Source organism: Eublepharis macularius, chromosome 18 (assembly GCF_028583425.1).
Source record: "Eublepharis macularius isolate TG4126 chromosome 18, MPM_Emac_v1.0, whole genome shotgun sequence".
Classification (NCBI taxonomy): Eukaryota; Metazoa; Chordata; class Lepidosauria; order Squamata; family Eublepharidae; genus Eublepharis; species Eublepharis macularius.
Genome location: NC_072807.1, coordinates 30,343,110 through 30,402,655, shown reverse-complemented (window position 1 = coordinate 30,402,655; position 59,546 = coordinate 30,343,110). Strand labels below are relative to the sequence as shown.

Sequence of the window (59,546 nt, the reverse complement as noted above, 5' to 3'; positions counted from 1 at the left end):
CCACTGAGCTTCTCTTGTCCCAACCACTCCTCCGGGAAGGGCAATGGGCAGGGGCAGATGGGGAGGGGGGAAAGGCCCTTCCCCAGTCCATTGTGTCCAGAGGGAGGAGAGCACGGCCAGGCCAGAGTCTTCCTTGCTTGCACCTTGCGCCACAGGCTTATCTATTGGGCATCAGAGCAGCCTCGGAGGGGGGGCATTGGCCCACTGGGACTTTTCCTGGTGGCCTTGATAGCCAATTTGCCCCAGTTAGTGTGTCTGTTAAATCATACAGTAACATCTGGTCTGGCCAGACCATGAATTCTGAAGAAACAGCTGGCAAGCAATGAATTCCTGAGAAGCCATTGGAGTTCTAAATGGCCGTCTCAGGGGGATGATGAAACAAAGGCATTCCGTTTGGCGTCCCTCTCTCCTAAACGGCATCTAAGCAAGAGGGCTGAGAGTCCCACGGGCTGGTTTCCACTGAAGCGCTCTCCTCTGGCACAAGGGACTCCCCCGGAAGCAGCAGCCTCACCACTAGCAGAACGGATCCTTGAGCTTCAGCTCGGAGTAGGGGCAATGATGCAACACCTGCCAGCGTAGACTGGCTTTGAAAGAGAGGGTGTCCTTTCTACTGTCCTCCCTGCAGAATGGATGCCAAGTACTTTTGTATCTGTACCGAATGACTCTGAGAACAAACTCTGCTTGGGAAGAGGATCTTGAAAGCTCCTCGAGCGTGAAAGATGCACAGGAAGCCTGAATTTGGAAGCATGCCTTTGACTTTGCACATCTGGCACTTGTCAGAAACTGACAGCCCTTCAGCCTAAAGCTGCCTGTTCCAAAGAAGACGGTTTTTAAATGAGGGAAGGGATGTGAGAGACGCCTGTGCCTCTGCTAAGATACCCCACTTCCGAAAGCATGAATCCATACTGGGCAGAGGCAGAAAAGAATTATTTGTGTCAATATCCTGAAGAGTTTTGTGCTTTAAGAGGAAAGGTATAGTACTGACACATCACAAAATTAATGATAATACTTAGTATTTATATAGCGCTTTTTCAAAGCGCTTCACATACAGGATTTCAGTAATCCTTACAACAGCCCTGTAAGGTAGGCTAGTACTTACCCCCATATCACAGATGGGGGACCCCAGGTTGCAGGTCAGTGGCTCGTCAAAGGCCAATCAGTGAATTCATGGCTAAGCCAAGATTTGAACTGGGGGTTTGGCTCATAGCTCATGTACTAGGCTGTAGCACAAATTCATGGGAGTTACAGAAAATGTTCCAAAGAGCAATCTTAGCATCAGTCGGGTTCTCTTGGCACTTCCAGGAATGGCCCGCTTCCCCCCTTTGCTTCCCCTGAACCCCTCCCTCCCATGCGGCTGCCTATATTGCCAAGACAACTCACGAGTAAACAAAGGACTTTGTCTTAGCAGCGCTTCCCCCCACCAATAAATCATCAACAAATATTACATTTGCCCCCCACACATATCCACAATGTGGGAGGTCTGACAAGACAGACATAGAACACCTGAGACATTATTGCTAAGTACGAAAGTCAACGGGCTGGCCTGCAGCCCAGCGGACCTCCGGCACGGGCAGGGGAGAACAGAAAGGATTCAAAGGAAGGGTACTGGTTCAGAATGACCCTTCCGCACACACACGGCCTGAGCCTCTATATGCCCTCTCATGCAAGGCTGGGTCTCTCCCACGTGGTGGAGTTCAAGACTGTTTTTGAGGAGCCCTGGCACACCTCTGAAATTTGTCAGGGGTTCCTGAATGAAAAGCCTACCAGGAAAGACGGCTTGGTTGCCAAAACTGGTCCAGGGGAGTTGTTGGAACACGCTTCTGGGGGTCCTGCCAGTTTGTGCAAGACAATTACAAGGTCCGTGACCAGCATTTGCCTTACTGCCTGCATGCCTTGGCACACACCGCAGGATTCCTCTGTGACACACCAGCGATGCAGAAGTTGTCCAAGGGGGTTTGTAAGTCAATGCAGAAATAAGAGTTCCCTGAAGGTAGCAGGTGTTGGGCAGGGGGTGGGGGACGACAACTGCTCTCTTCTCACCTAGAAGTCCTTTAGCACCCTAAAGGCCAAGCCAGTCCCCATCCTGGGTTTAGTTGTCCCATCAAGGACCAATCCCAAAACAACGGACACTGACGTGAGAGGGCGCTTACTGTTCGCTAGAAGGCCAGTGATCAGAAATGGACACCAAAAGCTGCCTTATTCTGAGTCAGACCATTGGTCCATGTCTGCCTTGACTGGCAGCTGCTCTCCAAGGTCTCGGGCAGAGAAATGTCTTCTCCCACAGCAGCTACCTGAGATTCTTCAAGCTGAAGTGCCACCAACGGAACCTGGAGCCTTCTAAATGCAAACGGTGTGCTCTACCAACAGACTGTGGCCTCTCCCTCCCCCTGCAGACATGACTTTCATAGATGGCTTAGTTCTCCACAGCAATGTCCACAGACACTTGCAAATGCAGTCTTTTTGTTCCTCCAAGAGAGTGCCGATATCACCCACTCTTCTGTGCCGAATTTCTCATTCTGCTGGCAGATTCATTTTGTCTCAAGTGCATTAGGAGTCTGCCTTGCACCCGCTCTCAAATTCATCCCACGTCGCAGCAGTGTTATGAGCCCCTGCACACACACACACACACACATCCAAAGCTGGCTATTAGCGCCTGCACAAGGCCCCTCTGGTTCAGGTGCACAGAATAGATGGATTTTGCAGGGTGGAGTTTTCTCCCTGCTTCTGACATCAAGAATAACGCCCGAGTCACAGAAACCGGGACGCATGGCCTCACTTGCTCGCTTTTCTTCCGCTGCATTGCCTCCAGCTAGAAGAGCCATTGCCCCTTAAGAGCATCAGGTACCCGTCTGGAAGAAAAAAGTTCAGCTGCACTCAGTTTATATCCGCCCTGCCTCGGTTTTCGGAATCTGGTGCCAAGCTGCATGTCTCCTCAGGGTAACTGGGCCAGGCTCAAGTAAACCGCTGCGTATGTTGAATCCGTGCACAGTGGTCACTTGCTCTTGTGAGACCGTGGGAAGGTTTTGCTCCAGAGCAAATCTACCCTTCCTACGTCAAGGAGTTCATCTCCAGCACGTCCCGGTTCATGAGAGCTCAGGCCTGCCTGGCAGCTCCCAGGACCCCTCATGCTGAATGTCTCTAAATTCTGCAGACACCTACAATCAGCCCTACAACATATCCTAGTTTTGCACTGAATGGGGAATGGGAATCTGGTTGGTGCAAGAAGGTTGGTCCCAATGGAAATGACTCCATTCTGTTAGGGGGGGGGGGGAAGGGGCAGGCCCCAGCAGACACCTCCATCCTGGGCAAAAATGTTCCTTGCCTCATTTATTGGTGTTTTGCACCAAGACAAAGACCCAGGCTCCCCCCCCCTTTTTTTTTTGATAAATCTGGTAACGAGAACTGATGGCAATCTGAACGGAAAGTGGCCCTAGGAGAGACTGCTGGTACTGCTCTGGACGTGAGTCATGTATGCTTGGCTCCCACCCTCCCCTACCCCAAGATGGCTTGCTGGTAATGGGAGTTTCTCCGTTGGGCTTCTGCAGCACAGTCCTAGGAAGATGGGGCTGTTCCAGAATGCCTCGGAAGAAACACTCTATATTCCACCAGTTGTCTCGGGTCTCCAGAGAGCAAACCACTCCCATGCCTCCAGTGGCCGAAAAGGCCTTGAAGGAAGTAACTGGGGGCCACCTTCCTTGGACAGCTTAGCATGGAGCATCCTCGCAAGCACAGCTGCTGTCTGGAAGAAGCTGCTACAGAACTGGCATCCCAGGCCAAGTGCAGGAACTCAGACAGAGACACTTATAAGAGTGACTGCTGGAAACAAAGAGCTTTGGTCCCGGAGTGATGCAGGCAAGGAGTCCACTTGCCCTGTACTTGCTGCGGCAATGCTAGCTAGTTGGGCTTTGTAAGAATCTGACCGCAAGGTGCTGTTTTCTCCATCGCTGCCCCTCATGGAACCACGGTCACCTGTAAACAGAGAAGACGCAAGTTAGCAGGATGCATACCAGTCCCGTGGGGAAATCTGACTTGCCTACGCATTTCTTTCTGCTACAGGATATTTCTCTTCCTTTAAATGCTGACTAATACACAGGAGCCTCTTTTTCTTTTAAAAAGAAAAAAAATACTGCTAGTTAGATTCAATAGTTTATCAATAAAGTTGGGGAACTCCATTGCCCTCTCAATATTTTAGGAGTCTTGTCCCACCCCGATCCATGAAAGAACAATAAATTCAGAATTCCCCTTGCAAATTAAGTACATTCCTAGAAACGTGCACGATTCATTCCACTAACAGATTTTAGGGACTTTGGGTAGCGGAATTTTTTTTTGCCCACTCTAATCTAAAATGTACTCAAACCAACAGCAATTTCAGGAAGTTACACAAGGAAAGGGCCTTGGTTCAGTGGCAGAACATATGAGTCCTTATAGAAGGTCCTGGGTGCAAGTTCTGGCACCTGCTGTTAAAAGCATCTGAAAGAGCAGATTTTAGGAAAGGCCCTTCTCCGCCTGAGAACCCAAAGAGAGTGTCTACCAGTCTAAAGAAGGCAATGCTGAGATAGATGCCGTAAAGCAGGAAGCATGCCTCTTGGCCTGTGTCACCTCTCTCCAAAACAAATCGAGGCGTCTTTAGTATCAGCACAACAAGCCCCACAGACTCCCCACCTCCACCCCCGTTCCAGGCACTGAGAATGGGTTCTCTAAGCCGTCTGCCCATTTTGGAGCCTCCCATACCTCCGGGGCACACGAGAGAGATAGTCCCGATTCAAGGAGCAGAGCTGCTGCTCCAGGCGGAAGATGCGGAACGCCAGGTAGGAGGAGGACACCACCAGCAGGCAGATCCTGAGAGTAAAGGCAGAAAGAAACTGTTTAGGTATAAGCCAAGCAGGAGGTTTAAAAGAAACATACACACAACCTGAGGGGGATAGCAGGGGGAGAATAATTTTCCAGTATCAGACTAGGGAATCCATTACTTGTGGAAAAGCAGACACCTTCCTCTGACTGTAGCAGATGCCGCGTTGGAAACTGACTCCAACCGGTGGATGTTTAGTATTATGTTTGTGGCTTTAGGTGCAGGCGTTGTGGGACACACAGGGTCAGTTTCCTCTAACATTACCCTTGAAAAAAGAAAACGGGAGTAGGAAGGAGGACTATACTTCTAAGAGTGTCGTTATTTGTCATTTTTTCTTTGGTAGAACTCCCAATGACATTGTCAGGGCTCCCTCTATCCAGCTACTGGCCACATGTGGACCTGCTGAGATTCGGCAAGGCTGCCATATCAGGATCTTCTCAACCATTAGGAAGAGGAGGAATTTGGGGGGGGGGGAACAAGTGGAGCCTGTCCTGCAACCACAAGGAATGCTACAGTTACTCCAATTCTCTCCTCCACACGCTATAGAAAGCACCGCGTAATTATCCTCCTTTGCATCCGGTCACCACAGGGCAAGATCATCTATTGTGGAGTTTTCTATCAAAAGAATCTGGAAATGAGAGGACCTGCTGAATCCGTCCCTCCCCAGAAAACTGTTGCACCAGAGCTCACCGCTGTGGCAGGAGGGTTGAGCACAAGTCAGGTCTAAGAGCACAGACTAGGAAGGAATGCCACCAGCCTGGTTCCATCCCCAAAAGATTTTGGTGCAATGCACCGTGAATTCACCCTATTCCACCAAAGCTCCGAGAAAGGAACACAGCCCTCCATGTCAGGCATGCACAGAAAGGACCGGCATGGCTAGGTTGCTCTCTGCACCTGCTCCCATGCACTGAAAGGAGTCCGATAACATTTCTGTCTCCCATGCTCTGCATTTGGCCCACCCCAAACCTCAAAACTATTTTTTTTGCTGGTGGTAGCCAAGTCAGTAGGCATAGACCCTGCCACCTCCTCCCTAAGAGTGGCATGCCCCGGTTTGGTTTTCCAGCTACAACGTGGGAGAAATTGTTACAAGGCACCACCAACTTCGGCAGCCACCCATGCCTCTGAAATGGCCCATTCCCCACACCTGCTTATTCGGTTGTACTCCCAACTTACAACACAATGAAGACTTTCAGCAACTGGTATTCGGACTGCCGCAACTCAGCTTTGAAGCTCTGCTCTGCCTCCAACTCCTCCTCTTCAGTGTTTATTGCACTTTCTGGAACAAAAGCAGGGACAGATAAATGTACATATTCTACGCACACAATACTGGCAGGAAGATCAATGATACAAGAGAGATAAAAACACTTTGCACCTGGGAAAGGGTTTTTTGTTTTTTTTAACATATTCACATTTCACCCGGTCATGGATTTGGGGAGCCCTGGTAACCATTCCATTTGTATATGGAGCTGGTGTACAAAAGCCAGGGTACGAAAGGCTTCCCCAGTCATTGACCAGGTAAAACATGCCTGGAATACAGGCATGAGTAAGTTGACTCATTTAGTAAGAGAGAAGGAGAAAAGGGAGGAGGGGCTGTGGCTCGGTGGAAGAGCCTCTGTTTGGCATGCAGAAGGTCCCCGGTTCACTCCCTGCCATCTCCAGTTAAAAAGTCCAGGCAGTAGGTGATGTGAAAGACCTCTGCCTGAGACCCTGGAGAGCTACTGCCAATCTGAATACACAAGAAGCACGTGTAAAGCAGACTGGGGGATTTAGGCTTCCCCTGACAGTCGCCTAGAACGAGTGACATTTCTCCCCAGGGGTAGAAGGCTGCTCAGCTGGCTGTAAAAACTCAAAACCTTCAAAATATACGGTTAGATATATTGAGCCCGATGTCAGCTGGAATCCACTTTTGGCCAATCCGGTGGAAAAAACTGGTTTATGCTGGTAGCTCCTCTCCTGGAAACAAAACTCCACAAAGACTTACTGCAAAAAAAATTCTCTTTATCGTACTAGGGACGCACCAACTGTGATAATAAGTGCCAAATGTTTACAAAAAACCCCTACACTGTAGTTGTTTATTTTCCTTCCATTTTGCTGCACCCAGCTCTTGCACCGATAGACGAAAATGTATCCATCTGCAGCGGGCGGATCATTTCTCAGTGCAAAAGACAGTCCGTGCCCGCAAAGTCCGAACAGAGATTAAAACCATCTGCGGGTATCCGATACGAGGGTGCTCTCAGACACTATGTGATGTGCGGAACAGAATTATAGAGATTATCTGGCTCGACAGGGCACGGACTGACGTCCCTGGCAAGGCCAAAAAAATCTGCACTGCTGTTGGCCCAGCTGTCCATCCTGAATGGAGGCCGCTGGGCCTGAAAACGTTGTCAGTGAGAGCGATGCACGTGGATGTTACAAAGCTGCTCCCAGCCAAGGTTGTAACTTTCCTGGTCCTCTATATACACAGGAATGCAAACGAAGCTGCCTCAAACAGATACGGATCGTTGGTCCACCAAAGTCAGCACTGTCTACTCAAACTGGCAGCAGCTCTCCTGCGTTTCAGCCGTGGGTCTTCCATGCAATCTGCTACCTGATCCTTTTCAATAGAGATGCTGGAGATTGAATCTGGGAGATTCTGGAGGCAAAGCAGAGGTGCTGCTACCGAGCCAGGCCCCTTCCTGCCTCTCACTGCCCTGTATGTGTGTTAGACACCATCAAGTCGCCTCCGACCTATGGCGACCCTATGAACGAAAGACCTCCAAAACATCCTATAATTTACAGACTTGCTCAGATCTTGCAGACTGGAGGATGGGGCTTCTTTTAGGGAGTCCAGCCATCTCGTTTTGGGTCTTCCTCTGTACCTGATACCAAAGGCTCCTCCGAGTTGCAGGAGCTCTCCTTGGTGCTGAGGCTGCTGATGGAAGCCCGGTGGATGCACTGGAAGCCCGTGTCCGGGAGGGTCAGCGAGAGTGATGCGGGGGACCCCTTCCTCCACTTCACTTCGGGGACGATCACCTCCTGTGGAAAGCACGGGATGCGAGTCACCGCCTGCAGAAAGTGATGAGACCTTGACTGGACCATCAGCCCACAGGTGGATATTCACTAGTAAAGCCTGCAGGGCCCCTGATCTTGTGGCTCTCCCCCCCCCCACCCCACAACACTACTCCCACTTATGGAACAACAGGAAGAAAGGGGACTGACCGGTTGCTCTCCAGTACTTTGAACCAAAACAATTAAGAGTTTGAAGGCCTGATGCTCTCTTGACTGTGATCTGAGCGGGCCATGGCCTTTCTTGCTTCCTGCCTCTTTGCTGCCTCCTTCACATTAAAACTATGTTTTTGCAATACAGGTGTACCGACACAAGCCATGGTTAATGCAAACCAATCTCCCTCACATACCCACATCACACCAGGTACCTCCGTCTGTTTTATGAAAGAACCTTATTTCACATTAGCCAAGGTTCATTTCAGTGCACACATAATGAATTTCCTGCATTGTGCAGTGGGTTGGACTAGATGATCCTGGAGGTCCCTTCCAACCCTATGATTCTATGATAATGCGAAACCAGAGTTAACACTTGGAAAGGAAGGAGAGAGCCCTCCCAAAAGGGGAGGAAATAGAGGAGCCCATAGCCTGTTTCCATTCTTAACTACAGCCAAGAGATCAGCAGAGATATGTCTGGATCAGACAAAAGTTTCTGAGATTCAGTGGGTACAGGGCAGGCTGAGCCACTTGTGGCCTTTTCAGGGATGGGGGGAAGGACTTGAAAACCATTCCAAATATTTAAGACTGACATGGAAAAAGGCAGGCTCTGGTTATTTGCCACTGGAGAGAAGAGGAAGAAGCCCCACACTTTAGGAAGATATTGGGTCTCAACACACAAACCCTTTCAAGGCCATCCCCAATAATCCTTCTCAGAAACTGGTTGGTACAAAAGATCACTAGGGTGGATTCATCCCTCCTCTGAGGAGCCTTCCTCCAAATCCTACCAACGGAAGAGCCACTTAAGTCGTCGGAAGGTCAAGGGGGAGGATGGGGTAAGAGCCCCCCCCCCCCGTAGGCAAGGGACGAGATTGGTGAATTTGGCTGCTGTAGCACAGTGGCTAAGTGGCTGGGCTATGAAATCAGCACTCTGCTGGTTCAAATCTCACTACTGCCATGAGCTCAGTACGTGGCCTTGGGTAAGCCACTCCTCTCAGCCCCAGCTCTCCAGCTGTATTGTGGGGATGATAATAACACTAATTTGTTCACTGCTCTAGGTGAGGCACTAATCTGTCTAGAAGAGCAGTATATAAGCGCAGTCATTATTGTTACTGTTTCATGCTTGGATGCATCTGGGTCTTACCAGCGACACCGCATCTGGCTCTTCCGTCAACTCTTTCAAGCTCAAACTCTTTTTGCTCGAGACCTGCCAAGGACAAGGAGATATGATTGACACAGCTGACATGTTACCAGAGATGCGTGCCTGAAGAAAGAAAGGCCTACAGGAGGTTGCCTGCAAGCCAAAGGCTCCTCCTGAGCCGGGGATGTGAGTTGCACAGCAAACACATTTGGATCACCCTTAGCAGAGACATCCAAGGGAGTCATTCACAGTGGATGTATATTTTGTGCCCCCAAATCCAGGTAATTCTTGGTTCCTTTCTAGGGCCTTTCCGACCCGCTCCTACCATGAGGTTTCAACATCCCATGAGCTATGACTCCAGGGCTGCTAGGACAACACAACCTTCATTGCAATAAGAATGGCAGGATTCTCACACAGAGGAAGGAATGGCTTGATCGCAGAGTCTGGCACACTAGCAAGGTAACCCTAAACAGAGTTACTCCAATCTAAGCCCATTGAAGTGAACAGGCTCCAGCTGGAGTAACTCTGCTTAGGATTTCCCTGTAAACCTATTAGCTTCTAATTTCTGGCTGGCATGCAGAAAGGAAGTCCTTTTCCTAGAACACACATTTTTTTAAGAAGCTGACATCCCTTTTCTTTTACCCCTCAGATGTAGTTCAAGGTTATGCTTATATCTGGGAAAGGCGATTTTTCTGGATGACAGCAATGGCGATAACAAGTCTACTTTCGCGGATCAGTATCAAAGCAGGCCTAATGGCTTCTTTCCTGTAAGGGTTCTTTTTTTAAACCATGGCATGTATCCCAGAGTCTAAAAGACTCCACACGGAAGCCTCCTTATGCCAAAACTTTAAGGGTTGCTATAGTGAACTCATAAATAATATCCAGGCACATTATTCAGGCCAATAAAATCCAATCAGGTCTATTTCGCTTCATCAGAGATGACAAATTGTTCCACGTCACGAAAGAGAGCCAACATCTATTTATCTATGGGAGTTTGGCTGAGTTTGAGGAAAGCCAGGAAGAGTTGCAGAGTCTCTGAATGGAACTAGGACCTATAGGTTGGCGAAAGAGCATGCGCTTGGCAGGCAGAAGGTGGCAGCTCCAGTTAAAAAGATATCAAGTGGCAGCAGGGCCAGATAAAGCTCCCGGAGGGCCAGTGCTAGGCAATGTCTGGCCACTTGGACTAGTGGTCTTATTCCGTATCTGGCAGCTCCGCGGGCATCACAGGCAAAAACTGTTACATTTATTTATCTTTTTCTCTAGATAGAGGTATATGCCAGGGATGGCCAAGGTGCGGCTCGGGAGCCACATGTGGCTCTTCTAGACATATTGTGCGGCTCCCGGTGGTCTCTTGCGTATTGCCGTGGCCATACATTTTATTTTAGTCTAGTTTATTTCCCTCCCTCCCTCCCCTCCTTTCTTTCCATGTCTTTCCCTCCCTTTCCTTCGTTCTTTCCATGTCTTCCCCTCCCTTTTCCTTCCTTCCTTCCTTCTTTCTTTCTTTCCATGTCTTTCATATTTTCAATAAAAATGTTGGGGTTGCCAGGTCTGACAAAGTCCCCAAAATATTTGGGGACTTTGGTGAGGCCTAGCAAAGATGTGACGTCACTTTTGTGATGTCACTTTCAAATCAAAGGTCAGGTGATCGCTCTTCCCAAGCTCCACCCCTTCCGATGATGTCACTTCCAGCATACTGCACCAAAACCCCACCCCTTCCTGTGATGTCACTTTCAGGACACCCCCCCAAACCCACCTCCTCATCTGAAGTCACTTCAGTGCATCATGTCTTGCGGCTCTCAAACATCTGACGTTTATTCTACGTGGCTCTTACATTAAGCAAGTCTGGCCAGCCCTGGTATATGCCATATCTTTAGAGACCAGCGTGAGGTTTCTCACGGGAAACCCCAATAGAATAATTCAAAAATCCAACCCATAAGAATAATCAATATTTTAAAAAAAACAAACCAAAGGCATAAACATTCTACAGAGTGTTGACAAGAACTCTCCTGACGCTTCAACACATGGCTTTGTTGTTTGTCCGTCAAAAGTCCTGTGTATCTAAAACCTCACAAAAAAAGCAGCATCTTGCAGGCCACCAAGTGTGCTAGAAGCACGTTCTAGAACTGCCAGTGACAATTCGAATAAACACGCTCCTCAGATCCCATAAAAGACCTCCTCAGGCTCTGCGAGACCAGAACAGCCTTTTGGCTGGACGTATATCTGAAGCTTGTGATCGGTTATCTAAGACAGCCCTCTGACATCTGCTCATGTGGCAAGAAAATGGCCCTGAGCCAGTTTTACAGATAGGCCAATAAGACCAGCAAGCCTGCTGAGAAGAGACAGCAGGAACGTCAGTGCGTGCCTCCCTCCCGGCTTCTCAAGCAGGGAACGAAATGTTCTCCAGATAAAAACTTATAGTTTTTAGGGTTAGGATGGTGGGGAAGCAGTACCTGCAGGTGGGTGCAGACTCTCCGCAGTACATCGTACACGCTGTCTCTCGAGATCAGGGACACAAAGATGTACTGGAAAGAAAAAGAAAGCCGGGGTTCAGTAACCACAGTCTTGGAAAGCCTTTAGGGGAAGGGACAAGCTAATAAGCGGGTTCATCGTTTCAGCATTCAGAGATGAACGCGCTGAAGTTTAGCCCTCCCTCCTTTATCTGAAGGCAAATTTATAAAGAGCTGCCAAATCGGCAGGGCGCACCAGCTGGGGCCGTGGCTGTGAAGGGGCACATATTTAAAACAAGCCGACCAAAGAATCAACCACTGAATGGAACGAGGGGAGAGGCAGCTGTTGCTTATCTTCAGCAGAGTCAGGAAACAGGTAACAGGTGCCTGCGGCATTCAATACAATCAGTGTGCCTAACCTATAACGGGATGATAAGCAAGGAGGTGGGTGAGAACGTCAGATTTCCCCAGCAAAAGATATTCTCTCTGCTCATGTTACAGTGATTGCACGTACACCCTGCATGTATGTGCATACACATGTTTTTAAGAAAGGATCAAAGTGCATTCTCTTTACGAAGGAATTGCTGAACGCATACGTAAAGAAAAAACCAAGCAAATGCTGTACAGGGATTGTATGTGTGTTCACTGTAACTTGTGAACAGGGCTATTGCAATTTTGGGACCTTGGGAAATAATTTAGGATCAGCTGCAACCGCTAATAATTGTGCATTTTTACCCTCTGGTTTTACTGCTTCTTTCTGCTCTTGTTCTGTTTTTATCTGCGGTGTTGCCGCATAAGTATTTATTGCTTTTTTCACTTTTACTGATAAGATTTTAATGTTTTGGTTCCATCCTGTAATTGTTGTTTTTATGCTGTGACTTTTCATTGTTGTTTTACTCTCCTGATTTTTTTAAAAAATCCAGTTTCCACACTTGGGTTATTTTTCATGGTTGCAAGCTGCCTCTGTCCTCTTAAAAGGCCTGCAAGCACAACCAGACATTCATTCAGTGCAATCCTGAGAAGAGTTGCTTTAGTCCAAGTCCAATGGGCTTAGGCTGGAGTATCTCTTCTCAGGATTGCACTGAGTCTACGGCCGGGCACTGGGATGAGGGCAAGGACCATCCATTATGGGCTAACGCCACAGGCTTAAGCAGGGCTGACATTCCAAGCATTTCTTGCTGGGGAAGAATCCTCCCCCCATGAAATACAGCACTAACCCTCCCCAAACACTGAAGCCAGACAGTCTTTCAAAGTCAAATGTTTGTGGGCACCTCTCCACTGAGTGTTGCCCACACTACCAACCCTGTGCGACATCAACCACCAGCCCTGCCCACTCAGTGCAACTCAGGTCAAGCGCTGGCAGGTCTGCATTTCCCATAAGCCATTTCTACCCCTCCCACCTGCGTAGGTGGCTGGAAACTGTCTGGAAACTTTTATGGGTTTCAGTTTCAGGAAGCCATGAAAGGGAAAAGAAAAGGCATAGGATGGGAGCCAAAGAGCCATGAGTGGAACGAGTGTGAAAAACTGCATTCCATCCCACCTCTGCACGTCTAAGATTTCAACGGGAGGCATTTCCTTCGCTTCTCATCCTGGCTTGCTGAGCCACTTAGAGTCAGAGCAGAGGCCAGTCTTTTTACCAGAAACATCGAGATACTTCCAGCCCTCCCTCTCCATCTCCAAAGCTCTGCCCCTTCCTCAAGCCTGTTCAGCTAAGGATGGAGAAACCACTACAGCAGTTGGCCGCAAGGAAAAAAATGGCCAGACCTGTTATAAGGTCATTAGACAAAGTACTTGGAGAAGATATAGGCCTTGTCCACACGTCTTACCTGCCGCTGGAATATCGTGCAAAACACCCAGAAGACAGACTCTTCTCGCACAAAATCGTGCCAGGAAGACGCTGTCATCTGGGAGTTTTGCACGAAATCACGTCTTCCTGGTGCGATTTCATGCAAGAAGACGCTGTCTTCCGGGTGTTTTGCGCGATATTCCGGCGGCAGGTAAGACATGCAGCACCTTTTCAAGTTAAGAGCCAGCATGGTGTTGTGGTTAGAGCTTCAAATCAGAATCGGGGACAGCCAGGTTCAAACCTCCATCTCACTCTCTGTCAATCCAACCTGCCTCACAGGGTGGTGGTTGTGAAGTTCAAATGGAGGAGGGGAGAACAATGGCAGCTGTCTGGAGTTCCCACTGGGGAGATGATTGTTATTTATTTATTTATTATTTCTAGTTATTATTTATTGTATAAATGTAATCCGCCCTGAGCCTGCCAATGTGGGGAGGGCGGAATAGAAATTTAAACAAATAAAATAATAAATAAATATTCATCATTCTTTTATTATTTATAGTTATTATTTATATGTAATTTATTATTTATAATCCACTTTTCTCACTGAGATCCAATAAACAGAAATAAGGAGTGATTCCGCACACGTTGGATAATGCACTTCCAATCCTCTTTATAGATCATTTGGAACGGATTTTTTTGCATGCAGAACAAAAAATCCACCTCAAACGACTGATAAAGTACATTGAAAGTGCATTATCCAACGTGTGCGGAATCAGCCAATGTTAAAAAAAAACAATTTAGGACAATGAGGAGTCAAGCAGTAGAGATCCCTTCACAGCCCGGAGATACGAAAAGGTTGCTCTGTCTTCAAGGGAGGCCATGTGAGCAGAACAAAAGATTAGAATTGGGTTGGAAAAGTGACCAGAGAACAGCTGGTCACCTTTTCATATAACATGAGGACGAAAGGGTCCTTGATGACGTTAAACAATGCAGCGGTTTTAAACACACATACAAAAACCATTTTCAGTCCGGCTACCAAGAAAATCCACTAGCAAGGGACGCAGCAAATGTCAGTTATATAAAGGCATCTTTGAAAGGGTCAATCAGATATGGAGCGGGAAGAAAACAGTGCCTTCTGTTGGCTGTTAGCTGAAGTGACGTATCAGGCATGCACCCATGCTCCAGTTTCAGGAAACTTCCCTCTTTTCGCAGCTATGTTCTTCCGAGAGCGAGCAGCTGGGAAAAGCTCTCACCAGGTGCTGAAGTCAAAAGGGGCAGGCTCCACTCTAACACGAGGGCCACCCCCCCCATTCCTATCTCCCTTTCCCTAGCGGAAGTACCACCAGCAATTTTGCCCCCCAAACAGGCATTGGCTTCGCGTGTCTTTTAGAATAACTCACTCCTAGCCCATTGAGAACAAGATACGATGGGACTAGAAACCATAACAGAAGACAATTCACTGGGTTCACCCAAGGACATTTGGGGGGACTAGAGGGAAATGGGCACACTTAGATTAGTCTGGCAGGCCCATGGGTTGCCTTCCCTAATAGTGCCATCTCCTACGCAGAGGGAAAAAATCCTTCTAGATCCACTGCACTTAGAAGGAATACTGGAATTCTGGGAATTCAGTGGAAGGGTAGAGGGGATGGACTATTGTTCTAGACAACGCAGCACACCTCCTGATGCTCTGACACGACTGAGAGCAGAAAGAGGGATCGCTTTGCCTGTGAAGAGGCCCTGAGGAAGATTTCCATACAAATACAAAGATTCAAGATTCCAGTGCTGTGATGGCAAGAACAACTCCTCTGGCCCAGCTTCCGGGTTCTCAGCACTGCTCATTTTCTTTGAAGCACCTCGCTCGCCTCTGCCTTTCCCTAATACAGCAGCACAGATGTTCTATGGAAATTTCGCATCAGCGATTAATGTGTCCTTTATTGCCCACTGCAACATTTTTGCAGACCAGAGGCACTAAAAAATTATGCTTGGTTTGACCACATTAGTATCCAGAGGTGACACTGTTTGTAGTACAGCTCTGCGTCGAAGCCAGTACTGCTGGGCAACGCCGGAGGCAGATTTGGACCGCAGAGCTCACCTTTCTGCTCGCGTTGGTGGTGATAGCCAGTCCATTTGGCAACAGTCGGGCTGTTTTGTGCTTTTTTATCAGTTGGACTGAGACGACGGGAATAACCACCTGAAATGTAAAAGAAAAAAAAGTTCGGTTGCAAGAGGTGCGCTAATGGAAGGAGAAAATGATAAGAATGCCAGCGGCTATCACCCAGCTGGCTACTGTCTGCAGAAAGGAAAGCGATATAGATCCTAGCCTTTTTTTACTTGACAGTAAATCACATTGATTTTCTTAGGGCCAGATTTCAACTGGATTTCACATGCTTAAGACTGCAATCTCAAGCCTTCCCAAGTGAATACAATTTCCTAGCTAAATGGTTTATTGACTAAAAATATCCCATTTGCAAAAGGGATTTTCCCAGAGAGCTACAAACAAGACAATCAACTCTCCTGGCAATCAGTGTGCGTTCAACAATGCATTTGGTAGGCACCTACTGGCTAGTGCCCATTAGCAAGCAGCACACTCCTCCCCAATGTGCCAGAACATAATTTTAGTACTATTTTTATATTTTAAAACTACATTTCTTTTGGAGGTGGAGGGGTCAGGTGCACATAAGCGCCTTTAAACATGTACAAATACACACAGCAGTCACCCAAGACCTCTTCAATTTCTCACTTCACACTTTACATTGATTAGACTGGAACCTGCTTGCAACCGCTTCACAGCCACATGGACTTTTGTAGAGTGAGGACAAGAAAGATACCAAGCGATTTCCAGTGGAGCAATGTTTCTATTCTTCCTTATCAAGCCACTGATGCTGCATTGGGTCTAGTGCCAAAAAGAATCAATCTGGTGTTGGGTCAGCCTGATTGCCCCATAGAAATAAATAATAGTCCGGTCTCAGCTTTAGAGATGCTATGGTGGTCCCAAGAAGGACTTCAGGGTAGAAAAGTCTCCACTCAGTGTCCAGGATGCAGGAGAGAAATGCAAACATATTGGCCCACAAATGATCTCAGGAAAATTATCCGAACAGTCACAGAAAAAGTTCAAGGGTGCTGTTAAAAATAACCTCTGGATGCAAAGTCCGAAGAATCCCACTCAACGGATAGAACTTTGGGAGCGGAAGTAGCATTCCTCCTATTTGATCTTTATTTAAATAGGCAGAGCTGCCGATATAAACAACTGGGCTTTTTAAAAAAGGAAGTCTGTTCTAAAAATGGAAAAAAGTTCTGCATCAACAACTGCAAAGGTTAGCAGATAGCCTCAAAATGACAAATCCAGCGCAGGGGCAGGATAGCAGAGCCTCATTAGATTCTCCTGCATGCCGCAGAGACGGCCTTTGCCTAGAAAGCTCTTCTGCTTTGAGGCTTAAATCAACATCAAAAATCCAGCAATATCTGCTGCCAACAGAGGGTCTTACAGCTTTGCTATATGATCAATGCTTTTCCACACTCCATGGCATGAAAATCCCACTCTCTTCATTCACAACTGTTATTGCCTAAGGCTGCACAGCTGTTAGGTGTTTTTCCACACAAATTGGCAACAGTAGAAAAAAAGCAAGAGTCCAGTAGCTGCTATAAGACTAACAAAATTTGTGGTAGGGTACAAGCTTTTGTGAGTCACGGCTCACTTCTTCAGATACAGCTAAAATTGGTGGTGGGAAGAAGCTGGTGTCATCTGCAGCACACCCCATGACTTCTGGCAGAGTCCAGCTTCCTGCCACCACTGCACAAACGCTCGGATCTCACAAAGGAACAAGTTCCTGCACAACTGCTTTAGATGGAAGCCTTGGGCCGTTTTCCTTCCTGGCTACTGCCCTCTCCTTTCATCTCCTTTATTGCAGTCTCTCATTCATTTATTGTCAAGTGGTGAATTTGTGTCACTGCCCCTGGTCACCTGAGCTCTCACAGAGGAGGCATGACGAGAACTGGTGGGTGCCCCCATCTGAGCCGGAAATTGCAACTTACTTCCTGCCCCTAGGGATTGTGGGGAAGGAAGTACCCAAGCGTTAGGATGTCCTCCCCTCCTCGGGTGAGAAACCAAACCTTTCTTAAGGGTCCTTCTCTGTTCTTTGGGGTGGGGAAGGGGAGGGAGGGCTGCATCTGATATATAAGGGTATTGTGATGTTCCTTTTTGCTTGCAAATCAGGAATAAGTTGCTGACTCGGGTTCCTGCTCTTAGGTTTACACAGCAGACACAGATGTCTTCAAAACACCATCCATTTATTAGCAAAAAGAGACAGGGATGGAAGCAGGTGGTTTCAGGACAAGGGACCTCACAACCTACCATTCTAACCAACTAACAAATAGAAGAATTAACTGAGCAAGGCCTCCAACCCAGGCGACAAAGCAACACAAAAGTATCAGAGGCAGAAAGCAGACTGTTCCATTGCAATACAGTAAATACACCACGGGTATGTATAGCCGCAACACCATAATTGCACACACTTGGCACTGGTGAACAAAAATCACAATTCTGGGAGATGAAAGGACTTGTGGCAAAGCAGATACGCAATTCTGAATGCAGGATTACATCAAGGCATACTTGCGTAATTGCTGGACGTCAGGTTCAGCCTCTGAAGAATTAACCTAACCAAACAAGGGCATGACCAGCCAGTGGCCAATTTGCTCCTTCTACTTGACGGATAGCGGCTTTTCGACGCTCATGCTTTCCTGAAGGAAGCTGGTTTTCTAGATCCGTTTCACGTGTTCGGACTAGATTATGGCACTGACTGCTTTAAAGGCCTTGGATCTCCCAAGACTTCCCCATGCTCCGCCTCAGTACCTGACTCTCAATTTTAAATCCACCTCCCAGACTGCAAGCCGATGCTCACTTACCTGGGAGAAAGTCCCACTCAACACAGTGAGATTTACTTCCGTCAGGCGAAATGCCAACCTCACAGCCCTTCCAAATTCACACCCGAACGCCCGATGATAAGCTTACCTTGATATCTTTTCCGAAAAGGTTTGCATAGAAACAGAGCCAGTTGGGGGAAATGTAGAGCCGGCCTTGGATGAGAATGTCTCTCTGAAGGGCGCAGGAGCAGACTGCAAGAAATACATGGATCATGGCAGCCTCCATGCCTAAACCGGACCTTCCACATCCCAGATGCAGGCCAAGCCAGTTGCTGAGCCCAAACCACTAGCCTTAGGCCATCAGCTTCAAGGAACGGGTGTGGCCCATCACCCCAAGCTCCTCTGCCCAGCTCCTCCACTAGCCCTGACATCTTCTCCCCATACCAGCGCAGTGGTCCCAGCTCAGCCAGCACTGAACTGGAAGAGAGAATCAAGGCGAGATGGCAGCTTTCTTGTTCTCCAGAGGGGCAAAAGGTGATGTGACAGATGCATCATTACCTGTGCTGTGCGCACCTAATGTTAAAGCCCTGTTGGATCAGACCCGTGGTCCATGTGTCCAGCGTCCTGTATCACACAATGGCCAAACTAGCTACTTAGAGGGCACTGGGGCCAAGGCTTCCCCCCGATGCTGCCCCTTAGCAATGGTATTTGCAGCCCCTGTATATGGAGGTTGCCTTTAGTCATGGTTAGTCTTGGTTAGTAGCCATTGACAGACCCGACCCTCCACCATTAATCTGTCAAATCTTCTTCTAAAACCATCTCTTCTCGTGGCCATTGCTGCATCCACTGATGGTGAACGCCACCATTTAAGTACCTGTTGAGTCAAATTCTTCTTCTTAATTACTGTTTCCACGACTAAAGTCATCAACAGCGAGCCATCAGCTACTAAAGGAAACCTAGCGTTTACTGCCAAAGTTACACGATTTCACTGCAGCCGCAGCAATCTTCTAACCTGCTCTTGGCTCTCTTCTCAGGCTCTGCTGGTTTCTTGGTAGTGCTTTAAAAAGCCGCAAAACCCATTGCAGAGAGATGACAGAATAATTGTGTGTGTGTGTGTGTGCATACGTGTGCGTCCATGCGCGCATGCACCCCAGGAAGCAACGGCCACATCACATTCACCTTTAAAAAATACCTCCAACGTGGGAGCTGCTTTGCCTTATGAGGACTCTGAACAGGCAGTATTCTATCTTTGCCACAAGGTGGCACTCTCTGCTTCCTCCCACCAAATAATTCACACACACCCCCTCACCTTTCAGCACGCTCTCTTCGGTGGGGATGTCCTTGAATAACTTGTGGTACTGGGAATTGTGCTTATTTGGAGCCTAGAAGTAAAACAAGAGACCAGGAGTCAGGATGTCACAATGATTCCCCCAAGGATGCCGCCAGTACATGCACATCAAACGAAAGCCTGAGATACTGCTGTTTATTTGTATTTTTTCCCCTCCCAACTTCTACTCTTAACAAAACAAAACAAAACAAGCAGCTCCTAGGTCCATCGCAAAAAGCTCTGGACAGAGAACAGAGAGGAAAATGGAAAGAAGCGTCCTGCAGGGAGGAAAAGTCCTTTTAAATGGCTCAAAGGGGATACGAAAAATCATAGACTTGTATTGCTAGAATCAGAATGGGCAGAGTCCAAAGCTGCGTTTCTCTGACTTTGGGGGCCCTCCTTCCTTCTAAGCTTTACTCTGCCTTGAGCATGCAGGCACACATGCCCAGTGCATTTCCCCACCAGAACATGCAGAGACCCGTGTATGCTGCTAAGCGGAATGATTCACAGACGGGAGCACTAATCCAGCAAGAGCATTAAAAAAGAGAGTAGGACAAGCCGTCTCTGGCTCCTCTTTACAGGGAGCCACCTCTAGAAAAAGCAGAAACTCCTTCTAACTGCGTTTTGATGACGGAGCATGTCAGGAGAGGGATCAGCCCCCAAATCCAACTTCAAGCCACCAGGAATCTCTGCTAAAGAGCACGCCCTGGCGGGAGAGGGAAGGGAAGGCTCCACTCACGACGGTGCCATTCCAGGTGCTCCATACGCCGCAAATCGGGTCTGACTCACAATTTGAGAAGTAGGCACTAAGTAGCTTACCAAAAATTCACCCACGGTCCTACTAGCGAATTTCTACGCTGCTAAGCATGGCATGGAAATTAGTTACGCTTTGTTTCAGATTGATTTCAGCTCTGTGCTCAGCCTTAACGCTTGTTTAAAATTTTTCTGCTACCCTATCGTATCTCTTTCCCTGAATGTCCTAACAGTTCGTTATTTTTCTTTGCTTAATGAATGTCCTAGCGATTGTATTTTTCACTTTGTAAAATTGTATTTTTTATTTGCGCTCTGAAATCCTCCCTGGATATCAGGGAGAAAGATGGGCAGAAATAAATAAATAATTTACCGTGTACCATACCTGAAAGAGAAAACAGCTCTCCTATCTCAGGTCATTTCCATATTGGTTACCTGCCCTGGGCTCAGTGCTGTGGGGAACCAGGGTTTTCTTCTCTGTTTCCTTGTAAGTTACCCTGGCGCTTTCATGCACCTCCCAGGGTTTCCCTGGATATTCTCTGATCTTTCTCAAACCTGTTTTGCTGTAAAGTTTTGGGAAAGATTTCAGTAAAGCTTGGATGGCTGCTTGTTGGGTGGGGAAAATTGGATTTTCCTGCCTACACAGCAACCATTTTCTGACCCTGACACTGTCCCTGTGGCTGCCATTTCCCTCTCCTGCCACTTTTGATTTTTAAAAAAGGCAGTAGAATATTGTTTGACCAATGTACAGTTGTAACAATATATATAATAGGTTCTCTGAATTCCCAGTTTTCATTTTTTAAAAAGCAGAGTCTCTAGCCCATTCTCTTGTGGAGATATAAGGGGAAAGGCATGTCTCTGCAAGCGAAGAGGCTAGAGACATACTTTTAAAAAATGAAAGCTGGGAATTCAGACAACCTTTTACACCAATTATTATAACAAATCAGTTTAATGAGATTCTAGTATTGATCTTTTTAATTGCAAAAGCCCAAGCGGTGCAAGGGAGAGGGGTGGGTGGCCACTGCTGGGGGACTAGGGCAGGGAATCTGTTGGGAAGCCTGCCATGTGGAGGCCCCATTGCTGCTGCATTTCATCAGCAGCCACACTAGCAACGAGGAAACCGCACAAGCCCATCCCCACATGGAAGCCCCCTGAGACTCAACAAAACTGCACTTCTGCCTTTGTCGACGAGCACAAAAAAACCCAAAATGGGCTGATTGCAGTCCTGTGTGTCCTACTTCCTTCTTGCAAACTAAAATCCCAGAGGTGTGCCAACGTATTTTAAATTCGTACAGCAGGAATGCATGTCTGGTATCTCTCAGCTGTTAAGGCATGTTAACTGGTGTTAACCAGCTGTTAACCGGTGTTAAGCAATCCCGAATATGCACTCTAGTGAAGCATATAAGAAATGCCTTTTCGGATTGGATCAAGAACACTGACAATCAACAGCTGTTAGGTAGTCCATTAGAAAGTAGCCAGTGGTCCCCTAGAGAATCACTGTTTTATCTTTTGTTCACCACGGAAACAGACTGCAAAGAGAACAGCTCCCCCAACAGAGACTCAACCAAAGTCATTTCTCCCTTCCTCAAAAAGGGATAGTCAGGCTTGATGCAGCCAGTAAGGCAATCTTCCCCATGCGATCGTGTTAAAACTGGGCTCCTGGATATTTTGCATGGAACAGTAGCACACTCAAAAGCCACGATCCACATAAACATGGCATCAACTCAGCCGCACACACCATTTAAATAAGATGCCAGCACATGCAATGTGTCCCAGTTAAGCTCTTCTCACGCACAAGCATCACATGTAAACCAGCTCTCAGACTGAACTTGCCGAGGGCCCCCAAGAAACACCAGCGTTTGACTACCTGGCCACGTGGACTTTTGATATCAAACTCCCTAAGCAAAGCCATGTTACCTTGTCAGAGGCTATAAGATTAGGGCGCTCAGATCCATTAAGAACAGCAATGGCCTGAGGCCCAAGATTAAATTATCCGTCTCCAAACACTCTGCCCCTGCTCCTTCCGTGCAAGAATGGCTCTTCTGTGGCTTTTCAGGAACGTTGCATCCCCTTGCAAATGCATTTAGCCCTTCCACAGAGCAGCCGAGACACAAAACCACATCCACTGCAGTAAAGCAGAGAGCTGGCGAGAGGTGAACATGGAGCAGATGTCACTATGCCGAGAGCAGAAGCAGCAGCAGCGGGAAAGGATATAAAGGTTGCTTTTGGTACCCAAGCAGAGGAATAGCATGCGGCATCTCAAGACCATATGGTGTTGCCGGAGGCTGTGAAGAGCAGCGGAGGGTACCGATCCTCACCCCCCAACTCACCACTTCTCGCTGGCATTTCTTTAGCTCCTCCTCCTTGACACCATCACTCAAGTGCAGGCTGAAAGGCAAAGAGAGATCCCATTCTTCAGCTCTGTATCGGATCCTTGCTAATCATGCTGTGTCTTTGAAAACTTGGATTTATTTACCCTATGACATTGTTATGACACTGTATGGAAATGTCTTTGATATTGTATGGAGATGTCCTTGATACTGATTGTACTAATCTCACACTATGTAATCCTTCTTGAGTCTCAGTGAGAAAGGCGGACTATAAAGGACGTGGATGGATGGATGGATGGATAGCTCTCACTGCTTCCCAACAGCTCAGTGCCGACCCCTGTTACACAGTGGACTTACAGCCAATACGAGGCCCATTGAAAGACCCTGTTCTATCTGCTGTGAAACACCCAAAGCAGACGATCAAGAGTTCGAGACCTTAAGATGTAGAGGTTCAGTTCTCTGCGGATGGGGAATTCAGCTAGGAAATGTTAACTGTGGCCTTCCTATGTAGGATGGGCTCGGAAATTCCTGGAGATTTGGGGGGTGGGGGATGAGGAGGGTTAGGGTCCTCAATGGGGTATAATACCATAGAATCCGTCTTCCAAAGTGGCCATTTTTTCCAGGGCAATTGACACCTGTCATCAGTTGTAATTCTGGGAGATCTTTAGGCCCCACCTGGAGGTTGGCAACCTCATTCCTATATCTGACCCGAGCTACAAGATGGGATGGGGGGCATGTTTCAGAGACACAGAAAGCGATTATAAAACTACTTTCTCTGTTAACCTCACCCACTTGGAGGACACCAGGAAAGTGGCTGGTTGGTATTATCCCAACAACAAACAGAAGGTAGGGGAAAAGGTTGAACTTTGGTCGGGAAACAGGCGCTTTGATATCCAGCTATTCACACTCACCTGCCGTTCGGAGAATCCAAGCCCTTTTCCCTGTGCAATGCGCCTGGCTTGTCTGGGCTGTGCATGGGCCCTGCTTTCTCATGCATTGGTTTTGTGCTACAGGCAAAAAAAAGGGGAGAAGGTAAAATACATCAGTTTGTGAGACATCAAAAGGCCATTTGATGGAGGAAGAGCCCACCCAGCAGCTATCCCAGATATTCAGGGTACACTAATTTCTGCGGAAATTCAGTTCAGCTACACTGAAAATGCAAACTCGTCCACAAAAGTTTCTTGTAAGTGCCAAACCATGGACTTTTTGTTAAATACTGATACAGCGCCTATGGCCTCTTTCACCCAGTGCTTGCTGCAGAGGAAAAGTGAAGGGCTTATACACATAAGTTTTCTTTCTGAGAAACAGGACTGAATTCCCCCATGGGGCTAGGCTGATTCTCACCGAGCAAATGGAAAAATGAGATTTCCATACAAAGAAGCTGTGAGCCAAGCGGGAGACAACTGTGCATGTTATCTTTCCCCCTTTCCTCTCAGAGAAGAAAGAGTCTGTACAAGTTCTTATGGGCCTTACAACTTCGTACACCGTGCTGCCAAACAGAAATGCTACACTGGACTGGAGAAAAGCTGGAGCCGAGGATTTGAGCATGAATTGCTTGATGAGGAAATGAACAGTAGGGTTGCACGCCAGCATCAAAATCCAGATTTGGAATTAGAACCCATCAGAATTTTGAAAAATCGGGCATTTCCAAATATCCAGAACGCCATTAAAATGAATAAGAACATGTTCTCTTTCAGCATTTCTCCAACTCTGTATCGAATCCTTGCTAATGCCGGGTCTTTGAAAACTTGTATTTATTTATCCATGGCATTGTTTATGGAAATGTCCTTGATACTGACTGTACTAATCTCACACTGTGTAATCTGCCTTGAGTCTCAGTGAGAAAGGTGGACTACAAATGATGTAAATAAAATAAAATTAACAGCCATTTCCCCCTTTGAAACACAGACAGAAAGGCAGACTGCTTTTTCAAAAGGCTTCCCTCAGCCCTCTGAGCCCTTCCTGGTCCAGTGCCAACCCCAAAGAGCTGAGAAGACGTGACAAGGGCACACAGCAACAGCCGCTATGCCAGGCAGCAGTGCCCAGACTCTGGAAAACGGCTGCAGTCTGGGCATGAACCCTGAACAGAGGAAATGCCTAGTGTGGGTAAATACCCTGCGCAGCACTGGCAGTCAGTCAGATTGGAGTAGCAGACAGAGAGAAAGACAGAGGTGGGCAGGTGGGAAGCACACCTGAGTAAGCGAGCGCAGTCCTGAAGCGGCAGTTGGGAGAAGGTAAGGGGCAGCAGGAGGAAGCAGCCAGCGTCCCTAATGAAAGCCGGCTAGTTAAGGCCGAGCCATAAAAAGCTGCTTTCCAGCCAAGCACCAACCGGGGCGTTGTTAGCTGTGCAACAGTTCACCAAACCAACTGCGAAAGGCGAGTGGGGCCAGGGGAAAGAGGTGCAAGCTCCGCACTGCTCCTTTATACCGATGGCGAGTACCGCCTGATCGGACTGGCAGGAGCTTCCCAGGGTCTCAGGCAGAGGTCCTTCACGTTACCTACTGTGTGTGTAAATTGCCGTCGAGTCACAACTGACTTACGGCAACCCCAGCAAGGGGCTTTCAAGGCAAGGGAGAAGCAGATGGGGTTTGCCCGTTCCTTCCTCTGCAGAGTCTTCCTTGGCGGTTTGCTCATCTTGCTTAGCTTCCCAGATCTGACAAGATCGGGCTACACCATTCCGCCTTCCCACCTGCATGACCTGTTAGTTCAGCCTTTTGACCAGAGATGCAGAAAACTGAACCTCGGATCTTCTGCGTGTAAAACTAATGCTCCTCCCCTGAGCTATGGCCTCTTCCTGCACATAATACTTGCTCTTAGCACCGCCCGCTCAAAGCAAAAACTTTGGGAAACTTATCTGAGTTACAACTCTCTCTCTTCTACAGCAGGATCAGACTTTGAACAATTACAGAATTTATTGAATAACTTTTTTCGCATGGTTCTGGTTCAGTGATCTAATGCTTTCCTTATTTGTACGGATCTAACCCAGAGCATGGAAGGTCTGATCTCTGTCCTATTTGCCATTAAATCCTCACTGCAAAAAGAAAAAAGGAAACCACTAATTCCAGACTGATTTGTGATTGTGCCTCCGTTGGGAAACTGGATCCAAAATACTAGAAGTTGAAAAATATCTCTGGTGGAGACAAACCTCTGTTTCCTCGAGTCACTGTTTAGCTCTTCAAAGCACCAACGTGTGTTCTGTTTATATAAACAGAAATATTGTAGTAGCAGAAACATGAAAGAACAACAGGTTCAAGGGCAGCAGCACAAAAAATTGTGCCCTATCTTAAAAGGGGACTAATATACTGTATGAGACACAGACTGTGTCCAGTCTCCAAGCCCTTTTATTCCCCCCAAGCTGAGAACTTGGTTGATTCTGGGAGAGCTCTGTTCCCAAGAGCCAAAGCCCAGATATCCTCATGGCACCAACTGCCTGGTAAGCAGGGCATTGTCTACTGTAAAAGCATGTCCACACTCAGGCTTCGACTGCTCCATGTGTTGCGGCACCAGAATTCAGGTAGGCTCCCACCTAAACAGGCAATTTCCCCTGATTCCCTCTTCCCATTGACCCCGCTCATGTTTTCCCTCTGGGTTCCCTTTCCCTCGGAGCAGCATTTTATGAAGACCAAGGAGAGGGGAGAGGCAGGAAAGTTCCCTTTTGCTGATGGAAAATTTGGTCTGGATCCAACCCCTGTCCACTTTGGTTGCATTCATCCACGTCTTCAAACCAAAGCCAGGGTTTTCTTATCAGGTGTTAAAAGAGAACACAGCAAAATCAGAAACCCTGTGTCATCACCAGTTACTGTTCTTAGCTTGAGTAAGTTTGAGGTTTGCACAGACTGGCGTTTTAGCCCCATTCTTAATCTTTCTCTCTCTCTCTATATATATACGTTGAAAGCACACTTCATGCAGCTGATGAAGCGGGCTGCAGTCCACAAATGTTTACGCTTAATTCTTTTTTATGGTATGACAACACCTGACGTCGCACCTGATGCTTTCCCCACATGGAAAGCACACACCACAAAAGGTGCATATGCGCTCAACAGCCAGAGCAGCAGGAATGTTTCTGGAGCAAAAGCAAGGTTATGAATCAAGGGCTAGGGCCCCGTTCACCCGGGAGGTTTTTAGGGGAACAACCAAGACTCTTGGTTTTATAAGTGTATACCCCAAAGTGTAAAGATTGAACCAAGCACCTGTGCATCATGCGAGCATACACATAGAACCATAACTGGCCGCAGTTCCCATGTGAACGCACACAGCAACACAAACCCAGCTTTGTTATCGTGGAAGGGCTCCTAGACTCTGAAATCTTACGGTTTTAAGCAGGAAGAGAACAGGAGGTGGCTGTGAATGAAGGCTTGTAACGTTTTGGTTGCGTCAGAAGCACGATGCTATTTGAGCGGAGTCATCATTACTACAGAGGCACACGAGTGCAGCTTATAAAGAATGTCCCGTGCATGCTCGCTCTCCCTCAATGGTCCCACCTGCAGGTTCTTTATCTAGCCGACAGCCTTTTATCAGTTCACCAACTCAACAGGCAGCTGATGCAAAACCCAGAGCAAACAGCGGGCAGGCCAAAAGGTTATCCTGTGGGAGAGAACGATCAACAAAACCTTCGAGGCCCGGCAATTCAAACCCTGGAGAGGGCAGGAAACAGCCCAAAATAGACAAGCCATTCAAGATAAGAGAGGTGAAAGAGCTAAAAGGGGACCAAGAAGCCAAACAACCGAGGCTAAAAGGAGATTGGGCAGGTTGCCAGGAAAGGAGAGTGGTGGTGAGCCATACGTGGGCTTAACACTGGCCGTCTGCACCAGCACAGCGCTTACAACTTAGCAGCAAAAGCATCCAGCTTGTCAAAGGAAGGAAGGATGGCCCTAGGTTTTTGGGTGGGTGGCAGAAAAATAACACTATCCCAAGTTCAGCGAGGCTGCACCAGTTAGCAGCACTTCAGCACACCAATGCAAAGAGCAGAAACAAAAAAACCTCTAGACAGGAGTCTTGCAGCACCCTGCAGACTAAATAGTCCACCACAAGTTTTTGTGGACTAGATTGTCAGAAGCAGGCAGCGGGGTCCACTACAGGCACCTAAAAAAGTGGGATTTACAGTCCATGAAAGCTTGTGCTGCAATAAAATCTGATTAGTCTTAATCTCCACCCAGCCAATACAATTTGCCAAATCTAAATCACTGATTCTCTTCAGGTCGCTGTTGGCCCTACTTGGAAAAACAGAAGAATCAAGTTTTCAAAAAGAGAGAGAAAGGTTGTGAGTTCCAGTCACAGATTTCCTATGCAATTTGTAGTTCAAGCCTTATATTGGGGTGGGTGGGACAAGCCAAGATTAGCCAAGGAGTCTAAAACATGAGAATGACGTCCCTTTGGACTCTGAGATCTAATTCACAACTCCATGGAGGCCTAGCGGGATTGCTCTTTCCTTCTGGGGCTATTTTCTGGGGGAAACGCGGTCCCAGGAAGAGACTGCTGAACAATTTTGCGCATAGAGCTCTGTCCCCCTCTCCAAATACAACATCCTTCCCAACAAGGGCAGTCCAAAGCAGGATGTTGACCCTCTTCCCTTCCCCGAACACACAAGCGCAATCTCAACTGCTCACTCAGGGCAATTTCTTTTCAGACGGAAGCATTTCATCTCAGGCAGAAAAGCAGCTCCTCAACAAAGGCTCCTCCACTCTCCAGGGAAAACTTAACAAATGACTTCTCCCCACCCAGCAGCCAGGTCTCCTCTACCTTCAGTTGCTAGACAACACCTCTCTCAACATAAACACTTCTTGATCTTTTCCTTCTTCTCATCCACCCCCAAGATGAGGAAACCAAATACTATGCTTGCCAATCTCCACGTAGGGCCTGGAATTCTCCTGGAATTATAACAGATCTCCAGACCACAGAAATCAGTTACCCTGGAGGGAGATTCAGAGGGCAGATTGTATGGTACCACAATCCCTGCTGGGCTCCCTCTCCAAGCACAGCCCCCAAATCTCCAAGACTCTCCCAAGCTAGAGTTGGCAACCTTGCCAAACAGTGAGGGGTCAAGTAGATTTTACATTTTCAAATTGCCGGTGGAATAATGCCATGGGCAGGGAGGGGGGGGATGCTCTCTCTATGTAAAACAAAAGAGCCCTGCAAGAAATACCTCTAGAGGTTTCCAATCCTGTTGAGCCTGAAGACATTTTGGGAATTTTGAGAAGGGGCAGCAGCTCCCTCAAGAAAATGGCGGCCATGGGAGTCCCAGCCAATCAGAAAATGAAGGCCACGAGGGGCTCACAAATTGTATTTATTTAATGGCTTTTTATCCTGCTCTTTGTCCAAGAAGCTCAGGAAAGCATACATGGTTCGCCCATCCTCAGTTTTATCCTAATCACCACCCTGTGAAGTAGGTTAGGCTAAGAAACTCAGCAGGGATTTGAAATCCAGATGTCTCTAGCCCTATTTCAAATTCTAACCACCACACTGCAAAGATTTGGTAGTTCCAAGCCAAGCATCCTTCTATGACGGAGGCAGATGTTTCTGAATGGGCAGTTCCTGCAGGCTCAAAAGCAATGCCTCCTGAGGTCTTTTGAATTACATGCTACTCCAATGAGGTGGAGGAAAGTCAGGACTGGCTCATCACTTGGTGCAGAGACGCACTGAGAAATTAGCAAGCAGATGCAGGAAAACTGATTGGTGGGCACCATGGCACCCATGTGTGCCATACTGAGAAGTGCTGCTCCAGCAGGTCCAGGAGAAATTTTCTAGTAGTCCACCTGCTCCTTGTCATGCTAGATTTCTACTTGCGGGGAATTTTTCCATCCATCCATATATGCATTTAAAGAGCCTGATCCTTCCATTCCTCAGTGGTCAGCTGTGATTCCATTCAACCAATCTCATTTTGTTGCACACGTAGACCATATGCCTTAGATTTACTAATCTGTCCACTAACAGAAGTGTTGTGGTAGCCATGGATGAACGCTTGCATGCACACACCACAAACCGGAACAAAGCAAAAAAGAATCACAAGGTTGTCACCTGAACTCTTGTTTACAAGAAAGGAGACAGAGCTTGTATGACTTCCACTCTTTGCTATGCCTACTGCTGCACACAGCTCCCCTAACCATTTGGCCAGACGATGGGACTACCCTGTGGAACTGCCTGCCTGAGGTCAGGAGAGCTCCCACACTCCTGGCTTTCCGCAAGGGATGCAAAACCGAATTATTCAAAAAGGCTTTTTTCTCAGCTAGGAGGGCAGTATTGTAGGAAACGGGTCCAAGATGCTTCGCAAATGAGTTAGGAACCATAGACTTCACCATTATGTTGCCTTACATATTATCTGTTGCTTTAAATATGTACTCCTATATACTACCTGTGCTTCATACTGTTTAATGTAAATCCTAGAATTGATTATGTTCTGTTTCAGCAATTCTACAACCCATATTGGATCCTTGCTAATGCTATGTCTTTGTAAACTTGTATTCATTTACCCCATGACATTGTTTATGGAAATGTCCTTGACACTGTATGGAAATGCCTGCCCTTGTCCTTGGCACTGATTGTACTAATCTCACACAATGCAATCTGCCTTGAGTCTCAGTGAGAAAGGTGGAATATAAACAAACAAACAAACAAACAAACAAACAAATAAGAGGCCTATCTATTCTCTTCCTGACCTGAACAAAGATCCCAGTACTGAAAACGTTACTTCTGGGGGAAGCCACGCAGATACAGCCTCCTAAAGGCTGGATGGAAATTCAATTAAGACTGGCATCTCTGGCCTGGAACTCAGGACAGCGTACACAGGGAATTCAGGCTGTGTCTCTGCCCTCACCAGGCACTAACAAATCTCTGATTTAAATCCCCATCTCGCTAAATTCCAGTCCCACGTCTGCAGCACACATCTCCACACTGCAGCTATGGGACTAGCAATCCAAAGACGCAAAGCCTTTTTAAAAGGAAGAGAGGGTTGTGACTTTTTGAGCATCCGGCTGCAGCCCCCTTGGCCTTCTCTTCTCACACCCCTCCATTCCAAAATAGGAAGTCCCAGGAGAGAAGCAACTGAGAGCCACGAAACTAAAAACGGAAAACTCTGCCAATGAAGGCAGAAAACGGTCCTTTGGCTTTCAGTGCTGCTGTTGTGGCTCTCCACAGAACAAATGCCAGAGAATCTCTCTGCAGTAATGAAATGTCAACCATACATCCATTTTATTATACGAAGAAGGCCTTCATCTCAGGCCAGAGGTTGCTTTCAACCCTGCCTTCAGTTTCAGCTGGCCCAAGGAGAGAGAGATTCAACCCTAACTTCTAAAGAACCACTACATTTATTTGTCTCTTGAGAGAAAAATATAACACAACTGCACTTATTATAACAGCCAGCCAGTTTGGTGTAGTGGTTAAGAGCAGTAGCACTCTACTCTGGAGAACAGGGCTTGATTCCCCACTCCTCCTCCTGAAGCCAGCAGGGTCACCTTGGCCCAGTCACAGCTCTCTCGGAGCTCTCTCAGCCCCACCCACCTCACAGGGTGATTGTTGTTGGGATAATAATAACACACTTTGTAAACTGCTCTGAGTGGGCGTTAAGTTGTCCTGAAGGGCAGTATATAAATCGAATGTTGTTGATGTTATTAACAATGCTTACATACTGCTCTTCTAGACAGATGAGTGCCCCGCTTGAAGTGGTTAATAAAATCCGTGTATTATTATTCCCACAATACAAGAGGAGTGCCTCTCCCAAGGCCACCTGCAGAGCTCATGGCAGAAGTGGGATTCGAACCAGCAGAGTGCTGATTCACAACCCAACGACTTAAATCAACCGCACCTCTCTGATAGGGTTGTCAGCCTTTGAGTTAAGACACCCACCATCTACCTGCCAGGACTGTTAAGTTCCTAACCAGCATCTTTTAGCACAAAAGCCCGTCTGGACCAAGAGAAGATGACAATCTACAAACAGTTCTTCCCCCCTCATCTGCACCTTCTCTGCCAGGAGCTGTGGCTGGAGCACTTTGTAAATAGATTCAAGATAAGAGATACGGCTGAAGGGGAAAGGCAGCCTCACTCTCTCTCTCCCTCTCTCCGCCTTCCTTTTTCAGAAGGTGCAGAACTGAATCGGCTCCAGCTGTCTGCTCAGAAAACATCACCGGGGATCCTCGGGACCTGGAAATAAATGACTCTCATGCCGTCGCATCTCGGCCCCATTTTCCACCTTCTTGTGCAAAGGAAAAGTACGTTGGATGAAGCAAACTACTCCTATGTTACGGTCCTCTAGTAAGGAAGGAAGGACTCCTTCCTTTTCCCACTCATATCTGACGAAGAGAGCTTTGATTCTCAAAAGCTCATACCCTGTAAGTCTGGTTGGTCTTTAGGGTGCTGCTGGACCTGAATCTTCCTCTTATACCTACGGTTGTCAACGTCCAGGTTGGTGCTGAGGTCCTGCTGGAATTGCAACTGATGTGCAAACTACAAAGATCAGTTCCCCTGGAGAAAACGGCAGCTTGGGAGGGTGGACCCCCCAGCATCACATCCCAGCTTACCCCCCCTCCCTCTCAAATTCCACCCTTCTTAAGCTCCTGCCCCCAAATCTCCACGAACTTCCCAATCTGGAATGGCAATGCTATCTATACCCTTTGGGTCCTTTCCCTTCCACTGAGCCAGTTTGGTGTAGTGGTTAAGAACGGCAGGACTCTAATCTGGAGAACCGGATTTGATTCCCCACTCCTCCGTTAAAGCCAGCTGGGTGAGTTTGGGTCAGTCACAGCTTCTAGGAGCTCTCTCAGGCCCGCCCACCCCACAGGGTGATTGTTGTGGGGATAAAAATACACTTTGTAAACCTCTCTGAGTGGGCATTAAGTTGTCCTGAAGGGCGGTATATAAATCGAATGTTGTTGTTGTTATTATTTCTGTAACTCCAGATCCTTAAAACATTACAAAAAGCTTTGCCGTTCGTTAGGATACTGAGATCAAGCACAGTATAGCCTTTAGATTCAAAAATCTCCACTCTGCCATTATACCAGCTGGTCTGTGGCCAGGCTTATCCTGGCTTCAGTTTATCCTACCTCACAGAGTTGTTGTGAGGATAAAATGGGGAAGAGAGAACCCATGTAGTTCTCTGGGCAGAACAAAAATGTATAACATCCATAGAATTCCCATTGGGAGCTGCTGTGCTGTTGCTCTGAAATAAGAGAATGGGAATTGTGTGAGAAAAACCACTACCTCTCCTCTGTTCTTAGGCTACAGAGGGCACACCTGCTTCCACTATCCTGATCGTATGGGACATTAGTGCAGGCCGAAGCCTTCCGCATATGTACATAGACGGAAGGGGCAGGCACATTACCTCACTCAGACACATTTTCCCAGAAACACAGCTACAGTACAAGTCCATAGGCAGGTCTGGACCTGCAGCATATCACATGCCGCTCGCTTGCATTGCCATGGGGACACTTGGGGCTTGTTCTGGGGAGAATGGTTTGTGGAAAGAATGATGGATTCACACTTTTGCACGGGTTTCTGCATCTCGATAACTGAAAGAGCAACATGCAAGCGATGCCGTATTTGTGTGCTTGTGTGTGCAATCTGGAAATGAAAAACAACTTCAGAAAGCTGATTTTTTTTTGTTTGATCATTTTTGTGTAACTGTCTTTTTGTCATTTCATCTTCTTCATTATATAAAACTGTTAATAATAATAATAAAAGAAAGTTGCAATTTGGAGCAGTGAATGGTGGAAGAGTACTTCATTCGTTCCCCACCAGCCATTTTGATGCTCGAAAGCTGCTTTTCCAGAGATGCATTTTTAAGGTTATATGTACGCAAGCACACACACAAGTATCTGGAATCTCAATTGTGAATAAGCAGCTTAAGTAAGAAGGAAGACTGAGCAGGAAACCAGTTGCCAAGACAGGGTTAAATATTTCTCTCTCCAACTGCAGAGCCAAATAACAACATTTTTGCGCATTTAAAAGCCTAGCTGCCGTTGTCATATATAGAAATAGAAATCGAATACCATGTTTGTTTTCCAACTGTTTGTCCATTAGTCCCAACAAAAAGGCTTCTAGTTTAAATTGTATATCGAGCTTCAAAATTTTCTGTTCACACATTCAACTGCCCGTCTGCTGAGGGTTCGAGCAATACCCATGCTAGCTCAAGGATTCTCTCCCGTCGCCCTGTCACTCTGCCTGCATTGCAAGGACTTCTGTGCTTCCCCCTTCCTTGCAGATTACGGGCTGCTCTTTGATTTGGGTTTGCTGGCTTTAACTAACACAAATGTTGTGAGTGCCAACAGTCAGCATGCACAAACTGGTAAATTTACTTGGACGGGCCAAAAAGCACTGAAACTATCCCCTGGAAGACAGCAAAGCAGCTAGCATTCTAACAGGACAACACTCCCTCCTGTAGGAGAAGAAGAAAAAGCTTGGGGGCAGGAAGGAGGAACCAATTTACAGCAGCTAACAACCAAGAGGGCACCTAGCAGCCAGGCATCACTCCATCATGCCCGGATCAACTCCACAGACAGCCTCCTTCCCTCCACCAGCCCCCAGCAAGCTCATTTGAGGGAGATCAGGATACATCAAAGCACACCCCTCCATCAAGCCCGAACCCCGCTCCAGCTTGAGAATCCCTTCCCCAAGGAACATCTTGTACGGGATTCTAATTGTCATTTGGACTGGCGCTTGCGAGCCTTTCTGGGGCCAATTTTTGGCTGAAAAGCTGGACAAAAATATAAACAAACAAACAAACAAAAGTGGGAATTGCTGAAAAGAGAAAAAGACTCCAAATCCTGGAAGAACAGGAGGAGGAAGAATAGGAATCTGAACAAGATGTGTGGTGCCTATCGCAAGTTGTTAAGGCACAGAAGGTGCTAACTTTCACGCTGGGAGAACTAGGAAGCGAAGTGCAAAGTAAGGAGAAAAAAGAAAGAAAAGGAGGTGGTAAAGGCTGCCAAAGCTATTTGCAGCGTTTTCAGGTACAAATCATGTGAATCAGCTGATACAGATATAGATCTGAGGTGCTATACCAGCAAGAATAAAAATAGATGGTTAAACCTCCAGGGATCGCAGCTCACCTATTTAGTCCCTTCCCATTGCTGCTAAGACAGTGATGGATGTCCGTGTATGTATGTCTGTGTGTGTCTGTGCATCTCTCTAGGGAAGCTCCAAAACAGAGCGGGGGGTGGGGGGGCATCAAGAACGCTTCTCTGCGTTTTCGCTCTCTGAACTTGGCATGACAGCCTGAAGGTTCCTTGATCCCCGGCATTCTAACAAAACGGGGAAGAGGAGGCCATCCGGAAGGCAGAGAGAAAAGGTTGGAAATGTTTTAGGGCTTTGCTGTCTGCTGCCTTGGGGAGTCTGCTGCCTTGGGGAAAGGCAGCACAGAAATATTTTAAATACATTAAATTTAAAAAATGAAGTAAAAGCCTGCACACCCTGCTCTGGATAGCCCAGGTGAGCCTGATCTCGTCAGATCTCAGAAGCTAAGCAGCGGCTCACAACAGGAGGCTACAAGGTGAGGACGAACAGCTTTCAAAAGCTGGTCTCAATGGGCAAACGAGCAGCCATCTTGTTGCAGAGATAATAATAACAACATTCGATTTATATACTGCCCTTCAGGACAACTTAATGCCCCCTCAGAGCGGTTTACAAAGTATGTTATCATTATCCTCAATCACCCTGCGAGGTGGATGAGGCTGAGAGAGCTCTGAGAGAGCTGTGACTGACCCAAGGTCACCTGTGAGGTGGGTGGGGCTGAGAGAGCTCCAGAGAGCTGTGACTAGCCCAAGGTCACCCAGCTGGCTTCAAGTGGAAGAGTGGGGAATCAAACCCAGCTCTCCAGATTAGAGTCCCATGCTCTTAACCACTGCACCAAACTGGCTCAGATGCCATTGAGCGGATAGCACTGCTCCCCCAAAAGGCGTCCCTGTACTTCGTTGAATGAGGAAGTGACGCTGCAAGGCAACAGCTTGCAGGCCAATAAGGTTCCATGTTTGGACGACATGTTTAGTACTTGGGAGACTGAAGTTCAAATCCCTACTCTACCACAAAGCTCACACTGAGTGACTTTGGGACTTTCTCTTAGCTTAGCCTACCTCAGAGGGCTATTATGGGAGCAAATGGAGAAGTGAAGAATAGCGTAAGCCACCCTGGGCTACTTGTAGGAAGGGAAAGATAAAAAAATGATAGATCTTAGTGGAGAATCTTTTCTCAGGCGCTCTCAGTCTAACCAAACCACCCCAAGTGGTGTGTCTTACCAATTCATCCATCCCTAGAGTTTTGCACCTTTCCAGGCCATTTGTAATGACCTCCAGAGTCCTTTGTGATCGCCAGACTCCCCCCCAGCACATGCGCAATAGACCCAGGATGGAAGCACCAGCAGATAACCTGACACGTCTTTGTACCCTATTTAGCAAGACAATATTCTCCCGAGGTCAAAGCCCACTATTGCTGGGACAAAGGTGACCTTCTTCAAGGCCAAGGCAACGATACATACGTGCAGGGGACCCGGTCTAGGCTCTGTGGGCTTGCAAAGGGGTTTTTAAGACAGAGACAGAGAAAGGTCAGAACACATTTGATCTCAAGCTGTGAGCTGTTTTCTTGGAAATCTTGGAGCTATTTCTGGATAAGCTTTGTTGCTACTTTTAGGCTACCCCGTGGCCGAGGCAACAGGAGAGGTTCTACCTATCCTGGAAACTGTGAGCTGAAAAAACGTACCCCGGCTGTACTCAATTGTTCCTTTCCACCCAGGGATTGACCCAAATCAAAGAAGAGCATTTTCCTAAGACAGGTGTGGCAAGGAGGGAGAAAAGAGGAAATCCACCACTGGAACGCGTTCAGTTTCCCAGGCACTCGGTGCCCCTTTCTGAGTTTGCCAGCGAGGCAAACCCTTTTAGCTATTTCAGGAGGGCCAGTCCTGATAGCAGGATTATAGGTCGACTAGCCTTCTCCATGCCGGACAGGTGCAGAGGAGACAGCCAAGACCCAGGGTATTCTGACATGCAAGGCTTAAATCAGCTCCTGATATAAAAGGAGCAAAATTTTCTCCCGTACAAATGACACAAAGCAAGCAGTTCTGATGTGTATTTTAGCTTGGATACATGAAACATATCCCTCCATTCTGTGGATATTTCCAGTTTCCCACAGAACAGGCACCTGTGGTAAATATTCACCTCTCTCCATCACGTTTGCGTCCTGCCCTTCTTTCACGGACCTGAGGGTGGAACCCATGACTCTCTCATTTTATCCTCACCACTATTTTATCCTCACAGCCACCCTGAGAAGCAGGTAAAGCTTAGAGTGACTGGTTGAAGGCCACCCAGGGCGCTTCTACTGCAGAATGGAAGCCCATCTGGGGCAAAGATCCAAAGGGCCTGTGACTAGGGCAAGACATTCTTCTTCAGCCTAACTTCGCTATTGGGTCACTGTAAGGACAGTGCTAAAGGCAGTTTCGTAACCCGCTGGGAGAATTTGGAAAAGATGTGTAAATAAAGAGAGTTAAATACAGCACTTCTGGGAAGGGGGAGAGAGAACTGGCTTTGCATGGGGAAGAATCAGCCGTTTCCACACCAATTTCCTGGTTCGAGGCTTAATCTTTGCATTTATTTTGGGAAGTTATGTTTGGCACTCCAGCATCAGCCAAGGAATGCGTTTCCAGGGGATGAACATTGTTGACAGCGAGTGCCACGCAACAGAGGCCATCGCCGCTCCTTAGCATGCATTCCTATAAGTACAGTTCCTTCCTGCCTCTTTGTTTTTTAAGAAACAACAGCAAAAAAAAATCCTCCCCTTTACTCAATTATCAACAGCACAGATATGTAAGCTGATTTTATTGTCACTTTTTTTTGGGCGACAGAGACCTACACTGGAGAAGCGATACGCTGCTTCCAAAAGGTGCTTTGAGCAACCTGCGGCTTGCCAGTTTAATGTCGCAGACTGCACCTTTTGCGTTTCATGCCCTTTGGACTCATCGTTTACGAAGAATGTATTGCTTATTCCTTTAAAATCATTTTACTTCAATACTCTCCGCTGAAGCATTCGGGAGGCCGCTTACAATTTAAAGCTAAATGATTATCAATAAAACAAATAAAATCATCAGCTTCAACAAAGAAGCACCAAGACACCTGCCAGAGCTTCACCTGGAACTTGACGAACTTTTCAGAAAACAGGTAGGATTGTTGTAAGGCAGGGCCGACGGAGGTCAAGGCTCGAACCTGAAGCCCAAAGGCCCTCCGTGTTACCTTAGGCCAGTTGCTCACTCTCTTCCTCTCTCCTTTCACAAGGTTTCTGAGAGCCACGTAAGGTAAGCTACTCAGGAAGGGCAAGATAAAAGAGGGCAAGATAAAAGAGTGAACAGCCCATAAAAATGGCTTCAGGTGAACAAGGCAAGCAGCAGAGATCTGCGGGGTCAGGCAGCTGCTTCGGCCCTGACCCTTTAACCTGGCCACTAGGAATCAGCTCCGCCATCTTGGATCTGGCAAGGCCTGGCCAGGCCAGAGGCTGCAAAGGTTGCCCTTGCCTGCCTGGGAGGGGGTCTTTGGGGCATTTTCTTTGTTCACAGACTAGTCACTCGTGGGCCCCTGCATCCATAGCAATGGGTCCCTCTTAGAATACAAGGACCAAATGTCCACCCCAAAAGCCTGATAGGCAAATTTATCCTGAGGAAGAAAGAGATTTGAGGCTTGGGTTTCAGCAACTTCATGCCCTGCCAAGTTCTTAGCCTCTGAGAATGCCAAGTGACCTCTAAACCACCCTTGCCCCAGCCCATAAAATACCAACTGACCAGTCCTGTGCTGTTTGGTTGTTCCCTATGACAAAACACCCCCCTCCTTTTCCTTTGCAACTGCCAGCATTTGTGTAGAGAGAGGGGGGGGAGGGAGAGAGAGAGATGCAAGGCCTTAAGTGGATTTTCTGCCTGGATCATGCAAGGCAGAGATTTGCTTGGGCGCATTTTAAGCCTGGATTTCTGAAGAGAGGATAAGGGAAAGAGATTTGCCCATCTGGGCAAAGGTTGGATTCCACGTCTATAAGCGGGGGCTTCCTGAAGAGAACAAGTACGCAGCAGAGAGAGAGAGAGAGAGAAAAGTGCAGGACCAGACCTCTGCCTTCCTCACCCTAACCTACAGCAGGGGGTTGGGGGGCAGTTCAACGACAGAAGAATCCCCACGGTCTGCAATGCACACAAGAGCTAGCCAGCCTCGCAGCAGCTGCGCATGGGCCCATTTTACCCTACAGCTTTTCACTAGGGCAGCATCTACACATAGTTGGATGTTGAGCTATAGCAATCACTAACAACAGGGTAGGAAAAGCCCCGTTGCCAACTGTTGATACAACTCTCCGATTCGACTGGTGCCTGGATTTTAGATGACTAAAAAACAGCCCCTCATTAACTGAAAAGAAGTTTTATTTTTTAAAAAATGTAATGCAAGAGCTTACAAAACATGGGCAACAGACGACACCGCGGAAGAGGCATTCCTCTTTGCACGTACAAGGGAATGCCTCTTTCAAGATGCTGTCTGCTGTCCTTTATCTGCATTACCTTGTAAGTATGATTCCAACCTCAGAAGCAGCATTTCATTCATAGGCAGGTTTCCACAGATTTAATAAATTCAATAAGAAGTTGGAAAAAACTTGCATCGTCTACTAAGAGTTCTTTAACGGTGCAACTGCCCAAGTTTTTACTCATGGAAAAAGGAAAAGAGAAAGCAGACGCGTAAGCGTAAATGTGTGTGAGCCTCAAGACGGCAACTAAAAAAGGAGTCCTTAGCAGCAGACCAAAAATACACAGAATGGCTGCTCTCACAAGAGCTTAAACACATTTTTGTTCTCTATATATGTATTTCTCTGTGTTTTAAAGTAACAAGAAAATTCAGTCACAGGTGGGGAGCCGTGTTGGTCTGTAGTAGAAGAGCAGGGTTCCGGTCCAGGAACACCTCAAAGACCAACTCCATTTCCAGGGCATGAGCTTTCGAGAGTCAAAGCGCCCTTCGTCTTGTTTTTTTTAACCCCCTGGCTAACCACCCCCCAGAAATTACATTGCATGATTACATCAGCAGCCAATCCGAAAACCTGAACGCTTCTGAAACAAAGTCACTCCTGCTGTCCTGTCTACTACTCACATTGTTAAAATGTGGAAGTCAGAAAAAAATACCCTGCCTGGGAGCTTTCCAAACAGTGTGACTTACCTTCCCCATGCCGAGACTTGCTCCATGGTCTTCCCGCACTTGCCTGATCCAACAAAGCTTCAGCCAGCAAGCCAAATGGGTTACACAAAAAGCAGGAAGCTGGCACTATTAAAACAGAGCATTCCAGGCAGGTCAGCATTCACACCAACAGCCCCGAGGTGATCTCCTTTAAGCTGCTCTCAACCAAGCAGAGAATTCTCTATCAAGCTACAGGAGGCAGGGCTCCGACAGCACGCACCTCCAGAGATTAGGAACATCCTCAGCTGCACCAGTGAGCATCTACCTGTACCCATGGAGAATGTCGTAGTATACACAAGGGAAGAAAGGGCAGGGTCCCTGCACAGCACCAAGAGGCTGGAGGGGAGAGTAACTTTTCCCCTTGATGGGGAAGAGGCATGAAGGATCAGAGGGACCAACGAATGACAACTCGGATTGCTGACTCTGAGCTAAAGCCACCACCCGAATGTCCTATAACCTTGCGGGTGGGGGATCTCCAGCTAGTTAGGACTTTGCTAGCGCCGGTTTCAGTTGGGTTCACTCATCAGTTAGTGAGTTTGCACAGGATGTCTGGCAGCTGTTGAACCTACAAACCGCGGGTTGTCAAAGTCTGCGGCCACAAGAAGCAGCAGGGAAACTTCAACTGCGGTGTTGGTTCGGTGATGCTTTGAACGCTCACTCTAACTCAATAGCCATCACTGCTTCCAAACAGTAGTAGTAGTAGTAGTAGTAGTAATATCATTGTTGTTGTCAGGCACTTGGAACCATCTCGAAAAATTTTACAATTCATATGGAAAAACTGCAGCTTTCTGACATAACACCTACAGAACTGAAAAAGACGGCACTACTTGGAAGAGCGTACATATTATGCCGATATTTGGTTGATACTTAAGTCTCCAGCGGAAACTTGTATCAGCTTAGGAAGGCCAATCAATAATAACATATGACCTCTGCTTATTGTTGATTGTGTTTCGGACAATTTGAATAATGATAATGATAATAATAATAGATTTATATACTGCCCTTCAGGACAATTTCACTCCACCTCAGAGCGGTTTACAAAGTATGTTATTATTATCCCCACAACAATCACCCTGTGAGGTGGGTAAGGCTGAGAGAGCTGTGACTGACCCAAGGTCACCCAGCTGGCTTCAAGTGGAGGAGTGGGGAATCAAACCTGGCTCTCCAGATTAGAGTCCTGCCGCTCTTATAACCACTACACCAAACTGGCTCTCAGAAGCCACTGTTGGTACACAATTAGCACAGACTCATGAGACTGATAGAGGGTTCGCATGAGAGATGTAAATCAGGGACCTTTGCCAGTCTTTTAAAGACAAATTACAGGTGCATAGGTCCCCGATTTGGATCAGGAGCGCACAGGGAGGGTAAGTGGGGTTTATTCTTTCCATCCCTGTATAGTTTCACTTAATCAGTGCTGTTACTAGACTTTCAGAAGCGGAAAAAAGAGCCAGGTACCCTGTCCCTTTTCTTTAAGAGTATACAACAGTGCTAGGAGTTGGGTTTCAATTTGTGAAATGGTGCAGGGGTGATGCTTGCGTGCACCCTGTCGGGATCAGGGTACTGTGCAAACTAAACTAAGCATAAAAAGACACCGGGAAGATCCACTTGAAGATCTTTCCAGCATCCTGATTGTTGTAAGCCGGAGACACTCGTCCATTTTGCTCTGAACAGCTCACAAAAGTGGGGGGGGGGGATCGAGGAGAGCAGATTGCTAAAAATTTGTAATCACAGCATCCAGAAAGTCAACACCACCTGTTGTCGGAGGTTGTGTATCAGCAGCCCATGCCCAACTTCTACTGCGGCTCCATCTGCTAACCGCCCCCCCTCCCCAAACTGCAAAGTCCAGATTGTGTTTGTGGTTGATACTTCAGCAAGCAGCAGCCCAAACAAATGCCACCTTCACAGTCATCAATGAAACAACTTCTCACACACAGATCTGGATACAAGAGTACCACATTCCCGTGGATGACGGGAACAGAGAGTCCGTGCGCAGTGATGGCGACGTGGGTCCCAAATGGGACAATCAGCAGCTCCCTGGGTGTTTCAGGTCAGGAAAACAGCACTGGGGGGGATTGTCCTAAGCCCCCTCTCCATGTGGTCCCAATCCTACTTTCACGCCTGGGAAGCACAGAACTCCAGAACGCTTCTCTTGATCAGCACTGCACACTTGACCCGAGGGACATTCCCAAGGAAAACGAAATAGGTAGCTAGGCTGCCCTTTGGCCAGTACAAGGAAAGGCCTCTACAGGTAAGTAACCTGGGAGCGCTGCTACCCATCAAATGGAGATGCATCAGAAACAATTGCTTTTCACTCCTGTTTCAAAAATTTCATTTGTTTGTGTGAGGTTTATTATTTGCACATTGGTTTTTGTTCCTATTAGGAGCAAACTCCCACCTTCCTCCTCCTCCTGTGCTAGGACTGCCATCCTCCAGGCAGGGCCTGGAGTTCTCCTGGAATTGAAACTGATCTCCAGACGACAGAGATCAGTTCCCTACTTCCCTTGGAGGAAATGGCAGCTTCCGAGGGCAGTCCTGTCCTCTCCCTCACTGTTCTTTCCCACATCTGGGCCTTCTGGAGCCAAGAACGTTGCTTCAGCAAAGTCTGTGCCCCAGTGCACCCTGGAAAATGTAGTCCCAAGGGTGTACACGACATAATAATAATAACAACTGTGCTTATATACTGCTCTTTTAAACAGATTAGTGCCTCATCCAGAGCTGTGAATAAGTTAGTGTTATTACTATCCCCACAATACAGCTGGGGAGCTAAGGCTGAGCAGAGTGGCTGCCCCAAGGCCACCTGCTGAGCTCATGGCAGTAGTGGGATTCGAACCAGCAGGGTGCTGATTTGCAGCCGAACCACTTAACCACTGTGCTGACATAACAGACATCAAACAACAATAACAACATTCGATTTATATACCGCCCTTCAGGACAACTTAATGACACACTCAGAGCAGTTTCAAGTATGTTCTTATTATCCTCACAACAATCAACCTGAGAGGTGGATGAGACTGAGAGAGCTCTGAGAGAGCTGTGACTGACCCAAACTCGCCCAGTTGGCTTCAAGGGGAGGAGTGGGGAATCAAATCGGGCTCTCCAGATTAGAGTCCTGCCTCTCTTAACCACTATACTAAACTTGCTCCTAAGGTCAACATTACCCAGGGGGAACTGAGGTGCTAAAAAGCAGAGGCAGAGTTTGGCAAGGGGGAGGGGAGATTCTTTTGCCTGTCCATTCTCACATTTGTTAGCAGGTCACTGTAAGCAGGGAGTGCCAATAGGCAGAACTATCAGAGAGGAGGAAGGAGGGAAGGAGACCCTGAACAGCAAGGAATAAATGTAGCCTATTTATTCATTCACAATTATTGTCTTTGGTTTTCTTTGCCCATGTGAGCCATACGAGACAGGGTTCTTTCCCCTCACCCGCCAGGTTTGGTTTTGTGTTAATTTAGCAAGGTCTGGGCATCCCTAGGAGACAATATTGGCTAAGGTGAACCAAGAGGCTGAGCTGGGATACGGTGGAGACGTCTGCTCAAAACAAAGCCTTACTAGATAAAAAGGCTTTACACAGACTTAGGCTGGAGTAACTCTGCCAAGGGCTGCACTGCAGAACAGATCATACATTGGAGCGAGCTGGGAAAAACCACCCTGCCCAAATGGGTCAGACAGGATACTTCAGAAGAAGCGTGTTGTAACCAGAGGAGCAGAGGGCAAGCCGTTTTCGGTCCTTTTATTTCCAGATAGCACATCCTGACACACCGCAAGCAAATTCATAACACAGAGAGAGAACTACTTGGATGGCAGAAGAAAAAATTCATATCCAATTCCCCCCTCTCCACATGGAGGCAAACAAACAATTGACCACTGGTTACTTTTTAATGGCAACCTAGACTTTGCCACCCAAGGTGGGCGAGATAAGAGTGGCCCTACTGCATTGTCGAAAAGAGTCCAGTAGCACCTTTAAGACTAACCAACTTTACAAGCTTATGCTACAGCAAAGTTGGTTAGTCTTAAAGGTGCTACTGGACTCTTTTCGATTTTGCTACTACAGACTAACACGGCTCACTCCTCTGGATCTACTGCACTGGACCATCGGGTTCTGCTTTCTGTTACCCACAGGTGCTACTGGACTCTTTTTGATTTTGTTACCCACAGAGACCAACCCCTGGAAGGCCGACAGAAACGGGGCTTGGAGAACAAAATCTCACCCGCCTGTGTCTGTCCCTGCCCTGAAGAACTGCTACTCAATAGTATATTGCCTCTGAACATGGATGCTCCATTCCTCCATGCCTTCTATTATTTATTTATTTTATTTATGTCATTTATAGTCTGTTTTTCTCACTGAGACACAAGGCGGATTACGCAGTGTGAGATCAGTACAGTTAATATCAAGGACATTTCCATAAACAACGGCATTGGGTAAATAAATACAAGTTTACAAAGACACAGCCTTAGCAAGAATCCAATACAGAGTTGAAGAAATGTTGAGACAGAACATAAGCAATTCTAGGGCAGACATGAGACCACATGAAGCACAAGTAGCTCATAGGAGCACATATTTAAGACAACAGATAGTACGTAAGGCAACATAGCGGTGAAGTCTATGGTCCTTAACTCATTAGCGAAGCATCTGAGAGCCCCTCTCTACGATACAAAAGACTTTTTGAATAATTCGGATTTGCATCATTTGCGGAAAGCTAGGAGAGTGGGGGCTCTCCTGACCTCCTCGGGCAGGCCGTTCCACAAGGAAGAGGCTACCCCAGAGAAAGCCAGCATACGGGCTGCTGTTGATTTCATCCATGGGCAGGGTGGCACCTGCAGGAGACCCTGTTCAGATGAGTGAAGCGGCTGTGGAGGGACATAGGCAGGGAGGCGGTCCCGTAGGTATGCTGGGCCAAGGCCCTGAAGAGCTTCCCCAACAGTACGGCCAGCCCTAATATCACGCCACCTCCTTGCCCCTCCCCAGCCATTTCAGCCAGCCACCACTGATGGGTCTAGCACGAAGGAATCGACACAAAGTCCTTTCAATGCCTCCACAATATTTTATGCCAGCAGACAGACAGGATAAACCACAAGGGAGTGTAATAATAATAATAATAATAAATTGCTTCTTGTCTGCTGCTTGAAATCTAAAGCCTACTGATTTCGTTGGATGCCTTCCTAGTTCCTTGTATTTTTTGGACAAGGTTAAACAGGACTTCATTCACTTTTGATAGCTTTTAGGTAAAGTCCACAGGACACAGAAGGTTCATTCTCTTCCCAGGCAGGAAGCCAGAGCCCAGGAGGCATCTGGTGCCAGATTCCTACCCAAGTAAAATCAGCGTGGCCGTATAAAGACTGCAAGGGCCCTGCCAGCATTATCCAGGAGCTGCAATTAATTCTGTTTAAGACAGCTGCAGTCGGCCAAAAATGGTTTGAAGAACAGCTCAAATCCAAGGCCGCTGAAAATGTATTCCGTGAAACTTACGATCAGATAGCAAGAACTATTTATTTACTTTATTTATTCGCTGCCTCCTTGCCCAATGGGGACCCCACGGGGCTCATATCGTTCTCTTCTCCTACATTTCACAACCATCCTGTGAGGTAGGTTGGCCGGAGTGTGACTAGCCCAAGGTCACCCAACAAACTTCCGTGGCAGAGTGAGGATTCGAACCTGGGTCTCTCAGATCTTAGTTTAGCTACTAGGTCACAATGGCTCTCTATGGACAGAAGATAATTTTTCTGCCCAGTAGGGCAAATCTAGCACCCAACGGGCTACCATCTTGTGGCATGTTTACCCATGCCATAAACTAGCTCAAGAGTGCCTTAGGATAAAACATTTCTCTCTTCTTCCACTGCATCCTCACAGTAACTCCAAGAGAGACCCACTGGCCCAAAGACGCACCATCAGTTTCATGGTGCAAATAAGATCTGAACACATTTCTCCCCTAATCCTAGTCTGACTCTTTAACCACTACAACACATTAGTTCTCCTAAACCAGTACAAACCCCCACCCCGAGCTCCAAGGGTAAGAAGGGAAAGATGAGTTTGCAATTGTATCTCAACTTCCATGTGCTTTTCGAGGTCACCTGTGCACACCAATGGTATACCCAAATGTTTTCCCAAATATGATTGAGACAAGCTTCAGAACCTTTGAAGCAGAAGAGGACTGGGATCATGAATAACGCTGATCAGCAGAGACAAGATCCCAGCCAACAATCAAAGCAATTTTCAAGGCACGGGTGAGAGTACCCCCATATTTCCAAGCCAACTCCTTCTCCAGTAGCTATGACTCGAATAACTGCATTACTCAGCGCTTGCACTGAGAAAAAGCTTGGTCCCATTAGCTGCCTACACTTGCATTTTTTAGCAAAGAAGCTGTGTGGGTTTCCCACACTGCCCCTTGCCTTCATTACTTTGGAATCCTGGTTTCGTTCCACTTTCCAGAACCGCTTGCTGATCATTTTCCATAGCAGCACAGTCCCTCTATAGGCCTCACACAGATTTCTTCCCCCATGCCGCATATATTTAGCTTCCCACCTAATGTTTTTCCTGTGAACTTTGTCCTGTGACAAGGCACTTTTATTACCCAAGACCACCTCTTCTCGCACTCCCACAAAGAGATACGTCTGCTTGTCTCTCCCCCAGAGTCAGGAGTGTAGAAAGCGTGCACGCACGCACACGCGCACACACACACACACACACAAACGAGTGTGAGCTTTTGCTATTTGACTTGCCTCCTGCACTTTCCTGTCTGGACATTATCTCAGACCAGCACTGGCTGACTTTTATGCAAGTTAACAAATATCTATCAGACCGATCAACATCAAGGGCATCCCACGTCCCTCTATGCCCCAGTTTCTCCATAATGCCAGTTGAGATGGATGTGTTCCAATAAATAAAAGCATTTTAAAGAACACACATACCCCATGCCCAGAACACCAACGACAGAGTTCACTGCTGTCAGCCCCCCCCCCAAACCACCCTAAGCCAAGCATGATACAGTTATATAACACAACAGAGGCTTAGACTAAGGCAGATATTTCCCCTTTTTTTAGAATACAAGATCCTCTTGATTAAGAGGGGAAACAGCTGTCAGCCTCATGACTGAGGAGGCTGTTGGCACACACCTTGAACAGTTTGCAGAGCTTCAGAAACATCAGTCTTCAATGCGTCCTCGTTCCTTGTTCCATAGCCAACATGCTGCAGTGGTCAGTGTATTGGATCACGATCCAGCTTTGAACTTTCAACCTGCCACGGCAACTTGCTGGGTGGCTTTGGGGCCACGTGTGCTCACTCAGCATAACCTCGCTGACGAAATAAGGATCCAGCGGAGGGCAGGAGAACAATGCATGCCACCCTAAACACTTTGGAGGTCAGGCAGGATAAAAAATGTACTAAATAAAATATCACCTGCATAGCAGAGCTTTTCCAGTTTCACACTGGGAAAGAAACAAAGCCCAGCTTAAGGCAACCAAACCTGGGCATCACTTCCAACAAGAGCAGAATAGAACTTCCTAAACCAGGAAGTCTTCAATTGTAGCTCAGCACACAAGGGGAAGAGGAAGAGGGAGGAAGATCACAAGTCAGGAGATTTGAGGCCTTCCTATGTCATCAGCAAACCCCCGTGACACCTTGAATACATCATCAGTGCTGCTTCACATAGAATGATTTTGTAAACTGAGATAATGGCACTATTCATTTCCTGAAACAAGTATTTGCAACAAAACTAACGCCAATGGCAATTTTAAACACGGCTGTGTACATTCCCCCACCACCACCCCTTTCGCTCAGATGATCTGTAGGGGAAAAAACTCGTGTGTGACGCATTTCTTCATTTGGAGCCCCAACGCTGCCCCTGGCCCTTCTAAGTACAATGCGGGGAAACTCAGGCAAACAGCGCAGGCTATCCCAGTCAAACCCTAGCCAGCCTGTCACATCCTTGCAGAGAGACTCTTGCATTCAAGGGAGGCTCACTACAAAAAGCCCATTTCGAATCCCAGGGGCTTCCTACTGCTAGCACAAGATGCAGCCCCGATTCAATAGCGATGACCTCATATTTCCCCACAACTAGTTGGGCAAAGCTCCTTTGCCCAACATGCATTCCATTTGAAAATGATTCATGCACATTCCAAGAAAGCTGTTTAAAAATCTAGGCTTCCTTACTGTAGAAAGAGCGTGTGAGGCCAACCCTTTTTTGACTCCTGTTCAAACTGGCAGAAGCAAGCTTCCTGGTTGCATGGAATTCTTCTTCACATGGCAGCAATAAAGACTGCAAGACTTTAGAATAAAGGAGGATTAAATCACCCAGTCTTTTCAATAGTATAAGTTAATAGGAAGTCAGAGGCCCACAAGAACAAAGACTCTAAATCAAGGGTCATACATCCAGAGGAGTTAGCCGTCTTAGTCTGTTGCGGCAAAATAGTAAAGAATCCAGTAGCACCTTTAAGACTAACAATTTAAGACCCTTTAAGACCATACATGCATCTGACGAAGAGAGCTGTGTTTCTCAAAAGCTTATACTACAATAAAATTTGTTAGTCTTAAAGGTGCTACTGGACTCTTTACCAAGGTGAACAACCAACTGAGAGCCAGTGCGGTACAGTGGCTAGAGTACAGTAGACTAGGACTGGGGAGACCTGAGTTCAAATTCTTGTGTGCCAAACATACTAGGTCATCCTAATCCAGTCATTCTCTCACAACCTAACCTACCTCACAAGGTTGTTGGGAGGATAAAGTGGAGTGGAGGACATGCACGGACACCACTCTGGAATTCTTGAAATGCAGGTGGGATTTTTAAAAATGCACCACACAAAAAAAACAACCACAGAAACTAGCCAACTTGACCACCCCACACTCATACTTCTGCTTCATGCAGCTACCAGAGCAAGGGACGCCGCAGTCACTCTGAAACAAAGACTTTGCTTTTGGCAAAGCCTCTTGTCCCCTACACCGTACAGGAAATACCTCCAAGCAAGGATGATGTTCACCTGAGTTTCCTGGGTTATGTACAGTTCATTAATTCTACAAAGCAACTGGAGCAACTTCCCCTTAACTGTTGCCATGCCAGTAATGGTCACTTGTTAACTACACAGAACGTAGTTTTACCATGTTGGTCTGTGAACAAGATTCGGGTCCAGTATGAGCTTGAAAGAGTCAGAGCTCCCTTCATCAAATACCAAGGACGGAGTCTCACGGCAATGTTCATTAGGCTTCTGCAGAGTACTTCTCAGGCCCATAAATTAAAGCAGCAGTGAAATTAACTAGACCACAGGGCAACTGCTTCTGGTCCGGTCAATTTCATTCCTGGAAATGTTTGAAAAATGAATAGCAAGGCAGGGCGGATTGGTGGGCCCAGAATGCATTACACTCATGTGTATCCTTTCATGAGCTATTTTTAAAATTGTAAAATCAACTTTAAGAACAATTCCAAACATGCTCTTTGGAGCACTAAAGATGCATTCCTAAGAACTCCATTAATAGTGGGAGGGGGTAAGCTGGAAAGCGTGTATTCCTCATGATATAAACCCATCAGGAAATTGCAAGAGTCATATCAAAAATATATGTGCCTTTTGCAGCTGTGCTCAATACACATTTGGGGGCTAGTCTGAGCCTTGCAAAAGCCTGAAAAACTAGTTTGTGCGTGTTCTATGAGCAAAAAGTTTCTGTAGTGCCACCGAGCTGTTTGCTTAATCTCCCCCAGTTCCTCTCCTAAACTCAGACACCTTCCCATGTAGCGTTTGTTCATACAAGTCCTGTGTTTCCCAGCATGGATTTCTGAATAGTGAAAAGGAGCCCCTCCCTTCCAGTGGCTAAGTGGTTCGGCTGCAAATCAGCACTCTACTGGTTCGAATCCCACTCCTGCCATGAGCTCAACAGGTGGCCTCCTCTCAGCCCCAGCTGGTATTGTGGGGATAATAATAACACTAACTTGTCCACCGCTCTGAGTGGGGCACTAATCTGTCTAGAAGAGCAGTATATAAGTGCAGTTATTATTATTGTTGTTCTTGTTGTCGTTGTTATTGCTATTATTATTATCATCACTCACAGGAAAATTAGCTGGCACCAACTCTGTCTAATACACAGTGGTCATTTGATACCCCTGACACTGCTCAGGTTTTAACTGTTATCAGCTGCTTCTTTGAAATATAAGCAAACCATCTGTGATGAGCTCTACAGCATCTCAGCATACCAACCTCCCGAACTTAAAAAAAAAAAAATAATTGCAGTTTAAGCAGGAAGGGAGTCAGGAGAGAGGCCGTCCATCTAAGCAGCAAAGGGGAGCTTCCGCTCCACGCGCGTCTGAAGCCAAACACCCCCTCCCCATAACATTCTCTGAACTTCAAGGTCATGTGATGCTCTCCTTCCTTATATCCCTTGCATCTGTCACAGCAAACCCTTTCCGTTCAGAAGAAAGCACTCAGCCAGCCCGGGGATGGGGAATTAATTAATATGCCTAAATGTAGCAAAAAAAGGGGAGGGGGGAACCAGACATTCTGTCCCAACTGGCAAAGACTGAAGTGTAACAGAGCAACGCAAACAATGCTAGGCCTGTTAGAAGCAACGATCAGAGGCCTCCCAAATGCTTTAGCCCAGGCAAGCTCTCCCCTTTCATAGGGCAGAGATTCCAAGCCTATGTAGTAAGGGGCTGGCTGGAGAATGCCCCAAGGGCCTGGTGAATCTGCAGAGCACCTAAAGAAGAGACCAAAGAGAGAGGAGGCAGCCTAGAATCTCTGTGTGCCGACGGCAGGAGGGGGAAGAACTCCACAGACTGAATGTCAACTTGGAAAGTTTGCCCAGCTCACCAGCCACAGTACTTATAAAACTCCCACCTGGGAACTTTTAACATACAGAAGTCTGAAAGTGTCTGCGGCATAACGCAACTTGCTTGTCTGCTGTGTCTCAAAGAGAATCAGAACTGAAGAAGAAGAAAAATCCTGAGCAGGAAAAGCTCCCCCTCCGTTTAGTTCTATAACACAGCAGCTGCTACTGCCAACAAAGCCGGAATTGTATATGGCGAAATGACAAGAAACCCACAGGTTCCAGATCCGCCGCTCCACCCCTCCCTGCTGAACCGTGGCTGTATGATGCAACTGGAGGAATTGGAAAGGTGTGCATTTCAACCGCACAGCATGGCTCTCTCGATTCCTGTGAAAGGGAGGAGACTCATAAATCCACTCTCTTCCTTCCTAGGAAAACCATTAGCCAGAAGCAAATCGGTGCATGTTCATGCACACATGCCCGCGTGCATAGTGTGTGCGCACACACAATCAGCAAACTCTTCAAATTAACTAACTGTGATGGAATCAAGACATCAGCTCATCTTCACCAAATCAATATGCTCATCACGTTCGGCCAGGCTGTTCACCCCCATGTTTCCAACCTTTGCAGTTCCAGTCCAAAACCTCTAATCTATTGCATGGCCTCGATCAAGTCATTATCTTTCAGACATAGGCAAAAGCAATTTAAATTTCTTCTTGGCATTCTCTTTCAGGGGGGCTTAACGCAGAAGACAGAAGGTAAGACTATGGCCACCTTTTAAAAAAATCAGTACTTTGTACTGACTTAAATTTCACCTTCCACCATAAATTCCCCCATCAGTAACACGGGATTTTGAAAAAAGAAAGCTGTCCTGCCTCGCAGGGTAAAGAGAAAACATACAGAAATCATAATAATTCTGCTGCCACCACCCTTATCCAGGAGAGATCAATGCAAACAGATTTTATAAGCGATGTGCCAATACAGAATAATTTTGCGTCTTCAAAAAAAGGCCTGCAGCGAAAGGAAGCCCAAGTAAAAGCTTTGCTGGGCTCCCAACTGAGACCTCAGCCGAGCCAAGAGGCGGGCACCCACCAGGGTGTACCATATGCGCAAGAAACGCGCAACATCCTGGGTTCCGGCAGCTGGCCCAAAGGACCCAGGGGGGCAACTTTTAGTCCGGCTCCCGCGGAGTGCCTGGAACAGCAGCGATCAGAAAAAGTTTTGCTCCGACGCACGGCAAGTCGCAGGGGCCGGTTTCTGCAGCCCAAGCCTCTGCTCCAGGCAAAGCAGGAGGCCAGGCTGGGTTTGGGGGTCCCCCTTCCCTGGTCCAAGATCTAGTCCCACCGCAGCACGCTGATGAGCGGCACCGGGGTCAAATTCTCCGAGCCTCGGCTCCCCCACCCAGGACAGTGTCACCAGCTGGGTCAAGAGGTGTAACTTGGGGCGCATCCGCAATACTCAGCGCAGGCTTCTCCGAGCTCCGCGCCGAGCCTTACCCTTTGCTCCAGCAGCTGCCCCGCGCCCCGAAGAGTTCCAGACGACGGCAAAAGCCGAGACCCCGGCGAAGCGTCCTGCTGCCTCTACCCCACCGCTCACATCTAGGAGACTGGAGGGAAACCACGCGCCCTCGTGACAACTGAAGCCGAGGAAAGATGCGCACTGGCCCCGATCTCTCCTGGGCTCCAAACGCAGGCTGCCCGCCCTGGTCCTAAGCCTTGGGGGGGAACAGCGAAGTAGAAGCCACCCCCATCCTTTCCCCTCCCTCTCGAGCCCTGCAGCATCGTCGTCCCCGTCCCCTCCGCTCATGGATTTCGGTCACGCGTCTGCCGCATTCCCACGTTCGCCCTGCACGGGGGTGAGGTCACCCGCGTACCTGCCCGGCGGCCCCGCGTGGCGCCCCCTCCGCGGTGCCGTCATTCCCGGCAGCTCGCGATCGCCCGGCACAAGCCCGGCCCCCTCGCCGGCCTATCAGCGGCCAGGGCTGCCCCTACCCGAGCACACTATCCTGTCCCCGCGCTCCGATTGGCTGTTCCAGACTCGGGGCCGGAGAAAGGCGGGGGCTGGGAGAGCCCTGGCCACGCCTCTTAAAGGGGCCGCTGCTCCCAGAATTGGGGCGCAGAAGGGGGGGGCGGTTTCTCCCTTTCCGCCGTTGCAATCCGGGAGGAAAACTCGTGCAGACCCATCGTAGCCAGCTAGCCTGAGCCAGACAGAACGGCTTCCCAGTCATTTTGCACATTCAGGACCTCTTTACTCCTAAGGAGGCTAATCGGATCTGCTGCCAGGCTGCCCAAACAGGTTGACACGGAAGTAAGTTGAGTTCAGCAGGGCTTGCTCCCATGTAGACGTAAGCTTCCCTGTGTTCCAGTTAAGCATAAATAGGATTGCGATTTTAGACCTCCCTGAGAGAGGGCAGCACTCGAGTCGTTCTTGCAGCCAAGCAAACCCCTGGCCTTGCCCCTAAGCGCAGGCACGTGCCTGGCTCTGACTCGCTACTGCTGACTGAGCAGCGCGGCATCTGGGCGCGAGTCAATCAGCATTCTTTTTAATCCTTCCAAATCCTTCTCTACACCCCTCCCATCTAATCAAGCGGCATTGTACCTTATCTTGTCAATACGATGACTATACAGCTAAGAGAAATGTGGTTGTATGGGAGGGGTGGGATTCAAATGGACACTAATCCACCATAAAACAATGACAGCATTCACAAACCAGGAAGGTTTCAATCGGCAAGGACACCAGAGCAGCTGCAGATCTCATACTTACAAGCAGGGCTTTTTTTCTGGGAAAAGAGGTGGTGGAACTCAGGACCGCACAGTGACGTCACTTTGGGTCAGCTGGAACAAGAGGGGAGTTTTTTAAAGTTTAAATCACCCTGATCTCCAGACAGAGGGGAGTTTAGATTACCCTCAAACTGCCTTCTGTCTGGAGATCGGGGCGGGGCCACCGGCCATGTGACCATTTTCAAGAGGTGTGGGAAGTCCATTCCACAGCGTTCCAGCTGAAAAAAAGCCCTGCTTACAAGGTTTCAGCAACAAAAATTAGAAGGAAAGCTTCAGGACAAAATTGTGGAATGAGAATTGATCATTCAGTTCCCTTCTATTGATCTAAGTTTCAGTCAGGGCCAAGGTTGCCTCTCTCCCCTACTGGTGTTAAAAGTAGCAAGGCCAGGAATGCTGTTGTGACCCTTGTGAAGGGCCACTGGATAAATATGAGCTTTGCCCAGGAAACGTCACCAACGATACTTTTGCATCTCCTACCCCCGACCCGCATGCCAAATTATGTCCTTTCCCAGCAGAGACAGAGATTCATGCAACAGAGATCCAGGAGGGTACAGTCTTGCAATGCCCAGTTAGGCATAATTACCCAGAAGGAAGTCTCATTTTATTACAGGGGGCTTACAAGATCAAATCAAGCCCAAATTCTCCTAGAAGTTAAAATGACAAAACTAAGGCTATCGTACTTTGGTCGCATCATGAGAAGACAAGATTCCCTGGAAAAATCAATAATGCTAGGGAAAGTGGAAGGCAGTGGGAAAAGAGGAAGACCTAAAAAGAGATGGCTTGACTCAATAAAAGAAGCCACATCCTCCAGTTTGCAGGATCTGAGCAAGTCTGTTAATGATAGGACATTTTGGAGGTCGTTCATTCATAGGGTCGCCATAGGTCGGAGGGGACTTGACGGCACATAACACACACACACGTACACACTTCTAGATTGCCCTAACCTGGATAGCCCAGGCAAGCCCGGTCTCGTCACTTTTCAAAAACGAAACGGGGCCGGCCTTAGTTAGTAATTGGATGGGAGTCCTCCAATGAAGGCCAGGATTGCAGAGGCAAGCAATAGCAAACCATTTTGGTTAGTCTCTTGCCATGAAAACTCCACCAGGGATCGCCGTAACTCAGCTATGACTTGACAGCACTCTGCACCACCACCACTCCCAGATTAAGTGTTCTTAGGTTTGCAGCCTAGAGAGGAACTAGAACTGAGATGATTCAGGCTTGTATCTCGATTTAACCATGATACTGTTTGCTTGGCCCTACAGGGCAACTGGTTGGTCACTGTGTGAGACGAGATGGACAAGATGGATGCACTGGTCTTATCCGGCAGGGTTTACTTATATTCTTAAAATCACTGGAGGTGGGGGGGGGGGGGAGGATCTTTGGCCAGTAGCTCTCTTTCCATCAAACCAACCTCACAGGGTTGTTGTGAGGATACAACGCAAAAAGAACAATGTATGCCAAAATACAACAGATCCGTATCATGGTACGTGGGATCTTCGTCCTAAGACGACAGTATCTATGTGAACTCTATAGCTCGTTTCTTCCCCTGGCAGAGGATGACTTGCAGTTGTCTGAGATCCTTCTGACGTGTTTCGCTCTTCCCACCACTCTGGCAGAGCTTTTGAGCTTTCTGACAACTGCATGGCAGGCAACGATGCACCCGAGGAAGCTTTCCCCATGACTATTATAACCATGCTGTAGAAAAGCTCTGCCTTTTGGACTGGTTCCCGCTTGCAGTCCTGAAGGACCTTCTCCTCCCATCAGGGGTCACTTCCTAGAAAAAGAGCTGGAGGAATTTATTAGCATAACTCATTAGCATACGTCACACCCCTTGCCATCTCCGGAAATGTGTCATTAGTATAACTGATTTGCATATGCCACACCCCCTGACATCGCCTATCCTGGCTGCTTTGGACCCAATCCTGGCCATTCAGGGCCGAAATTGGGCCCAAAATGGCAAAAAAGGGCTGAAAATGGCCGAAAAGGGGCCCCAAATGGTCAGGATCGGGCCGCTGCTGAACAGGAGAGTGATCCACCACCCGTCAGAGGCCCAATCCGGGCTGTTTCAGCCCCAATCCAGGCCAAAACAGGCCCAACATGGGCGAGAGTCAGGTGGGCGGGGCCACCTGACATGTGACCTCTTTGGGGAACTGCTGGAACTGCGTTCCTGCGCGTTCCCCCTCGAAATGAGCCCTGCCTCCCATACTGATCAGCCCACCAGTTAAGACCTGCCTTTCAAGCCCTGGTCCCTGTACCCCTGCCTTCACAGGTGAGGTAGGTGGCAGCTAGAGACAGGGCATTTTCTGTGGTGGCCCCTTGCCTTTAAAACACCGTCCCCTTTAAGGCTTGCCCGGTGCCTACTTCACTTTTTTTTAGGTGCCAGGCCGGAACAAATCTTTTCCCCCAGGCTTTTAATTAGGTGAGTTATCTTTTTTTCATTTTTTAATGGTCTGCATCTGTTTCCTGGAGCATTTTTTTCTGCTGCTTATGTCCAATGGCTTGTGTCTTAAAATTGTGATTTTTAATTATGAGCCACCTCAAGCAGAAGTCTGAAAAAATGGCAGAGAAATATAAATTATTATAAATAACCATTGTAGGAACTATATCCCATGGCCTTCAAGAGGAATTACTTTTGAGAACATTTCTGTAGGATTACTGATTTCCCTTTTATGTGTTAGGTAGGTAGCCGTGTTGGTCTGCAGTAGAAGTGCAAGATTTGGGTCCAGACCGGTAGCACCTTAAAGGCTAACTAGATTCCCAGGATATGAGTAAGTTCTCTTCATCAGATATGAGAGGGAAAAGGAAGGAGCCCTTAGGACAATATCATCGGAATAGTTTGCTTCAACCAAGGTACTCTTCCTTTGCATCAGAAGGTGGAAAATGGGGCTGAGATATGAGTGCAAGATACTCATTAATTTATTTCCAGGTCCCGAAGACCCTAGGATTTTCCCAGTGTTGTTTTCTGAGCAAACAGATGGGCCATTTTCACACTGCTTACCGGCCACAGAACATTGCGCCGAGCTCCCGGAACGACAGCGTCTTCCTGGCGCGATTTCGCGCAAGAACTACCATTCTTGTGGGAAATCGCACCAAGAAGACGCTGTCGTTCCGGGAGCTTGGCGCAATGTTCCGTGGCCGGTAAGCAGTGTGAAAATGGCCACGGAGCTGATTCAGTTCTGTGCCTTATAAAGCTTATACCCTAAAAATCTAGTTGGTTCTTATGGTGCAACTGGACTCGAACCTTGCTCTTTTTAGGTGCGTAAATTGTTTTTCAGCCTTCTCATGGAGCAGCTTGGACCCCCAACATAGTTATTCATTCTTGGCAGATTCTATAAAGGGGAAGAGGAGCCGTTGGGCAGCTTGACTTAAAGACCTTCCTTACTATGCACATGCTTGTATTTCTTGACGATCCATTCCCACATGTGGCTACCAGCCAGGATCCACACTCCCAAGAGGCCAATGCAGGGTGGAGAGACTTTCTTGCTCCTCCAACCTGTCATTATACTATTTGTTTCCATTCCTTGAACATAAACAAGTGCCCAGCCTGTTCTTTGGACACCTGCCATGGAAACTCACTTTCACAACGCAGCTCCGCTGAGCCCACCCTGGCACAAAGTGGACCGACACACCCAGGCACCAAAATAACAGTGGCTCGTTCCAAGGCAGCCAAGAGTAGGAGGAGACGACATCTGGCACTCATTCTTTCTACTGTATGCTCCACAGAGGTTAACTAAAACTCACCAAGTCTTGAGCATAATCTCCGAGTATACCCTCTGTACACTCAGTGCACCCTTCCTATATCCTGCTTGGCACCAATGGCACTGCAGAAACTAAATAAATAGTAAATAATTGGCTGAGTAAATAGAAGAAATTCATTTAATTCATCTGTTCAGTACTTGCCAAAATACAAACAAAAAAGAAATCCCCTTTCAGCAAAGGAAGTATCCCAGAACTTGGTTTATACATTCAAGGCCAAATTGTATATTTCATGTTTTAAAAAAAAACAGCCAAACTTTTTTTTTTTCAGTAGGGAAGGGGAAATACAATGGAGCTTCACCAATGATCACTCCAAACCAGTTCTGTTTGTAGGAAGGGACTGGGTAATAAAAGCTGACTGGAAGACAAAGGGCAATACATCACACGGGCAAAATATTGTTTTGCTGTTCCTAAAGTTCTTACGTGATTTACAGTAATTTGTGTGAGCAGAACGAGAATGGTCGGTCTGTGTACTAGGCCTGTCTCACATATGGATGGGTGTCACTCAGTGGTATATCATTTGGTAATTTGTCACTCGGCAGCTCACTGGCAAGGCATGAATTGCCTCTGTTGGAAAAGTAGTTTGAATTGGTGTGCAGGCGCTACGGATAATGTTTATTTGTGATACCCATTTCACACATTAAAATCACATCCTGATGTTCTGGCAGTTGTGCAATAACCATTGCAGGGGACAATCCAGTAGTCAAGGAACCCACTAAGCAAAGTTTTCTTACTAGTTCTTTCTTCCAAGAGTTACCATGGTACTTGTGGATTATTCAAAAGCAAAAGAAGGCAGAGTGTAAGGCCCAATAGTAGAAGGAAGCAAGAATGGATCAAGCAGTAGGCGAGGAATCCCAGAAGCAGGTAGGTAGGAAGGCCAGAATTCATAGGGAATAAAGGGCTTGGCACAGAAGGCAGGGCCTACAGCAAGAGGCAGAGTTAAGGAAGTGCCGCCGAGTTCTATAAACCAGGGGGTGAAGGAAGACTGCTAAATAATCCTGTTCCTGTACATGGAAAGAGGAGCCATTTTTGTATTTCATGTTCAATAAACCTGCAGCAGCTACAAGGGATACGGTTTGTAAGCAAACATGTTCTTAGCCATTGCTGGCCAAACACGTGCCTAAAATGGTGGTGTTTTGAGAATTAGAGGCCACAGAGATACATCCACCTTTGGTCTTGGTCATGCATCGGTGTTGAAATGAAGCACAGTGAACACACATGATCTACACCAAACCTATCTGCATATCCAGGTAGGGTTTATGTTAGGAGAGCAAAAACTCTACCTGCTTTGAGTCAACACAGCTACAAAAGTACTTGCCTTGACTCGGAGGGCCCAGGTTAGCCCGATCTCATCAGATCTTGTAAGTTTTGCAGGGTCAGCCCTGGTTAGCACTTGGATGGGAGACCACCAAGGGTTGCTATGAAGAAGCAGGCAACAGCAAACCACCTCTGAACGTCTCTGGCCTTGAAAACTATGAGGTCGCCGTAAGTTGGCTGCAACTTGATGGCACTTTACAAATGCAGAAGGGCGTGCACGTTGAAGTCTTGTTATCTGAACATGTAGTTCTCCAGTCTGGGAATCAGGGCAAGCAAGATCCGTCAAGATTTGGACCCTCCCATTTAAGCAAGCAGACCAGCAGGAAAGATGGGCAGGACAGCCTGATGGCCAGCCAAGTAGCACATGGCCAGTTAGGCCTTTAAGTAGCTGCTTCGACAGTGGGTTGCTGAGCAAGAGGAAGTGATGTGTTGCGGAGTGAAACGAATGTATACAAGTTGGCCGATAGCGGTTCCAGACGAAGTAGACTGTGGTTGTGTTGGGAGCACAATAACTGCAGTTCTGACCTCAAGGGGAGGGAAGTAATATATCAGTTGCATGTCTTCACTGAGATACAGAGACTTGGTGAGTCTTTCCCAAGAGGCTCTAAGTCAAGCCACACTCAGGGCTGGACCAAGATGTGTTTCCGAGGTGCATTCCAGCATCCCTTGCAACTCTGCCAGAGATCATGAGTTCTCACAGCTTATCTGTCATTGTGGCCAGCGAAATCAGCATGCAAGCTCAGAACAGCATCTTCCGTACCACTTCAGCGGCTACTCTGTTTCACCAGCCACCACCCAAGAGATGGTTCTCGTGCAAAACCGTGTGTTTGTACAGGTGGAACAGGGGCACAAAGGCACCATATCTTTGCTAAATCATCTGGCTTGTTAACCCTTTGCACACTGCACAAAGGATCAAATTTACTGGGGGAGCACTGTAAAGAGTAAGAAGTAACAACGGAGGGCAGCCTAGACCAGACTAGAAATAAAACCAGATGCCACCGTATGCCAGGGCAGGGTATCCTCTAGACTCAAATACCGCCTCATCTGGGCCTCCCACCATGGCAAACTCTCCGGCAGCTGCTTTTCTATGCACAATTCTGCTGGC

At 47.5% G+C, this 59,546-nt stretch overlaps 1 protein-coding gene across 5 annotated transcripts; it reads right to left on the bottom strand.

The window, feature by feature from the left end:
• Positions 1 to 3,375: 3,375 nt before the first annotated feature.
• GRAMD2A (GRAM domain containing 2A) lies at positions 3,376 to 52,542 on the bottom strand. Of its 5 annotated transcripts, none has more exons than XM_055003091.1 (12): positions 52,462 to 52,542; positions 23,600 to 23,695; positions 22,689 to 22,746; positions 19,591 to 19,663; positions 18,430 to 18,533; positions 15,514 to 15,612; positions 11,639 to 11,710; positions 9,192 to 9,254; positions 7,708 to 7,894; positions 6,023 to 6,125; positions 4,732 to 4,839; positions 3,376 to 3,969 (listed from the first exon to the last, which is right to left on the bottom strand). In XM_055003091.1, the coding sequence occupies exons 1-12, from the start codon at positions 52,503 to 52,505 to the stop codon at positions 3,966 to 3,968; spliced, it is 1,011 nt and encodes a 336-aa protein (XP_054859066.1). In that variant the 5' UTR covers positions 52,506 to 52,542; the 3' UTR covers positions 3,376 to 3,965. The 5 variants fall into 5 exon arrangements, with proteins under 5 accessions (XP_054859066.1, XP_054859068.1, XP_054859070.1 ...); XM_055003093.1 differs by having other exon boundaries at positions 7,708 to 7,864; XM_055003095.1 differs by lacking the exon at positions 52,462 to 52,542 and adding an exon at positions 52,085 to 52,446.
• Positions 52,543 to 59,546: the final 7,004 nt, after the last annotated feature.

Bases quoted from the DNA above. Each gene is read 5' to 3' on its own strand.
- GRAMD2A (XM_055003091.1), bottom strand. From the start codon at position 52,505: ATGACGGCACCGCGGAGGGGGCGCCACGCGGGGCCGCCGGGCAG. The intron at 18,534-19,590 runs GTGAGGGGGTGT...TATTTCTTGCAG, and splicing joins CGAAGAGAGCGTGCTGAAAG to TCTGCTCCTGCGCCCTTCAG. The intron at 9,255-11,638 runs GTACTGCTTCCC...TGTCCTTGGCAG, and splicing joins GAGTCTGCACCCACCTGCAG to GTCTCGAGCAAAAAGAGTTT.